The sequence below is a fragment of the Ischnura elegans genome, assembly GCF_921293095.1.
Source record: "Ischnura elegans chromosome 13 unlocalized genomic scaffold, ioIscEleg1.1 SUPER_13_unloc_4, whole genome shotgun sequence".
Lineage (NCBI taxonomy): Eukaryota > Metazoa > Arthropoda > Insecta > Odonata > Coenagrionidae > Ischnura > Ischnura elegans.
In genome coordinates this window covers 7289345-7350292 of record NW_025791660.1, presented here as the reverse complement: position 1 = coordinate 7350292, position 60948 = coordinate 7289345, and the positions used below count along the sequence as shown (strand labels likewise).

At 36.6% G+C, this 60948-nt stretch overlaps 1 protein-coding gene across 4 annotated transcripts; it reads left to right on the top strand.

The window, feature by feature from the left end:
* The first annotated feature begins 220 nt into the window (after window positions 1-220).
* On the top strand, window positions 221-28981 carry LOC124173197. Of its 4 annotated transcripts, none has more exons than XM_046552718.1 (5): window positions 221-371; window positions 5441-5531; window positions 20890-20969; window positions 24460-25925; window positions 26875-28981. In XM_046552718.1, exons 4-5 carry the CDS (start codon window positions 24603-24605, stop codon window positions 26878-26880), a joined length of 1329 nt encoding a protein of 442 aa, XP_046408674.1. In that variant the 5' UTR covers window positions 221-371; window positions 5441-5531; window positions 20890-20969; window positions 24460-24602; the 3' UTR covers window positions 26881-28981. The 4 variants fall into 4 exon arrangements, with proteins under 4 accessions (XP_046408674.1, XP_046408672.1, XP_046408671.1 ...); XM_046552716.1 differs by lacking the exon at window positions 26875-28981 and adding an exon at window positions 2869-2958 and having other exon boundaries at window positions 24460-26038; XM_046552715.1 differs by lacking the exon at window positions 26875-28981 and having other exon boundaries at window positions 24460-26038.
* Window positions 28982-60948: the final 31967 nt, after the last annotated feature.

Genomic DNA, 60948 nt, shown 5'->3' with positions numbered 1-60948 from the left:
GTTTAGCAGTTACTGGGCTCCGAACTTCAAATGATTGAACTCATCTGAATTATTGGTGACGTCCATGACCAGGGGCGGATCCAAGATTTCTTTCTGGGTGCACAAGCGAGGTCGTAGGCCTGTGGGAGGGCGAGCTAAGCTGAGGTGGGGGAAATTTGAATTCGTCCGCCATCTAGTGGAATATTCTGGAAACTCGTTCTGTCTTACGCGCTTGCGCCGTGCGCGCGAACAGTAGCTCATTTCCTGCTCATCGTTCGTGGTGTCAACAACGAAACGTCTTCTTCTGAATTTTCAGTGAATTCTCATCGCCTGGCTTCATATTCTCCATCTTCCTGCAATCAAAGCTTGTGGGAGTGCGCATCCCAACCTGAGTGAGTTCAAGTAATCATTTGTATGTTACTGTTTTGATGGAGTGAAGTTTTAATCAGAGGTCATAGAACTAAGTTTTTGGCGCCACTACTCCTGTTCCAGGAAATTTAGATTGATTTTGCTCTGCCCGGGTACTTGCTCCAAATGATTTTTCGCTCGCAATGGGAGAAGTTTCTTTGTATATGCTAATTTATCTCTTTCTTTTAATTTATGTTGGATTGTATTTTGGCTTTGTGTGCATTTTCTGCGTACTTGCTTTCAAAGTTGAATTCTATCTTGGGTAAGAATACGTACTTTGCAAGGGCCTGAGTTTACGAAATGTAGAGCGTGTGCTTCTCGTTTAAGGCAGATGGATCAGTTACGTCATGTGATACTTAACTCGTAATTTCTTCGACGAGATCACTCCTTTTTTAGTTTCCTAATCATTGAAAATATGACACAGTTATTTCATTAACTATTTGAATGGTCATGATTCATGTGATATTTAGTTGTACATAGTAACGGCGAAGGCCGTAGGTATGCGTTTATGAATTTCTAAAGTGAAAGGTCTGAACTGAATAACGCATGTTTCTTCATAACTTTTCGGAGTCTATCCATGTTGGTGTTAGCTACTCGCGGGCATTTTTGTAATACCTTCATGCATCATTTTAGTTTCTATGTAGTGCTGTACCACTGAAAGAAAACATCCGTGTCTATAAACATGTAGTTGCATTTATGAACACGGCGTCACCTTATATTGTCAAGCGAGCTTATTTATACTCTTCGGCGTGAGCTATGATTGCGATGTTTTTCCTAGAGCACAAATAAGAAATTTTTAGGAATTACGCAGAAAAGTACTAAATAACACTTGACCGGAGTCTTGGGAACCTTTCTTAATACTGTGTGCCATGTTCCAAATGTAGGAATTTGTTATAAGATTTGGTCATGTGGGTATGACGGTATTACTGAGGTGCGAATTTTAATTTTTCTCGTGGAATTATTGTGAGCATACTCAAGACCACTATTTGTTTCGTACGCTTGTTTAACCCTTAAATTTTTATTAGTGATGATATTTTATCAGCTATTCATTCGTATTTCAATGACGAAATAATGAAAATGGATTACGTTAGTCTCATAATATCTAAGAAGTTTGATATAATATTTAGGAGGGTTAACATTTCCTGACGGTTCTATATCTACCACTTTTCCGACGACGTGCAAGGATTGTAACATTTAAAATTTGAACTCGGCTGTTCGTAATGAATAATTCTTGAAATTGGTATTGCGTAATTCAATGCGTTAATCAACCATAACTCATATAGGTATGTATTCATTGTTTGTGAAATGCCTCGATGGGAATTATTACGAAATTTTAATCTGTTTTGGTGTGTAGGTGTCGGTAAGTAGTCACAACGTTACTTCGATGCATGTGAAACAAGTAATGGGACAAAGAATTCCTTGTGGATTTCTCGTTTGTATGATCCATGTAATGAATGTTTCTGTTGTTTGCTCTTGCCTGAACTTAAAGGCTTCTAGGAGTCGTGAACAAACGTATTCTTGCCATTGATTAGATGTTTTGTTTTGGCTTATTATTCTTCTTCTAGAGTGCTACTGTTATTGACCTTCATTGACGAATATGATCGTATTTGGTGAAGTAATTTGATGTGGTAAGGATCTGTCTGTTGTATTTCCAACGTATTCAGTTGACGTTTCGTTGGCAGTTGGAAGGTTGGTGATATTTCTGAGCTGAGAGCATCTATAACTTCGCACTTATGAATGCTATACTAGTTAATATTTGACAGCTCTTCAACTGTATGTTTTCCAACAAATGAATTGCGGTTATTTTATGTTTGTGTTTGGGAAGGGAGTGCCTTAATGATTGTTACAATTTTCCTCGGTACATTTTCTCTTGGTGAACCATGTTTCGTCCGTAATATATAATCTTTTGAATTTCAGGACCTAGGCGTAATAAACGCTGGAAGTCTGGATTTTTATATTTTACGATTTTCTTCCGTTTTTTATTCTTATGCCATTGGTGCTATTTAGTCGTGCCATTATTTCAGCCTGTTTTTGCCAACTATTTCAATCGATTTTCGTCAGTGTTAAGACAGTATTCTAGTTTAAATGTACCGTGTGCTAGAATGATTTAGTGATGGGGTAAATGTTTTCGTGTCGTGATGAAACTTAAGGACTTAATGAGTAGGCAGTCGTGTGTATCATCAATCAACTATTATGTTATGCAGGCAATTTTGTATCCTCTGTGATTATATGGAAATGCATTAAATCTTTTCTCAGATATTGGGCCGTAAAAGTGTTGTTTTTTAATTAGTACCTAAGCAATAGTTTGCCTAGATGAAATTGTATTCTATGGTTTATTTAAACGTTTCAATTTGTCCTACCATAGGATGGGAGCACATTACTCAGACGTATCTGCAATTAGTATGAGGAAAGGTACTGCCTTTGTGAATGTTTTTAGATGCACCATTTCATTAATATACGGTGACCTTCCTTCCTTTTAAGGATTCTGTCCTGGTGATTGAGATTTGGCTATATAGCTATTCTATCCTGCTTTAACTTAGCTTCCATGAACCGAACCTTCACAATCACCAAGTGGGTATCCTCATCAATTTCTTATGAATTTGTTTTTTGGGTCTCGGTGTATGGAACAGGTGGATTTTTTAGCCTTAATTTCTATGTAGGAGTAGAACATCTTACCTACTTGGTGCCCTTAACGTTTGATGGGGGAAATGTTGCAGTTTGTTGATATTGCCTTGTGAATGTTTTGGTGTCAATTGCTTCTTTTTTCTCTCTCTTGGTGATGTTAACTGATTTAATAATGAGAATAAATGCAGCCAAAATCTAATTTTATTATACACATGTAAAAAGCATGTTATTGCTGTCACTCATTCGAGTGGCAGGTTGGAAGTTAGTATATAGTTTCAATTGTGTTCTCTCATATTATTTGGCTTGTGGCAGGCAGTTGAGGATCTCATTGGAAATTTTTCTCATCTCTATATCAGCCATTCAAGAGAGTGATGCAACATTTGAAGCCCCCTGTAAGAAGTTTGATGTAGATGTTTTGTCACAACCAAACCTGTTACAATTAAATTCATTCGTTGGATGTGAAAGCGGTAGACGTTTATTAAAATTTTTACAGTGGTTGAGGATACATGATTTACATCAGTTGTTATTTAGTTTGTAAGTAATTGAATAGATAGGTATTCTTTACCTCACTTTTAAATGATGGTTGGAATTCAGGCTTGGAATTCTTATGCCAAACTGTTTGCTAACATTTTGGTTTATTTCTTATATTGTCAGAATGGCTATGGATGAAAATGGTTAAAATAAATGCACACATGGAGGTAAGAAAGAATTCTAAAATGTCTTTTATGGTAGGGACATTAAAAATATGAAAATAATTCCATTGTTCATAAATGCTAAAGTTGAGGCAAGAACTGTATATGTATTCACTTTGAACAGATTTAATTTATGTTTATGATCATTGTAGTGCAATATGGCAATTTAGATCAATTAGGTGTTATTGAATTAACTAAACCCTATATGATTGTCAATATTTGGTCTATAATCCGATTATTTTGATTTTAGAGCTATATCTCATTTCTTAAATTTTTTAGTTAGTAATGTAGAAAGCAGAAATTTCAGTATTATTGAAGCCAAAGAAATCAGTTATTCTATACTCTACAAGGGTTCATATTAAAATTCCATTACTAATGGATTATTAGTGCTATAAAATTCTGTTCCTGAAATACTTATTAAGTGCTGTGCTGCAATTTTCACTATTGAGATATGACATTTAATATATCAGAATACTTGTTAGATTTTCAGGAGATTGTGGTTTTATTTGTGTGTAAGGAAGCGTGTACAAAGTCTAAGTATGTCATTTAGTGTTATATGTGAGTTAAAAATCTGTTTTTAAAAGTATAAAAAAAATATTTTCTCAGTTTTCTTTTGGAAAATACTTAGGTGAGTATATAACTGTTTTGTAGTGGAATTAATGTGATCTTCTGCATGCACAGACAACTGTTTGTTTCGTACAATAGGATAGCTTATGAAGTTTGATCCATGGAAATTTATTATCAGCCATTTCTGTGTGCTTGCGGTTTTATAAAAAGCATTTTTTGGGAAGTGATTCCTTTTATGTCTACCTTGATCTTCGTCCTGTGCTGAGATTTATATTTTATATATACCATGGCCATCATGTTTTCCTGTAATGTATTATCTTGTGGTATGCAGAACTTCAGCATAGTTAACATTGGAAGGTAATAATACATAATATTTAATATTCCTACTTACCGTATTTCTCTGAATAATTTCAGCCTGTAATTTTGAGGCTTGAGTTAAAGGGAAAAATTAAAAAGATGGGTTTGAATATAGTCCCCCTTTACTTTTACCATGGGTATTTTTGGAAAAAAAGGTGGGACTACATTCATGCAAATATCGTATATTATACTTTGCCGTTGTGCTATATAGTCATGCCTTCATTTCAGTTTGTTTTTTTATTGAGGATTTTAATGATTTTGGCTGGTTTTATGTCAGTTCTTAAGTTTAATGTACCATGTGCTATGATGACTTCTTGATGGGGTAAAAGTTTTCAAATCACAATTAAATATTAGGAGTCACCAGTAGGTTGTCATGTGTAGCATTAATCAGCTGTGATTTTCTGTGGTCATATTAGATTCTTCTGTGATAATATGGAAATGTTTTAAATATATTTGCCAATATTGGTCAGTGATTTGCTATAAGTGTTCTGTATAGATTCAAAATTAGGTATTATCTGTTGCTGTGGTGTCACCCATTTTTGATTAGGGTGGAATTGCTGAGATCAAATTTGTTACTCAATAATCCAAACATTTTTGCTTTGAATTATTACTGCAATGACTATTTGTCTGCCTTGATGACATTTTTGTCTAGATATCATCTTAACTTTCCAATTTGTCTCACCATAGGATGACAACATGTTACACAGTTGTAGCTATACACTGTTTTTGTATGGTGAGGAAAGGTACTGCCAATGCGTTAGTTTTGATATACTCTGTTGTATTAATACATGGTTGCTTTCTTTCCTTTTCAGGATTCTGTCGTGTGTGATTGAGCTGCTGTTATCTAGCCATCCCATTCTGCTTTAACTTAGCTTCCCTGGACTGAACCTCTACAATCTCCAAGTGAGTATCATCATCAATTTATTATGAATATGGTTTTTGTGTAATAGTGTATGGAACTGTATATTACCACTCATTATTTGTCTTGGTTTTTATTTAAATAGTAAGTCTTTCCTGTGTGGTATTCATTATGTTCGGTGAGGTAAATGTTAGAGAATGATAATATTTGTTTTAATTGTTATTGTGTAATTGTGTATGGCTTCTATTCTCTCTCTCTTTGCCAAATTCATTGCAATAATAATGGGAAAAAAATTCATCCAAAATCTAGAATATAAAAATACCATAATCGCATCGGAGATTTAATTTATCACAGAAGCAGGTTGGAAGTCCAATGCAATGTTGCGATTCTGTTTATAAGAATCATGGTGCTTGTGGCAGGCCGTAAATTAGTGGTAATGTGGTAAATTTTTCCCATCTTTATACTGTTCATTCTGAAGTTTGATGGACTAATGGAAGCCCTTGTGACAAGTGTGATGTGGATTTTTTGTGTCCTCCAATATAGCTAGTTTTGAACTCATTTGGGGCTTGAAAGTAGCAAAAATTAGTTCTACATTTGATAGTGGTTCCGTGTAAATAGTTGACTATTGATTATTTTACCTGCACAATTACAATGTCCAAGTAGATATCATTATCAATATCTTATGAATTACTTTTTGTGTGTTTCAGTGTATGGCACTGGTTTGTTGCACTCACTGTTTTGCCATGTTTTTTTTAACCCTCCAGCAGGCGCGCCATATTCTCTGACACTAGCGGGCGCGCGTGGCACTCAGTGCAACACTTGGTTTTCCGCTGATATTAATTACAAAAAATCGAATTAAGAAGCGTATATTCAATACCTTGTTTTCTAATAGAACTTTACATAGTTTAGACATACAGTACAGATTTTTAAGCACTTTTATAATAAGAAAATTTTTATCCCATTTTTTTTTAGCAATGCCAAAAACTCAGTTTTTATGTCTTAAGGTTTTTAACGTCATTTATGCACACTTTTTTCAGGTAGTAACTGTTTAACAGTGCTTTCGGAAAGAAAAGTTATTACACCTCCCACATTTGATTGTCGTTGATATGTTCTTTGCACGGCCACACAATACGCACTCTCCGCGTTTCTTACTTGCTGTCTCGCTCACCTCAACTTGCAAGTCTTCATTTCGATAACTTGACAAGAATATTTTAATGTCAGCTGGTAGAGATAATATGTTTGACCTGTTTTTCAAGTGTGCGTTCATCAATATGTACGATAAAGTTTTCAGGAATGTCCTCCTGCAATGTTCATTTGTAGGATTGTTTGCCCTTTATAATATGTGAGCATTGATTCCTGCGATGTCCAAAAATCTATAAAATTAAACTAATGGCCACCTTTTCGTAAATCTGGACACAGAATACATGCAACCGTGGTCAACCGTGTCGACACCTGTTTTCGTTGCATCGTAATCTATTATAAGACATGGTTTATTTGAACCTACATCTGTGATCCCCTCATCATGCATTGTTGAAAGCAACAACACCGCCTTGTTCTTCTTTGTAACATATGACAGTAGGGTAATGTCTTTCTGAAACCCGTAGAGTGATGACCCTACAGCGCGCGTCTTGTTTGGCAAAAATTCAGGCAGAAAATCTCTTTTATTTTTTTTCAGCGTGCCAATGGTAGTAATGTTTTTTCTGAGGAGATGCTTGGCAAGCGGGTAACTAGCATACCAGTTATCTGTGGTAAGATTACGATTAGTTGCCTCAATTGATCTTACAAGCCTCTTGACAACGTCTACTGGTGTGTTTGACACTAAATATGGACCGTTCATCTGCTTCCCGCAATACACTTCGAGATTACTGGTGAAGAATATTTTGGCATCACACATAGAATAAAACTTTATCCCGTATTTCGCGGGTTTGCTCAATATATATTGAATGAAACTTCAACGGCATCTGTATGTTTGCAGCATTTCGTCAATTGTCACAAATTCACTCATTTTATATGTTTTTTTACAATTTACTATGAACGAGTTTATTATTGTTCGGATTGCAGCTAATTTATCTGTTTGTTTTCGGAAATCCCTACTTGCTCTGTCGTCAAATCTTACTGATCATAAAATAAACAAAAATCGCTTGTAACTCAAAGCTGCCGTTAGAATTTGCATTCCTGATCAATCTTCAATACACAAGTCTAAAGAATTAGCATGAAAACCTTTTTTCATGCCAATTAGAAAAAGTATTTTCAGCACAGCCATAAATTCTGTTCTTGTCGTTTCCTTACAATCCTTTTCCCTTGAATAGTGGACAAGAGCAATTTTATTTTGAATGTACTCGTTTATTTGCATCACAATTTCATCAATCATGTCTATCTCTATACATTTTCGAAAAGCCGCAGCCTTATCAGGAGTATTTCTTGCACAGTTTTGTCCTTGGTAGGGTTTTCATAATGTTTTGGCGCTTGATCTTTGTAGCACCGCAAAAAGAAGTTTTTTTTCACTTGCAAGATTTAAAATTTTTCCAAAAAAATGATTATTCTCACCATCAATATCACAATCTTCAGCAGTTGTAGGTTCTTTCACGTCACCATCAGAGGTAGCTTCATCAGTCTCTGCCGTTATCACGAGGGGAAATATTTTCCTCCTCATATGTGTCATCGCTTCCCTCAATGCCTACTTCCTGTTCCTCGTCCGACAGCTCTTGTAGTACACTCAGATAGTCTTCTTCAGTAATGAATCTTCGTGCCCTAAGCAGTGTGATAACTAACTTTTGAATTTTTCTACATCAACATCTCATAAAAGGACAACAAAGTATCCAATCGAAATTAATTCTAAAAATGTACTCACATCATAGGGCTCATGTTAGAGAAAATACCACAGGTCAATTTCTCCCCACAAACAGCTGCTTGTACACACCATTCACTTAGCTGTTAGCTCAACCTGATTCAGAGAAGGAATGGTGAAAACTCGTGTGTTCCCACCAACTCACCTCACGCTACATCGTACAGAAATAGACAATGTTGATCAATAATTGCCACTACGGGATAGTATTACATCACCAGGCGCGCGTTGCACAGAGTGCAACAAAGACGACCAGTTCATCTACTTATTCGTTTTATTTCGAAATTCGGGAAGCTAGGCGCTTGAATCAATAACAGAAATCTTCATAGTGATACAAAGAAGGAATAATTGGTGCGTTTGGTTCACTGACCAACTACTATTAATAACGTGAGACCGAAACGGCACAATGTTGCACTTTGTGCCACAGCGCGCCCGCTGGAGGGTTAAATATCAAGTCTTATAGCTTCGTGTTTGCTTTAATTTTTGGCAATGGAAATTCTAGAGCGCATCGATGTTGCCAGATGCATGTTTTGGTATGCTAATGGCTTCCATTGTATCTCTTTGCCAAGTTCATTGAATTATTAATGGAAAGAAATGCATCGTACTTTGTTTAAATGTCATAATTATATTATTTCACTTCTTTACCATAGAGAGAGGTTTGAAGTCTGATGCATAGTTGCGATTTGTTCATAAGGATAATGGGGCTTGTGTCAGGCTGTTAAGTAGGTGACAGGGATACTTTTCGTAAATGATGTCAAGACAGAAGATGAAACCTTTTTATTTGAAAGTAGACACTTAGATAGGAATACTGTTGAAGGATTTTGTCCATATATGCCCGGGTTTGAGAGAAAAAAAGCATTAAAAAATGAAAAATATGGTCATGTTGCATTTCAATAAAAAATTTTGCTTTCAAGTTCGATTTGCCCACTTGGTAGCATATCAGGTAGGTATGTTTTGAAAGGCCAGTGTTTGAGACTTTGAGACAGTAATGTTTTTCTAGCCTGCCATTTTCTCCATTTTTTGTAATCTGTTCCATCTTCAGATTTGTTGATTTCAGACCGTTTACATTTTTTTAATAAATTAACATTGATGTCTCTTGTTAACCCTTGCTTCGAATTGCTCACCCCGTTGCCAAGATTTATCCAAGCAGAGTGATAATGTTGTGTAGCTGGCACCAAAGTATAGGGAACTCATTTTCAAAGCAAATATTTTAAGCATACATACTGTGTTAGAAAAGTTACTCCGGTTCCTCCTGAGGGAAGATTTTTACCCATCTACCTGTGAGATCAAGTTGAGCATTCCAAGTGCTAAACGTTGCTATTGCTTTTCTTGCATTTGTTTCTGTCTAGTAGTCTATTTAACTTGGGAATTGTTCTGAAATGCTTTAACTTTATTTATGTAGCTTAATAAGTTTTACCCCATGTATTTTGTTGCAAGGAACTTATTCAAGCCGATTCCAAAGACTGGAGACTGTGAGTTTGAAGTTAAAAGGCTAAGATTTTGTGTGTAATAGGATTTTGGAAAGGAAGAAAGAAATGTTGTTCTCAATGCTTGAATAGTTTAAGAGCTAGACAAATAGATTGAGGTTCTTTTAAAACGTAACAACCTGGATGGGAGGTTGGAGTTCTTTCTTTATGCTTGGTTGGAATTTTTAGTCTCCAAAAAGCTATTTTCGGCTACCCTGACAACCATTATTCCCTCTTCCAACTAATAGGCGAGGAACGCTTTCCTCCCTCAAACTTACTCTTCTCTCTTTGTGCGATTCCTTCTTTCCACATACCTAGGTTCCAAGAGCTTTCAAACAAGCTGTATACGCTAGGGAACTAATTGGCGATGCATGTGAACTTTCAATTACTCGTACAAGCTACTTGGCCAACTTAAATTGATTCATAGGCCATATTGGTTGAGGCCTTTGCCCGTTTGATGGTTCTGTTTTTCCTGTGGTTTGTCAGCTTCTCCCTTTTCTTTTCCATGGCCTCTTCAGACTCCCACTTTCCTCCACTTCCTTAGTTTTTTCGTGCTGCAGTATTATTCGGTTTTCTCTTCCTTTCATCAGACCTTATGAAATTGTTGTCGCATTAAAGATCATTAATTGGAGGAAATGCCTCCATAATATAATGCACCAAAGTATAAAATTTAATAATACTGAAAGAGGTTCTGCCTTCTACAATTTTTCATTCTCTATTTATTATTTAGCCTCTTAACAGGAATGAGATTGTCAGAAAATGCAAAAAACACAAAATTGAAAAGCGACTTGGTCATTGTATAAAATTGTAAAGCAACGTGGTCATTACATATATAAAAATGCTACCTTAGCACTAGCATTTGTTTTTTAAAGTCTTTTGTAGAATTATTTAGCCCCTTCACAGGAATTTGAAAGATAATTTTCATAAGAAGAAAAGCAGAAAACATAGAAGGTGCAGGACAATTGGGATAAAACGTTACATCTCGCCAAAAATTTGGCACAGACTTTTCATTCTTATCATTTTCAACCAGAATTTTCTCCACCCCTTCAGTAAGGGCACAAGGCTTGATGTTTTAGAACAATTTGAAATAGTAAAAATTGATACACATATTCTAATGAATGAACAAGTATTTGTCACCCACTCTCATCTCCTTTGGAGCCCCTTCCCGAAAAAAATGGTCAAATTCTTTCTTCGCCCACTCCTTCACCAACTCCAACCTCCACTTTGTTTTTTTTTCTGTCCGCCCACCCTCTCTCCCGTGTTGTGTTGACCATTTTCACCCGCCTGCAATCCCTTCTTAGTACTCCTGCCAATTCTCACTCCTTTCTCAGCTTCCCATTGGCTACTCCCCTCCCCTGCCTCTTTCCTGCTTCGCTACTTACTCCCACCACTCCATTTCTAACGACACGCCGAACAGTGGTCCCAAATCGAAAAAAGCTGGCCAAAAGTAATTTTTTCGACTTTTCACGAGGAAGTTTTGAATTATGTATTCGGATTCTACAGGATATGGCCTATAATATTTCGTAGCCGATAGGTCTGTGTAATCATTATGTTGACCTGTGCAACCCGTCAAACATGGGCATGTTCAGCCTAAAACGCCCGAGGCGTAGAAATAGTCGATTTTAGGGTAATTCAACTTAATAAATGACTATTTTAATTTCATTGGATTCATCTGTCAATTTTACTACGGTAAGTTTGCATATTTTTTCACAATATTATAGTATTTTCTGCTCGTTTCAGAATTTATTATAACAATATTAAGTTATTTATAATGTTTGCTATTTTTGGGCCTATTTTTAGTCAAATGTGTCGATACAGTTTTGTGCTCCTCGAAGACTCCTATGCTGAATCCTTGGAAAGAGTATGTACAACAAGGTGGAGAAAAAAATCCTGCTTATACTTGCCTATCCGACATCTAGAGGGTTTTAAGTTGAGCGGTGCACCGCTCCGCAGAGGGCAGCTGGCCGGTGGGAGACATTAGCATTATCGCTCAAATATACCTATATCGGTGGTCAAACTTGCATGGTGTATACATAGCATAATTCTACATCCTGTAAGATTACATACATCAAGTGCTTCACGCCTATCGTATGCATACTTCTTGTTTGTGCACTCACCTTCAAATATTCATGAAAACAATGAGGGCCGGTTTTCATTCTCTTAATAACAAACTTATTGAGTGATCAAAAGCGACTACTTACGTTACTATGCGAGACTCTTAAAGTAACCACAAGATGCTTTTCTCTACAAAACTTTCCTCATATTTTTATAGAGAAGAGATCCCTTACATGCTGTACAGTGTTGTTGGCACGTTATTCCGAAATATGGTCTTAGCGCTAAGAGAAATAAATGCTCCTTAATGCCAAGAATTGTTCATAGGATCATTTCAACAGCCCATAGACGTAGATAGGATGAAATTCGGAGGGAGAAATTCGCCTAAACCAACCAAGGGAGCGTGCATCTTGCAAGTGCATTTTTTAATAATAATGGAATGAGGATGACGGCCTCCCTCACCAGAGCCATTGCATGGATGTGGTGAATATTTCCCACTCAGTTTTATTTAATGATTTATTTAGTGAATAAGAGCTGTGCTCCGAACTGTTTTAACATGGCGAACTCGAGAAACTTCTTCTGTGCAGATAATTAAAGCACTTGGTTTGCCAATGTTTGGCATTCAAATTTCAGGATAGCCGGAAACTCAGAAGCAAGTCTATATAAGCTTGTTTATCTTTTATTCAGTGTCAACTCATAATTTCCGGTTTGTTATTGGTTATAAATAGACAACTTTTAGAAATTACATTAATCGTTTCAGCCGTAAAAACACCTCTTAAATTTGAATTCTGGGTGCCGCCAATTTTTTCGTACCTTGCGGTGTACAATGCAAATACAGAGAGAAAAGAATATTCATAAGCGAAGAAGAAGGAATATGTCGTGGAATATTTTAAACTAATATTTCGACTGAATGAAATCAAGCATGCAAAAAATATTCTGACACGTTTTGTGCGAAGAATGTTTTCTTGAAATACCTGAGAAAGTGGAATCAAAGCTCGAGGACAGATGAGCATTTCAAAGAGACGTTCAAAAGCTGGTTATAGAAAGATATGAAATGCTAAAATGTAGAGATATCGTAAAAATAATGCCAAAATCAGATTCAGACGATCAAAATCACTTTTGTTGCAATTTTAGGTAAAATTACGCTGTTATTAATTTTGGCCAGCTTTTTTTAATTTGGGACCACTGTGCGCCGCCTCTCTTTTTACCCTAACCCTCCTTTAATTTCTCTCAAGCCCCCCGTGGATTTCTCGTAACTCTTCACTTGTATCTTTTCCCACTTTCTCCACTCAGTACGACTGTTTCCCACCCCTTCTTCAAACATGTCAAATCCTCAACAACCCCTTTTCTCAAAGTAAAAATGTTATGTTTATATGTAAGACACTGTCTTGAACCAGATGATGGCCCTGTGAGCCGAAACGCGTCGTAGGCATTAAAATGTTTTGGAAAATTGCTACCAGCTTTTATTTAAATAAATGTGAATTCTTTTGTATATTTTTTCGCATGATGTTGTTCGCAAACTTTTACGTTTTATATGTCCTTTATTCCTGAAATAAGAATCTCCAAACCAGCAACTCCTATTATCATAAATGTGTCTCCGCTTTTGCAACAAATTTTCAGCGTGGAACTAATTCACGGGTAACATTTCCTTGGCTTATTATTATTGAGTGCAGAAAGTTTCACAAAGTGGCTCGGCATCATGTCTGCCGGCAAAATACCATCGGCGATATTATCTCTCAAATTTGCCAATGTTCCATTAACGCCTTGAGGAAGGCTGTAGCACCTCGTCAAAGGAATCATTCTGTCTCGCATTTTATTACACTGCTAAATGTAAAACCCCTCCAAAGTCCATTCGATATTCGAGCATATCTCCTCTCACAATTTCATCAACATCTGTGGTGGTGGAGTGAATACTTCCGTAACCCTGTCTAATTGATAGCCTATTCGTTTAGTTTTGCGAATATATATTTATAGTGCCTGGGACTCCCCTGAAAATTCCCTCTCTCTCCTGCTTGGCTTTCGGACAGCAATCTTTGAAGTGCATGAGACAGTTAAAACACTTATTCACACTGCATGTTGTAAAAGTGTTTTCAGTAGTAATGGGGAAAGTCAAGCAGAGAGAAGAGGGAAGATTCGTGGAAGACTCAGCTCACGAGGCGAAAAAGAAGTCCCTCCTATGGGACCCGATTCCGCCCTCTCAGCCTATCCTCTCAGCCCGATGTAAACATCGTCTTCCCTTCCCTCGATGCTTGGGAGAGTTAGGAAGAGGTGAGGGCGGGAAGGAAAGGGGACAGGCGAGGGAAAGGGAAAGACCTTGAACGCGCTCTCTCTCGCACCTTGCGTGCCCCTCCAATGCCATCTATCAGATGTAGGAGAATTAAAACTGTCGATACGATTTTCTCCTATGCCGTGAGCCTTCTAGAATATACTTACTCTATGCTAGTATGTCACCATTGGTTCATTCCTCCATTGTTCATCTACCTTTTTTTTCATTGTATTTTTTCCACTAACCCATTATCCGCATACTTCACTCGATTTTCACATAGTGTGCCAGTCCCTCCAATTTGTTTTAAAGTGTACAGTAACTTTTCAGATGTGAAAAGGTTATTGAATGTCAGCCTTGAATCTTTTTCTAGCAGACTCTTTTCCATTAAGCCCACAATTACATCACCTCCTTGCCCAAGATCAGACTTGGGGATTTGAGTACACAATCCACCACAGCTCTTTGTGAATTATATGGCCATTTGATTCTGTCAGACACCATAGTATTAACCCAAACCTAATTAGTTTTCCTTTTATAAACAGCTTTGCGCCATGTTTTCCACAACACAGCAGTTCATCGTACAATGTAGTAGCTGAAATTTTCTGTTTAAAAATTGAAATATTGGCCATATTTCATATAATTTATCAGAAGTATCACGGTTTGTGTTGTCTACTAACAAGGTGAGACCATGAAACTTGCTCCCACTTTCGCTATATGTGCTAGGTAGAAAAAGGGTCACGGCTTTCTTCAACATAGGTCCGGGTTCGAGTGATATTCGTTTGTAAAGATTTTGTGAAGCACGACATCCCTTGAGTAATTATTACCTCTCAAGTACGGCCGTGGTGGTGCGGTCTAGGGCGCTGCTCCTCTAACCTAAAGTAGGTGTCCTGGGTGTGAGTCCCAGTGTCGTCCATATTTTTTTTATGTGAAAAAAGCGAATTTGACGAGATTCGAACCCGCGACCATCAGCATAGTCGGAAAATATACTCACACTTATTCATTTTTGGCATATATGATTGGTCATATTAGGTGAAATAAAATGACACATTAAGAGCATTGAGGAGAATAATGTTTGAATAAAGTACCTGTTTGTAGAGTTTCAAAATTATGGAAATGGGTCCAATATTTCTTTCTTACTGATTATTATTTTATACATTTATACGCAATTTCATCTTGTCTGAAACAAAATCCTGAATTAAAACTCCACTTTTAAAAATGTGATGATTGATATATACGAATGATTATTTTTACACTGTATATATTTGCCAACTATGCATGCACGGTCATCATTTGCACTCACTGGATGTGAGAGGGAGATATTGATATTCATCTGGAAGGAATTACAATTCCTTCTGCAACCAGCTTTTGAACATCTCTTTGAAATGCTCCTGTGTCCTCGAGCTTAGATTAGACAGCTCAGGTATTTCGGGGAAAAAATTCTTCGCACAAAACACGTCAGAATATTTTTGGTATGCTTGATTTCATTCATTCAAAATGTTGTTTGCAAATGTTCCAAAACATATTCCTTCTTCTTCCCTTATGAAAATTCTTTTTTCTCTGTATTTTTTATTGTACCCTGGAATGTACGAAAAATTTGCGGCACCCATATTTCAAATTTAACAGGCGTATTTACAGCTGAAACAATGAATGTGACTTTGAAAAGTTGCCTATTTTTAACCGATGAAAAACGGGAACTTATGAGTTGACACTGCATTAACACTAGAACTACCGATGGAGTCATTTTGACTCCTCGCGATTTTTATTTCTCTGCCCTGACTAAAATCTCCCGAATTCCGGCCTGAAATTTCGTGACTTTTATTCATTTTTGACACGAAATAAAACTTTGCGATCAAAGTAGTTCTAGAAAGTAAAATAGTACTTATTTTTTCAAATTTACCTTCGACTACCAAAGGGAGTCATTTTGACTCCCTATTGTATTTTGCTCGTCTTTTCGCCAAATAGTAATATTTGTTCAAGAGTTTATTTCTTCTTATGTTAATAATTAATTTAAATCAATCGATGGCTTAAATATATAATTATTTCGCTTTTAGGCCAATATTTTTGAGAATTTGAAGGCATTTCTAATTTCACGGGTCCGTGTTTGGAACTACAAACCATATGAATGTCCTGATATAATTTTATCCTGCGATAAAGTGGTGAATATGGCATTTATATTGAGCATTTTTAAATTCATGTGTTAGAAGCCGTCGTGTCTTACCCTCATCCCTTACCCCTCCCTTCACCCCGCCTATCAGGCTCACTACAGCTCAATACTGTATATACAGTATTGCAATGCAGCGCTTTTGTTTCACCCTTGACCTCGTGGAAGTTCATTTTCAAACCTGAAAAAATACCTTTGTATCCTTCCATTGATATAAGGATGAACCAGGAAAATAAATCAGTATAATGAAATAAAGTTATTGTCCTAGCATTTTCGGCTCTGACAGCGCCGGCTGTCGCGCGCCGCACAGGAAAGTCGTGCGCTGTCCATTAGTGAATCCAGTGAACTCTGGAGTGGACTGCAGAACTCTAGTGAAGTAAGGCTTTCATTTTTCCTGACTGGCAGTATGACCAGAAGAAGTAGGCTAAAGCGTGAAGTCCTTTCTATGTTGCATTCCATACCGGAAGGTAAATCGGAATGCGAAAAGGAACATCATTTCGTCTCTGACGAAGCCAAAGATTTTATTCCTCAAAACGTTTCTAGCTAGTTTAAAGATTCAGACATAATACGTGCAAAAGACATGCAGTAATTTACATTTACTTCCCCTTTCATAAGGAGTTACAAGACAAAGATATTATCTACAATTATTTATCGATTCGTGTATACTGACTCACATAAAGTGATGTAAAATTGTGGAAGCACGCAAACAAAATTATGAAGATTTTACTCTTTTCGGTGGGGAGCTAGATGCATTTATAGCCATATTTTATGCCCGTTGAATATCAGGTACAAATGATCTCTCTATTGCAAGTATTTGGTCAAACGATGGGGAATACCATTATCTAAAATGAACGACCCTGAACCGGTTTGTAAACATTTTGCATTATCTAAGATTTGATGAGAAATCTAATCGATTCCAGCGGCTCAAAACTGTCAATTATGCCATCTTTTCAATGGTGTAGGATAGATTCACAGATAATTACATTCCGTGTTACAAACCTGGTCCATACATCACGGTTGTTGAACAAATTCTCCCCATTAAAATCAGATGTATTTCACTCAGTACATTCCATGTAAGCCGGACAAATACGGCCATGAATATTGGCTAGCTGTTAACAATGATAGCAAATATCTTGCAAATGCCTTCCCTTATGATGTAAAAGATTATTCGCTTCATGCAGATTGCCGTTTAGTAGTACTGAAACTAATGCAAATGTTTCTGAAAAAGGGCGAAATATTACTGTAGATAATTACATTACCTTAGTCAAACTCGCCGAACAGCGAAAAAGCTAGGGTACTAGCATTATGAGAAAGGTAAATAATTCGAAGAGAAAATGAAATGAGATCACATTATTACCACATGAACATATACTCAGCGATGGCCTATCCACTCGTTGGAAAATGCTTCCGACTTAGCAGGTATTCATGGATAGTGTACAAGGAGACTACCTAAACATTTCGCGCAAGACGCTTTTGAAAAAGCTCGATACAGAGTTGGCTGATACTCATATTAGATCTCGACAAAAGCGTGGCGTGTCCAATGCTGCATATTCTTCTGACGTGATTCAGCAAAAAAAATATTTCCAGTCAATACCAAAGTGCAGAAAGAATCGCTCAGTTTGGAATTGTATGACCTGCCAAAAGTATTTCTTTGGGCAACTGTGGACAATGAACGACAATGCTTGAACTGTAAAGCACCTTAGCCAAATGCGTGGCTTATCAAATGCAGTTTTTTTGCTGTATTTAATTATCTTCCCAACTTCCATATAACCAAGGTAATATTTTTGATCATTCAAACATGATGATAAAATGTGTTAAAATGTCTATGTTTGCTGTTTTATCCAATTACTCTGTGAAAATCCTATTAAAACAACATAACATGTAGGAAAAAAGAATTTCAAAGCAATACCGTCGAAACTCGCATTTAAAAAATGTGTTTTTTTTTGTTTAAATAACGTCTGAAATAATGCAACAATAAACAATAATGATAAACTAAAGCAATGTATGAATAAAAACATAGGTAAACTGGAAAAATAAACAATTATAAGGTAGGAGTCAAAATGACTCCATTTGGTAGTTCTAGGAGGGGTGTCAAGTCCGGTATTCCTAGTGTTAAAATATTATTTTTTGCTGTAAATGTTCAGTCCAGCTAAAGCCAACGCACAACAACGGTGCCATTTGAGTCATCTGGTCATAGCAGTATAATCCTTGGTTTTATTTTCTTGTCTTCAATCATATACTCATCCATGAAATATCCTGTTTCTGCTTTAAAAAAGTAGATTTTACTTACATAAGAGAGGGTCTTGTGTCATTGTTTGCAGTAGCTCAGTTTCCATAATTAATAAAAATATTTTATTTCTGTTGCTTCATTGTTAACCGACAGAATAAATGCGTGGGTGCATTCATTATACAAGTTTCTTTATACCTTTGTGTTAGGCTGATTAACTGTAAAAACACTATGAATTTCTATTAAATTTTTTATTCTTTTTTGCTTCAAATTGTGGATTTTTCTGTTGAGATTGCTGAATTTTTTTATGTTGTTTTTTCCTTGTTTTCTAATTCCCCAAGGCAAGTAATATTCATTCATTAATGTTCTCCTGCTTAACCAAATTCTAGGAATAAGTCGCGGCATAAATATATTAATTTAAAGGTACATGGGAGCCAAAAAAAAGACAGGACAACAATTAATACCTTAAGACTAAGTCCCATATAGGGATGAAGCAAAAATTAAAAAGATTGTCCTAAGTTTCTCCATCTTATTGACAACCCGTTAATCATAAATAAAATTCATCATCAAGAGAAAATTTAAATTGAGGGCTTAATATATGCAATTGGTTTGATTGTATATCCATGATATGTAATTGCAAAACTCGTGACGATATACACGAATATCTATGCTCGACAGGTTAAAATGGAAATAGGTTACTGAATATATATGCTAAATGAACTACTAAGGTTGAAAGAAGTATTTACAGTAAGTCATCTTGGAGAGTAGCTCACAATATCACAATGTTCTCTTGTAGCTTTTCATGGCATTGCTTAACAATGTGATCTCACAATTTTTCTGGATCTCACCGCTTTGTTTGTCTTACGATGAATATTGCCTTCATGTGGAAGAGCCGATATTGGTATTTTGACCGCATTCATGTAGCCCTCGTTCATGCTGTGCTGTGTCAGGTCAGTTTCTGAAGTACTCTTCTTCCAAGCAATGAAACTAAGAAAAATAAAAATCAAAAAACTACTTATGTAGGAAGAAGTGTGCAGCATAAGTCGTCTTCGTGAGTACCATTCAATTATTCGACAGGTTATAAATTTGGCTTCGTGGGGAAAAAAACTTAGGCTATTTCACGTTAAGAGAATGTCAGTTCCAATTTGAATAATATTATCGAACACGTTGGCATGATTTAGAGACAATGTGTACTTCGACTGCAATACCCCCCAACCCGTCTGGACCCCCTAGATCCCCCCTGGCTATACCAATAAACTCAAGAAATTTCCCTCCGTGCATTCGCTTGCATTCAGTTTGAGACCCCATCAGTCTAGGATGCACTAATGAACGTTGCTTTAATCCAAAGATAGTATTTCTAAGTCAGAAAGAACATTGATTTTGCGATAGATGTCATCGGCAAATAGGGGAGTTTTAATTCTGAATATGAACCGTAGACTTGTGAAGTTGACATAAATTTGAGTTTCTAACAATAAATAAATTATGCATTTCCAAAACGTTGTAAGTGCCAAATGTAAAATTCTAAAGGGAAAGAAAAATCATTTCTCTTTCTCCTGAAACGGAGGAAGAAACTGCTACTTCTAGTTCCGTTTTCTCCTGCTAGATGCAGCACTATCCAGACGAACTGTTTTACAACAGAAAGATATGACATTTGCAACATTTTAGTGTAAAAATTTAGTATGAATTTTTCAAATGTTGGCATTTACAACATTTTGGAAATGCACGATTCAAATATTCTTGATTTAAAATCTGATGCTTTCCCGGCGAATATATTCTAAAAAGGCTATTCGGGCTAAAGGTTGTCTCCCTCCATTCTGCATGAATGGTATTCCTGGCAGAATAGAGGGAGACAATTGATTGTGAGCACAAGGCTTGTCAGCTTCCTTATCTGGATTACCCGTGGGGTAGAGGCTAGCCTGTGTTCAGCTCATAATCCTTACCATCATCTTCGTCTCGTGATCCCATATCTCTGTAATCTCGCAAAAAATCATCCCGAAAAGAAACGTTAAAGAGATATCTATCCTTCTTATCCATTATTTTCAGTGGAGAAAATGGCCATTATTTTCGCCCAAGCGATGACTATCAATGTCGTAAATTGGCTATACCTACACCTCCATTTTTTATGAGGCACTAAAGATTAGATAAGCCCGTTCTATGTGAGCATAAAGGCCATTTCCTAAGTAATGAGACTAGCAGATCTCGTGTGAGTTGCATCTTACGAATTGATCTGCCGTATTTTCTTCAACACCTGTTATCTGAGAAGTATTTGTCCATCATATTGGATTGTAATTTCTATAAGTTTAAATAGGCATTACAGAAAGGTATGCTTCATATGAGTATAATAATTTTCCCATGTCAGTAACAGAAGTAATTTATTTTACGTTTCAGGATTGCCTTCTCTGTATTGCAAATAGGGGAGCCAAGGAAGGAGCGAATATCGATTTCAACCGGATTGCCTAAACCATTGGGTAAGTACATGCAAACGCATGTAATCTAAGCTTTTTTATGGCTTATGCATTATGGCTGTGTGATTGCCTTACTTAAAATAAGCATGCCATTCAAGTGCAAGATTTTATCTAACACAATCGACCAACTGAGTTTGAACGTAATGTATGGTTAGAATGGATAGTAAATATTTCTCTTGTTATATATAACGTTTTTTGCCACAGTTTTCCTCGTACCCATTCCATAGTTGAAAAACACTGCTACGAAAATCTATTATAAATGTAATCCACTAATTTCTTGTCCACGAGACGTAGTCCTAACCAAAATAATATGTACGAAATAGCTTTTTAACTACCTCTATCAGAGGCCGGCATTATTCAGTTCTTATGAATTAATTAACTACTGCTTTTGTTTAAAATGATGTTAAAATCTATAAGATACTCTCATCTTACCATCAAGAATATCTAAAATTTCATTTTTCAAACAACAAGTGATTAAATGCATGTTTTATAAAGTCCATATGTTTACATAAAAATGGTGAAAATGTTCAAGTTGTGGTCTCACTGATTCTTGATACATAAAACTTATTTAAATATTTTGCAAATATTGCCAGAGAAAATAGGTGAGAAAAATAAAAAAGGAAAAGCACGCCCTGAAAAGGCACTAGTTCCCATAGTTTCAAGCAATGCCTGAAAAGGCATTCCCATTTTACTGTTTCATTTTTTAGAGATGCAGACACAACTAAATTTTCCCAACAACTAAAACAAAACAGACCTGCTGCAATAATAGTCGTAGTTAACAGTTTAAAATTAAGTAACATAGAAAAACTTTGCTGTTATATACATGTACGACTGAAATTATTCAAGGCCCACACGATAAAATATTGATGAATTTTAATTTATCGCCTGGTAACGCGTTGAATACAATGTGTATTTTAAAGATTCCTTACAGCATTTTTATATTATTCTACGTCGCTAATCGTGTGAAATTCTTTTTTCTTCCGTACGTCTTTACTTTTGACCATTGTTTTGCCATCAATTCATAAACATGAATGATTTTCAAATTATGGCCATTTGATGCTATTTCTACTCATATTATAGAAGGGTCAAGAATGGAAACATTTTTCTTTTGTATAAATCCCTTACTGAATACTCTAAATCTATAAAATAATTTACGGAACTGCTGAAAGTTTGGCATCCATTTTGTCATTGCTCTGGATGTTTGTCGGCATGGCTGTAAGAAACCCATAAAAATCTTACTTGATAATCGCCTTCCATATTTCTTCCTTTCACCTTATCTCAATGGCTTATAATGTGCTAGCTTGGATGCAATTATCACAATCCCAAAAACCCTGTAAACAATACTCCGTTACCATGGGATGTGGTCCAAAGAACGCTACATTCGCTACAGTGCGCTCTCGATGGAAGTGCTCCGGAGCAGAGGTCGACAGGCGATACGTTCGCCACGAGAATTTCTTTTCGAAGCGGTCAAGAGCGAAGTCAAAATGGCGGAATGAACAAGGGCAGGCTAGTTGGATTATGACATGGAGGAGATTGTTCCAATTGTGACTAGAGGCAACCAAGGTCATTGAATATTAGTGGTTATTGTCGAATATAATTATAATAAACTTTATTTGGAAGATAGTGGTTCCACAAAGTAAAACAAGGAACTTGGGGCTCATTTCTCTCGCCTAACCCCGCATACCTCTTCCTTTATAAACTCATTTCATTACTAAAGGAGAAATGTGGGTGATCTACAGTTTAATAACTTGTAATATTTCATTTATTATGACTAGCGACTATTATAAAACTTTAATACATTCTATTTAATTCATATATCTTCTTTTCCTTCACATTTTACTTCGTGGCATGAGATGATGTGTCTAAATATGTTCTTACAATCGTTTCCACTGCTGCATGTCCCTTTAAATATTTTTTGTAGCCTTCTGTGCGTTAGGGATGCTTCCAGATGCTTTGAGTTTATTTTGTAGGAGATAGGAAAATGTCTATGGAGAGATAGTGCTTGCTATGTATTCATTTAAATCACAGTTACATTAATATCCTATCTGTGAATGCCAGTGTCTTCCTATAATTAGTATTATGATCAACATACGAAAATTAATGTACCAAAATATTCTCTTTAATATTAATGATATTTTATGATTGAAAATCCAACCAAAACAAACGCAATGATAACCATATTATAAATTTTGTCTTTTTTTAAGAATCAGGGGGCAACTAAGGAAATTTGGTGTTTTAATAGGAAACAGAATTGCTTTTTCTAATTTTCAAGTAGAAATATTCAACGTTTAATGAGTGAAAGATAGTAAATTTTAGCTCCAGTATAATAAATACAATATGAGGCCGCCTCTAAAATCTGAATAGGATATATTCTTTTTTTACTGAAGAGTCAGGGGGAGATATGAAGTGGACGGGAGGAGTTCGTAAGGAAGATAAGCAGGGGTGGTGTGGGGTGATTGGGGCCCTCAGCTGGGGCTCAAGATCTTATCTTTTATCTCCTTACCCGGGGTGCCCTGCCTTGGAATATTTAGGAAATCCTTTGCTAAGAAATGGATTTTGACAGGGTTCTGCTTCTCAATAACCGGATATAAGTTTATGAAGGATAACAATTTCGTAAGATCAAGTTCTGTGAAAGGTGGAAATATCACAGCTCATAAAATTCAATAGTGTAGTAGGGCTGTTTTTCTTCAACTTCCGATGTGTTATGAACAGATGACCAAGTGATTTATTATAAATTATTCCTTTGCTAAATATTGAGCACACTTTTGGTGTTTTTTAAACATAATTGCCTCGGTGATTGAGGAATTGGTCGTGTCTGCGGACACGATTTGCTATACCTTCTTCATAGGATGTTTCCGCTCATGACTTCCATCAATTTTGGCTTTGTCCTGAATCTCATCGCCCTTTCGTAAATGCTTCCATCCTAGTAACGTCTTCACTTCAGCGTAAAGTGTGAATGATGGATGGATGGAGATAAGAGGATCACCAATTATGCATGTCAGATGGAATCTTTTAAAAGGGGCTTATGTCCATTTTCAACATATTTCAAGGTTACGCAGTCAATTCGGTAATCCCGTGGTTAAGTAATGTTACATAATATAAGTGATGGTGTGTATGGGGAAGGCAATAGGGAACTAAGATAATTTGCATTTCTTAGAGGAGATAAGGAAGTGAGGAAAACCTGGACTTCGCTTGATTTGACAAAAGAGAAATTACACTTTACTTGCCGTTCAGAAAGTAACAATGCAAATATTTATAATTTTTTTATGCATTTCCATCCATGCCGGCATCCGCTATTAAGTTGTTACTCAGGAAAATTTTTCTGTTTGAATACAAGAGGGCAGCACTTTTCCACAACAATTCAATGCGTATGACACGTTTCGGCTCACAGAGTCATCATCTGATACAAGATTGTGCTTTAGTTGTTATGTTTGCACACTGTTATTGACAAATTTCAAGGTAATAATTTGATATTCATTCTGTTTCTTTGCAGTCAACGTTTCATCCTTTCGTAGCAACACTGAGATCATGTGTTACTCCTCGCTGACCAACGCTACCACGCCTGGTTCCCATTGGCCACTCCCTGTATTCTGAATCCAACATACTCTTAAATAATTATTTCATTCTTTCGAAATAATGGCAAGGAACATTTCTGCTAGCGGCGCTGAGCAATTTGTTGAGGAGAGGCTTCTTGCTGGATTGGTGAATGGTTCATTACTCCAGCATAAAGAGCTGCTGGAGATGTTGGAAGATGTCGATGTTCGTTATCCACGGCAAAGAACACTCTTGCATGTTGGTGTGGGACTAGGTAGGGCTGATTGGGTGCAGGAGTTACTGGCGAGAGGGGCCGACACAGACATTACAGATGACAGTCAACAGAATGCATTGTCTTCGGCTGAGGAGATGGTGCGGCAGTTCCCTGAGGATGTAGAACGGTCAAAAGTACTGCAGTTGGTGACATTGGTTCACAGGAGAGACCAAGTTATTATGCGTCGTCTCGAAGCATCTTCGAGTAGGACCACTGATCATGTGACACCCGTGGCTAGCCCAGAATGTGATACTGCATCTCTCAAGTCCTCCGTTGATTCATTGAGGCGAGAGATGAAATCTCTTGTGCGACAGCTGAGCTTATCGCTGGAGGAACTCAAGGATCAAGTTAGTGGATGCGATGCACTGTTGCGTTGTCTAGAAGAATCCGTTACGTCAACAGCGAAGGATTTGACAGCAGTCAAGGTTGGGCTTGGTGGGGAGGCATCTATAAGTCAACCTACATCCGATCCGGCCAGAGCAAGGCAGGAGTGTGTGGATGCCATGATGCGAAAGACTAGGATAGTTTATGGAAGTGGAGTTGATGGAATGTGTAGATTGTATGAGAGACTGTATGATGGAGATGAAATCACTGCGTGTATTATTAAGTTTTTAAGTGGGGATGATCGGGTGAAGGTGATGGTGGACTTAGATTCTATAAACATTGGAAGGATGAAGAAGGAGTTTGTGCAATTGGATGGGACTCAGGGGAATGGGAGTGAATGGAGATCATTTTGTGATTTTGAGAGTGAGACTGTATATTTGGGTGCAGAGGATTATTCTGGTTACAGGAAGAAAGTCGTATGTGCTGAGTTAGCTTGGTCCCTCTCACAATTATCCCTGAAATTAGTTTTTGACAATGAGGGGAGGCCTTATAGCAAGGGAGATGTGGAACGAGAGCGTGAGTGGATGAGGGCTATAGAGGAGTTGGAGGAGAGGAGGAAGATGGGAGAGGGACTACATCGGTATATCAATTATGCATTGAATCAGAAGACACTGAAAGCAAGGGTATGTTGGCTTGAGGCAGCTGTCCCTGAAATAATCACTTTTGATGGATCCACAGAAGGAAGAGCTATTCTGCAGCAACAAGCCCCTCTCCTCCTCTCTCTCTATTCTAACAATGTGGTGGGAACACTTCTAGCCAGTGCAAAGGTGGGTCCTATGTCTATTTCTTACGATTTTTTCTTTACATCATGGTCTTCATTAAAACATTGAAATCATTATTTGAAGCTGTTTTAACCAATATTTCGGTAATTAATAAATGTAAATGCAAAATTTTGAATAATTGAATGATTTGTTCGTAATTTAATTTTCCATGATTTCCCACAAGTGGGCAACTCATTGGTTTGGCATGTAGAGGTGAAATGGAACATCTGGTACATTGGATGCTAAATCCTTAGATGATCCTCTCATGTGTTCTATGAATAGTTTGATTTAAAGAGAGTGAGGTAGTATATTATTAGCATATTTAAATGTAATGCAATGTAGAGGTAAAATGAAGCTTCTGGTACATTGGTTGGCATGTAGAGGTGAAATGAAACTTCTGGTACATTGGAGTTCATTCTCTCATGTGTTCTATGAGTAGTTTGATTTAATGAGTGTCGGGTTTTTTAGTATTAGAATATTTAAATGCAATTCATTGTAGGCAAACATTCTACTTCTCAATATTCCAAGATGAAGATTTCTTGTTAAAAGGTAACATGTTTTTAAGATCTTATATGTCATAAGTTTAAGAAAGTGGCTTCAAAACTAACAAACTCTAATCTAATGGATAAATATCGAAATTAAAGATGAAATAGTATAAGGAAATTGAAGAGTGCCTACATTCAAATCTATGATATGTCAATCCAGTGATTCATACGTGAATTCAAAACAATAGTGAAATTCTACCAATATTTTTTACTAATTAAATAAATGATTCTTGTAGAACATGGGTTTGTTGGAAGATATTTGATAATTGTTGCTTATAAATACAGCCATTGCATTCTTGTAAATGGAAGTAATATTTTATCTCACTATGAATATTGACCTAATTTTGACATTGTAATTTGTTTGTGATTGCACTACTTTTTAATCCATTAATTTATATTTTCTGTTTCAGAGATGAATTTTGCCTGATGTACATAGGAGAGTTTGATGGAGTCAGTCCTGAAGATGAACATCCCGTTCACAATCATTTATTTTCTTTAAGCCTCTCAGTTTTTTATTGGGTTAACTGCATTACTTGTGTATTTAGTGCAATCGTAACACCTATTTTATGATTATACTCAGACATTTATGTTGATTTCATGTTTGCAACATGGCACTTTTTCATATGGTAGGTAATCACATTTTGAGATGCTTGATGTTTTACTCTTCTGGACACATAATTTAGTCAGCCTTTTCCTAGTCATGCCTTTGGGATATTTGTATTTTTGATAATATATCATATTGCATCGCATTTGCACTGTCAGTAAATGGAAGGAATGGACCATTTTAGCTTACCAATGTAATGCTACAATTTATCTGAAAGCCATTGTGCACATAAATCTATTTGGAACATATACAGCTCTTTCCAGATTTATAATCATATTTTGCCGGATGTACTCATGTTTGTGTAGCCCTTTGATAAACATTAGTTTGTTTTGGTTCATTGCTCTCACCTTGTTTGACTCATGCACTTGAGAGATATTTGCCTGTAGTTTGCAATTATAATGATGTAGGCATAACATTGTGTAGTAGGCAAAACACTATATTCGTCAAAGATTATTAATTTCAAAGATATGCTATACAATTTAAATGTGATGTAGAATATCAATTTAAAATCTTGTCATATTTGACGTACAATATTTAAGATGGTTTTTTTTCATTTTTACTATTTGGAAGGCTTTTATGAAATGTCGTAATTAAGTAATTAGGTTCTTTAATTCATTTTCCTACATGTTTGTGACCTTATTCCATTTGAATTCTTGCTGTTCTTTTTCAAACTTTCACTGACGTTAGAGAAGATCATTGCAATCATTCATTCACGTATATATTTCCAACATTCACATATCCTTTGTATAGTATTCAGTTGACTGGAAATGTGAATTTGCTTATTTATAAGCAAACAGTAAATATCTCGTAATCCTCAGGATTGCTGCTTGGTTTTCAAGGATTTAAGTGAATATAATGGTTAAACATGTTACCAGTTCTCTTTATAAGAAATATAGCTATTCCTATTTCATGGCTTTGTGAGGCCTCCTTTCTTTGAGTTTCATCGTATATCTAGGGCATATTTTTTAAATGGCTCTTTATTTGCCCAATCTTCCATTTGATAAATGGGTTTGGTTTTTTTATTACTTTTTATGTTTCACAATTTTACTTTTTCTATTTTTTGCATTAGTATATGTTGCTCATTCGTGTATGTAATTATATAATTTGGTGTTATTTTATTGTCTCTCTGCTACCTGGTGACAACAGAAATGTGGTTGTTATGATGTGTAGTTTTTTCCAAAAGAAAATCCATTTACAACGATTGATTTTTTCTAAGGTATTTCTGAATTGATAATTTTACCTGTGCTACACCACTCTAGTTGGTAAGGCAAGATTAACCATCCAGATTTTGTAAATATGTTCCATTAGATATAAATATAATATATTTATTTCGTTAACTAATCTGCAGTAGTTTCATTGTATGTGGATTTAAAAATATATTTTATAATCATATCTGATGGTAAATAATTTACATGTAAATTGCTTTATGATTATTACTTGTAATTGATAATCTAGGATAATGAATGCATATCTATGAGAAAAACAATGCATTTCTGAATAATTCTCTTTTGAATTTTTCTCAGTTGGCTTATCTCTTAAGAGGAATTACAAGATATCCTCACTCAAGGTATTGCTTGTTCTCATTTATTTTGCATTATTTTTCATCACATTTATTTTTCTTTTTAAAAATGTCATGATACCATGAGGAAGTAATGTATTTATTTTTTCAAAAATCAAATAAATTATCATGTAGTTGTAAATGTATGCATATTGTTTCTATAATTAAATTACTTATGTGGTATCACACTATATTTTGTACGATGCCATTCAAGGCACATTTTTAGAAATAGCATTTCATTGAATGTGATATGATTAAACCAGTTTTTTTATTTTTGCTGCAAACTGTTATGGACCTTTATCCAATATTGCATTTCATGCTCCACACAAATAAAATAAATTTTGTAATGCTCAAAGTTTCATTGATTTGTTTTGGTTTGAAATGAGTATATCCCGTAAGGTGTATCAGATTCAATGATGACAAATTTTGTAAGAAAGTGCAGAAGGACCTCCTGATGTTCACCTCGTATTTGCCATGCTTTTTAGTGCTGTGCTCCACAACCCACCTTATCCTTAAAAAATTTAAGTATAATCGCTAATCAATGGTAGATATTATTATATTTTTTACATTTTGTTATGCTTAAGATATGAATCCATTTTAAGAGTAAAAGTAATAATTACCCAGCTCAACCCGCAGTTATTGTAACTACATTGCATTTACTACCAATCATGAGTTTATAAACTAGGACCTCCTTTCCCTACGAATTTTAATGTGGTATTTTGAATTTGCATTATCATTTATGTACAGACCTTTTATCTATTTACTACCCTCCCGAATAACTCGAGGCAGTGGAATAGTATTTTTGTCTGCTGAAACGTTTCCCTTTTGCCCAATGTAAGCACAGAACATGTATTGCTGTCTACAGTGACGTTCGAGTTATCATTCCATCATACAATACTGACCTACAGCTTCATCAAATGCTTGTTTTCACGTTTCCCTCGGTTTTATACCGATGTTTTCACTAAATTATATCGGGCACTCACCCTATCTATTTTCACGCATGGTGCCAGTGTCAAAAATCCTTTTTCTTTCAAAACAATAAATAGTATGCACGATATAAAGAAGTGATTGAAAACATACGATTATTAGAGGGTTCAGGGATAACCCTAAGAAATTCCAGAATAACACTTGATTCCTAGCCTAACTTTCGATCAAAGTCGTTTACCATCGCCTGGTTGAATCCTTAAGTCGTCTGAAGAACATAATCACCGAAGTTTAAAGCCTAATCTAATGGGCTTGTTTTTGAAGAACATTTTTGCACTGCGGCGAAGTGAGGTATCATTTTCTCATCAATCGACAAATGATGCGCAAGTATGACGAATAATAAAAATGTATTACTAAATCAAGTCATCAAATATAGGCCATGATTTACAAATCTGTCATTTTCGCCCAGACAGGATTTGTTTGAAAAGTTTATTTTTTCAATGATATAAATATGCCTTGGCTGAATGATTTCCTTACCAAATTCATGCCTTATAGTCTTCTTTCGACCAATATCTTGTTGGGAAAGTCAGTGATAACCTAAAACATTAAAAAAAAACGGAACTTTTCTGATATCTATTATTGACAGACGCCAATTATGCCTATTGTCGTCAATAGAATATCTATTAGAGAAATACGTCATTTATCTCCAAATCCAAACGGCTTGTTTTTAAAGAACATTTTTGCACTGAGGCGAAGTGAGGTATCATTTGCTCATCAATAAATAATGCGCAAGTATTCCGAATATTAAAAATTTATAATTCAAGTCAAATATAGACAATAATTAACAAATCTCTCATTGTCGTCCAGAGAGGAATTGTTTGAAAACTTAATTTTTTCAATAATATAAATATGCTTTGGCTCAATGATTTCCTAACACAATCCACGCCTTATCGTCTTCTTTCGACCAATATCTTGTTTTGGAAGTCAGTGATAACCTAATACATTAAAAAAATGGAACTTTTCTGATATCTATTATTGACAGACGCAAAATATGCCTATTGTCGTCAATAGAATATTTATTTGAGAAATACGTAATTTTTCTCATACAAAATCATTAAAAGACCTGGTGAAAATTTTAAATTTAAGAGTATCAGCTCAATTCTTTTTTATTTTTTCCACTAATACCACCGAAAGAATTAGGAGAAAATATTAATGCAACATTTTAGGTCTTCCTCTACTTAGGACACAACTCCGCTTTTTGAACATGAATTAAATAAAAAGTACTAATACCTTTTATTGGGTGTTTCGAAAGAGAACTGCCATGATGCACTACACCAGATGTCTCGTCCTGTATTTCAAAGGCTCCGTCTATATTTACGTCACCAACCTCATTTTCAAAATTTAAATGAGTGTACGAATTTTGTGTTCCATTGCACCAATATGCATTAATGTATTTCATAAATAGACATTAATTTTTGTTATTCGATCTGCATCGATAAAATTAATGTCAATTAAACATGCGAAATAAATGTTTTTCTGAGAAAATAACATGTTTTTCTGAGCAAATATTCGTTATGACTTAATTTCTTTCAAACCGTAAAGCGTATACTTTATATTTTGGATAGATTAAATAATACAACATCTTACTGGAAAAATAACATCTAAGAATTTTAATTATCAAATATTACGATTTCTGCCAAATGCGTGGCATAAAGAGGCGAAGATGATCCTGCGTAATCATACTTTGACAGTAAAAACTGCATATTTCTACGAGACGGCATTAGAAGGTAATGCGGGTTGCACGACTGTCTATATATACCGAATCGGGCCAAGGTTGCGAAAACGCAACATAATTTTCCAGATCCGATTTTCACTTAATGTTGACTTCCCGAAGAAATATAAGCTGTAACATCTATTGATTGAAATTTTGACGTTTAGGTATATGGACGAATAGAAAACTTGATGAAGGAAATAGCTACTCTTAGGAAAACAAATTTATCTTACGTATCAGGTGACTTGATAATAGACACATTTTGAGTGTTTTTTAATAGTATCGAAATACTTATGAAATGTCATTAATATCTCTCTAAATCAGTTCTACCTTATATTTATCGAAAATAGTGAGTTCTATGTCAATAAAATTCAATTGAAACACTTTTTTGCATTCATTAATAACGTTGCGTTTTCTCAACTTTTGACGTGAATTTATACCTAGTTAGCGGCCATAGGCACATCGCAATGAATAATTGCTTTAATTTGTACGAAAACTTGGGCGAGAAAAAAAATATCGGCAAGATCACTGCCACGTTTGCTCACAAATATAGTAAAGACAATCGCGTGGTCAACTCAAAGGTTGTTTTGGCGCTTTTACTTCGCAGTCCTGGAGATTTTCCGCGTTGAAACATAACCTTCGATGAAGTATGGATTCATCACTATACTACGTAGATAAAGTAACGGGTGAAAAAAGGGATTTTTTAAATAAAGGCTCCAAAGCAGGCGAAGAGTGTGATATGGGCCGGTCAGGTCATGTCAACGATGTTTTGGATGCATATGGAATAATCTACATCGAATACGTGGAAAAAGGAAAAACGGTAACAGGGGAGTTTTATGATCGTTATTGGCAGTGGCGCAGCGAGGGGGGTTATGGGGGGTAAACTCCCCTCCCCCAAGGCTCAGAGAAATTTGTATGTTTAATCCATTTTACTTATTTGAATCGGTATTACTTGTAGAATAGGGCTAGGATTTTTCAAACATCGCTCAGAAAGTCGTAAAACTCGCAATTTTGAACCATTATTCTTAAAATTTTTTGGAGGAGTGCCCACACAACTACTGCTTACCCTGGTAGGTATGTGGGTGGGTATACCCCACACCCCTAAGTATTAGTTGTGTATAAATACCCCTAGCCTTAATTCTTAGCTGCGCCCCTGCAACACATAACATCGTTGTAACAGCATAAATCGTAGCTTTGATTCCTAACGATCGTGATCTCAATCATATATATTCATCCATGAAAGTTACTGTGCCTGACTTAACCCTAGAAGGGCACACTGGGGTCCGGTGGACCCCAGCAGTTTTTTTCTTTGCTGTAACTTTTGTGATGCACAAAATATTGAAAGCTCATCCCAATGTAAATTTCCTTTTACATCTTAGTAAAAGTTTCTAGTGTGTGTTGATTTTTTCAACGCGCTTATTGCTTTATAATTTAATATTGAAAATGGTCTGGGGTCCATCCCAGACAGCACACTGGTAACGGTATACATATACCGTAAGAATACCAGGTGTATACTGTTTCCTTGAGAAACTGTATACATGTTTTAGATTCTAAGTATACATAAACAGTATCCTGAAGCGTATACGTATACAGTATACGAAAGGTATATGTATATCTTTCATATACTGTATACGTATGTGCTACATATGGAAACAGTATCTGAGAGGTATATGTATACCTTTCATATACTGTTTCCATATGTAATCTCAGTGGCGGATGCATATGGGAGGCGCGCCCCCAAACCCTTTCCTGGCCGCCCGCATAACCAAACATTGCAGGACTACAATTTTAACTTTTTTATGTCATAAGATGGCTTTGTATTTCATGTGCGCATAATCAGTTCAAATAACACTTTCTTAAACTTTGCATCTGACTTGATTATTTTTTTAGGATAAAAGTAAAGGTTGGTCAAGATAACTTTTGCGCCCCCCTCTAGAGTTTTTTTCTGTATCCGCTACTGTGTAGCCATTAGTAAACAATTAGTGCCCTTTAAAGGTTACTCTGTCCGTATACTATTTCCATATGTAGCCTTCAGTATACACAGCGTCCTTTCCAATGGGCTAAAACCTTTCCGTTACTTGCGTGCTCCTATGACCCCAAGAGCTACACTGACAGGAATAAATCTAAATTACCTCAGGAAGGGCCACTCACGCCAAATATGTGGTAGGGTAGGAGCCAGACGAATGGTAGTCCACGTGATGGTGTCACGTGAAAAACACTGTTGGAATTTAGTTGGAAAACCTTACCAGCTAACTCTTCCCTGAAAACATGGAGTGGGACCTGTTCGCAAAGGGCAGGTGTCATTCACGGCAGCGAGGTTGGCAAAGCAAATAATTACGTTTGTACATGTATCTTCATTCTTTGTAAAGGTATCGGCTCGAGCCGCTACTCTCTTTTTATTCTCCTTCTGGTTTCATTGGATAAAGACGTCGTCTCATTTAATATCTTTAAACTGATTCATCAGTGAATTTATTTTCCCCGGTTGGCTTCAGGCAGCCCTGGCAAAAATGAAGGAGGCTGATAACGGTGCTGGAGAGTTTTTTTATCATTTCTGTTTGGAACACCCAAGAACTCCGTCCGCCTGGGTTATTAAGAAATGCAGATTAATTTAAAAAATCAATGCACTGCCTTAAAATGTAAAAAAATCCTGCCATGAAAAGTCCCTATTTTCGTAAAGAAAAATGCTCTTCGAAATGTGATTTCAATCGTGCTTTTTTATCTACTGAGGCGATGAAACAAAAAAGATATTTTTCAGTGGAATTTATTCCTCAAGTCATAACGCGAAACTTAATTTTTTTGAATGCCAAGATTTGGACTCCCGCCCGTGATTTCGACCTATTGATAGTGGATTCCGTCGATAGTCGATTCCACCAGTAGTCGATTTCCACAGAAACATATGCAAACATAAATGCGTCCATAACCGCTTTCGCAATCAAAGACCCCGTTCACTGTGTTGTGTTCGTCGTTTGCGAAATTGATCCTGCCGAAGTTTATCAGCCTCTTTAAGTTCTTCATTTACTTGTTTCACCTGCACCTAGGCAATCAATTACCGTTATAACTTAACTTTGTAGTGTTGTGTTTGCTGTTAGCGAAACTTGTCCAACGAAAGTTTATCAACCGCTCAAGTGCTACTTTCGCTTCCTTCATCAGAATCTGGGTAAGTAGAAGTGTTGCCATTGCCACATTTTTTATTTTAAATGACGCAAATTCTTAATATTTTTAACCTTCTCACACTTTCTGAGACTGAGGGATCCATCTTCTATTGATTGAAAAACTTTGCATTTGCGTAAACTTTAATTTATTTATGTGCTTGATGCATTTAATCACCGTAGTGTGGGAGGAATGTGAACAAACATTTCTCGACTTTACTATTTATTAAGTCATTTAAAGTTATTTACATTTTTTTAATTGGCTGTTGTGCCATTAGTGTTGCTTCCTTTAAAATGTAATCATATTTGTTGGAGATTAGAAGGTATTTCACTCTTTAGGTTTAGACAAATTGGTTTTAAATTATTAAGAATTAAATTCTCAAATTAATTTAGTACTTCGATTATTCAAGGTGAATAACTTATCGTTTTTTACATATAGAACTGATGGGGAATTTTTTCGAAATATCCTCTGTTGAATGTTGGTATTTATATAGCTTAAGGGAAAATCCCATGAATAGGGATTACTTTTTAACAAAGTGACTTACTTTAACTAGACAAATTAGATGTATCACTAATAGATTCTAATAAAGTTTATGTGATATTATTTACAGGTGTAGTAAGGAAGAATTTTCCAAATTGCCAATGATGAAGAAATACGAGGAAAAGAGAGCTTGTTCTTCATGGATTCTTGTGACCTTAAGGAAGGATAATCAGGCAAAAACATTGATATTGGTCCTATTGGTCTTTATTTTCGTTTGCATTGAATAAAGGCATTTATAATGCTATTTGTTATTTATCAACACTCATCAAAATATTCAGAAAATATTTGTCTTGTTATATTTGACATCTAAATTCTTACTACTTCTTAAATTGACTTTTAACTTACTATGCTTAGTGAATTTACTCATACGATAAGATGTTTATTTTACATTGGATGAATAGACTGATTAAATAATAGTGTGAGAGGATCCACTAAAACCTCTTGATGATAATTAAGCACAAAATGTGGTTTACAGTCCGGGCTTTGCCCCTTTATTGTGTCTAATGAATTCAATCTCTTATGTATTTCTGAGATTGTGTGGTATATTAGTAAAAATATGTGTAATATTTAGTTAAATATAATTATTTTGTTTTAACAGCACACATGTGTTTTCCATTTCCTCTGTAGACCCTGTAAGACCTGAATTTCACAGATTTTTTTCTCTATTCAATTTATTGTCAGCAAGAAGTCTCAAACAAACTGGTAAGTGTTCCCACAGAACAATGCAAAACACACTAGCATGTTACATTATGTTTATGAACGCTCTCTGCTGCTTAGACAGGATGTTCTCAAATGTACGTAAACACTCTGAAATGCTGGAGATGTCACTCACACTAAATAACAAAATGGATGTACTAGTACTTCCACGCTTGCACTAAATACACACTGGCACCAGAACAGAGATTTAGTTTCTGTTTTGCTACTTTTCAGTTTTAATACAGCAGTGCATTACAACAACTGCATTCAGGATTTTGCTCGATCAAGAAAAATATACTCAGGGTGTTCAGTGATTGGGAATCTGGAAATATGCATGATTTTTGGTCACTCAAAATATCCATGAATTTTTGCTCCTGCTTGGAATTTAAAATCTTTTATTTCAAACTCGTTTCACATGAAATTTGTCATTGCAAGGCCAATTTTCAGGCCTATTTTATATACTTACATGCATGCTTCAAAATGCATTGATTGCATTTTAAATTGCACTTTATGAGTGCAAACACTGATTAGATAACTTTTTCAATTTTAACAAATTTGTTGATATTCCAAGTGCTGCATTCATAAAATAAGTGAATAATTTCTTTTAAAAATGTAAGAATTTTAACTAGGATAATACATAATTATAGAATTAATTAAAAGTATTAAGTAAATGTAGTGTTGTAAAATTCGTATACATAGCTTTTATCTCGTAAGATTGACCTGGAATTTAGTAAAATTTCCCTAGAAAACCTGGAATTCTGCAGGAATTTTTCTGCTTTCATACATATATACGTCTTGTATACTGTATATATATATGTCTTGTATACTGTATACGTATACTGTATATGCGTGGTAGGAGGACATTTGCTGCGTTATATACATTTGGTTGATGGTGGGTAGAAGGTTTTTATACGTATACAGTATACGTGTATCTTCTACTGTATACGCATGTTATACACTACGTATACGTATATTTAATGTATACAGTAGCATGTGTGCTGTCTGGGATTGGACCCCAGTGTGCACTTCATGAAATTTTTTTGAAATTGCGAAAAAAAATTAACACATTTGTTTATTGCCTTTTTTGTTGCAAATACATTTGTTATAATCGTATTTATACGTTTAAAGTAATTAAATGCCATTTATCATTTTTTATCACTTTGGGATATTTGAGGACATCAACTTTTTTTGTGAAATATCTTGGTTTCCTCTTATGCAAATAATTTAGGAATTTCGGAGTGAAACACGTACGAACAAACTTCAATGGAATGGATTGTAGAACAATAGTTTTGAACATATATTACTCATAATAGTAAACTATTCATCAAACATTGACGTTTGAAATCATTTGGAGATCGAAAGACAGAGCGAAATTTGGTTTAGGATCTGCCTGGACCAAAAGGAGCAGTGCGCGACGTCAAAACTCCCCGGCAAGCTTGGAAATTACTGTTGGATAGCGCTTTACGAAATAAAATAATGACGCACACAAATGAGGAAATACAACGGCAGCGTCAAAATGTCACAATTCCTCAGTCACACCACGGTGATGTAGATGTTGAGGAGATTGAGGCTTTTTTTGAACTTCTATGTTTTTCTGGGGTGCAGAAGACGTGCAACACAAATTTGTATGAACTGTGGTCAACTGAGTTTGGATCTATGTTGTATCAATGCACCATCTCTCTTCACCGATCCTGTTTTTGCTGTCAACCTTGCGTTTTGATGATAAAGACACGAGAATGCTGCGCAGAACGATCGATAAATTTGCGACATTTCGTGAAATTTGGGAAGGGTTTGTAGATAATTGCAAAATATATTACACTCCTCATGAGTATTGTACTGTAGATGAACAACTTCTCGGTTTTCGTGGCCGTTGCCCCTTTCGGATATATATGAAAGGAAAGCCAGATAAGTATGGCATAAAAATTGTAATGATGAATGATACAAAAACGTTTTACATGGTAAATGCCTGTCCTTACATAGGAAAAGTAGTTACCAATCCAGATGAAACTGTTCCGACAGAATATGTACGGACATTGTCAATACCAATTCATGACACGAATAGAAATATTACGTGCGACAATTGGTTCGCTTCTGTTGAGCTTGTAAAGAAGATGCTAAAAGATTATTCAATAACGATGGTGAAAATTCGTAAAAAAAGCGTCAAATTCCAGTGGATTTTACAAGAAGTACTGTTGTTCGGTCTTCACGATTTGCCTTTGACCCTGACATGACCCTGGTGTCTTTCACACCGAAAAGAAATAAAATAGTGCTTTTGTTGTCATCTTTTCATTTGGATGGAGCTATAAATGAAGACAATGGAAAGCCCGAGATTATTTGCATGTATAATACCACTAAAGGAGGAACAGACACATTTGATCAACTGTGTCATGAATGTACAACAGCCAGAAAAACCCTTCGATGGCCAATGCAGGTTTTCTATGGCATGCTAGACCAAGCTGGTATAAACGCAATGGTTCTCTACTCTCATATTGATAGTAATGAAAAAATAAACCGGATAACATTTTTGAAAAACATGCTTTGTCACTCATCAAACCTCATTTGCATCAACGGATTTTGAAAAAAAACCTCCGTTCTTCAATCAGGAATACCATTCCGGAAATGTTAAAAATTGAAATATCAGCAATTGATAAATCTGAAATCCTTCAAAGCAAAATACGATGTAGCTTATGCCCAAGGAATAGAGACAGAAAAACAAGAATTATATGCTAATCGTGCCGCGCTCCGATGTGTGACGATCACCGAAGTTATCTGTGTACTACCTGTACTGGAGTGAGAAATTAACAACAAATCATTTTTTTCTAAAAATTTATATTATACGTGTAAAATAATTAATAAAAGTAATGTACATTTTGAAGTAATAGGAAGTCCTAATGAAATTTGTGAAAAAAATTTAAAAAAAATACACAGGAAAATTTTGTTGTTTTCAATTGCTAAAATTAATACGTTTTATGGAAAGATAAAATATGAAACATTTTTTACATGAACTACACAATGTAATACTTAAGCTGCTAAAACTATTTGTCTGTACATCTAAAACGTTCATAAGAGTAAATAAAAGTAGGATTGGTGACTTTCTTAAAGAATTTTTATGTCTTTAGAATGAAAAATATTGTTTTACTTTCATTTTATTATGTTTAAATAACTTATATTTACATATTTGTGCAAGAAACACTTCTATTATTGATATTTACTATATTAATAGTAAAAAAATATCAGGGGGTTGAAATTAAAAAATTTAAAAGTTATGGGGTCCGCTGGACCCCAGTGTGCACTTTATGATTGAAAAAATAAGTGTGCACTTCTAGGGTTAAAGGAGAGATTTCACTGATATAAAAGTGGATTGCACCTTTTATTACGGATAATATAGAAAATTCTTATCTATTATAGATATATCATTCGAGTCCGTGCGTGGCAAGGTCTACTGAGGTCTTTTTTTAATATTACTTAAAAATATCCTGCTATCCAGCAACGACGTAATATTTCTTGTCAATGATATATTGGCAACGGCTGGCAATGAATTATAAGGAAAACATTTTTTTAGAGAGTAAGAAAATTTTCTAAGGGCAGGAAAAGAGTAAACGTATTTTAAATTGGTCCAAACAGATTGCTGTAAGTTCTGTGATCAATGGTAATCGCCGTTTACGTAACAAGTGCTCTTGCTACACGTTTCGCAGAAAATGATTAGATTTTTCTTCACCTATGATGCAATGAGTAAGATTGACGCAAACGAGAACCCTCGTGACGTCACCAACTCATGAAAGACTGGCAGTAACCTTCAGGTTTTCTTACTTTTCGCGTGCAAGAAAATGGCTTGATAGAGAAGATTTTTATTCGTTTGAGTTCATCTCCACTAATATAGTTATAAGATCAAGTCAGTCTTGGATTAATCCCATAGTCGCAAAACTGTGTATATCTCTGCCTAAAAACTCTCCCAAATGTTATGCAGACGACTCAATCGCTCGTGCGCGTGGATTTCGTAAGCAATGTAATTCATCGGTGAAAGTGGCCGTTAGACAATGTCCCTCGTGGCTTTCCTCATTGGTCCCATCGAAGTAAAAGAGCTCCGTGCATTTTGGACTTCTTTCCTTCTTGCAATTCTAATCCACTGCGCTTCCATTCTGCTAATCTCATCCAAGCATAATCTCTCATCCCTGGAACCTCTCTGCAAGGTTTTTGCAGTAATACGTAAAAATATATTGTCTCACTTTCGCAACGTGTCAACAAATAAACTCTCCTCCCTCTTAATCCATAATCTACATCTACGAACTACCCCATAATCCCCTAAAAAAGGCGTGTGGACGGGGGTGCTAGGACAACAGCCATCTACATATAAATAGCAAATGCTCAAACAAGATTAAGACTAGCATAGAGTAATAATTGACAATATGCGTATGTTTAATTATTAACTACACGAAATTGAGATGTGAAACTATATAAAATATTTATCAGCTGTGGATTCCAAATTATTCTGCACGATTAAAAAAATTTAAATAAGTACAATTTAAATTCCAATATATTTAAAATATGAATACAATTATTTGCGAATATTGTACAATTTTACGATGATGGTGGAGAGGAATCTCCAGTAATGATCTTGGACGCAAAGATCCAATTAGTGGCTGGTTATTCAGGGCATAAGCTGGTGACAATGGTCTCCTTTCAACTCTTTGAGTACTGTCTGCGATATTCTCTTATTCCTTATTTAGAAATTCTTCGGAAAACATGAATTCATTGATAACAAGTAAGGACCCAGTGATTAAGGCTAATTTCTTCTTGCTTGGCCTTTGGCGAGGGCATCACTTATTGGCAACCTGAGTGAGTTTAAGCTTAGTTTTTGCTTGCCAGGAGATAGGAATTCAAAAGCAGTAGATGCGTCACTCGAATCCCTAATCTCTTGAACCTTTTTTAAGTTTTATGATCATAGGGATAGTACGACATGAGTTGGTCGTCACGAAGTTTATTAAATGATGAGAAAGCCCAGACAGCACACGTTCATGGAATCCATGGTGGAAAAGAGATGGATGCATCCATGATGGATAAAAGGAATGGAATCAACCTGGAATGTTGATGTATTTCATTTCGAAATTTCCATCTTCACTACCATGGAAATGTAACCATGGATTCCATTTGAATTCCATCCACATTCCATGATGCAAGAAGTTAAACAATATATTCTATTCTGTAACATTTTAATGATGGTTGGTTCTTTGTAAATTTTACATTCTTAAAAAAATACCGACAAATTTCATTTTAAAATTAGTTTTGTCCTGAATTCCACGTCTTGATTTTCCATGGATTATTCATGGATTCCATGACAATTTTCCATGTGGATTCCATATGGAATCCATGGAATTTAGAGGACATTTGCCAATAAAATCCATGGAAATTCCATATGGAATCCATATGGATCCAGGGTATTTCCATCATGGAATTTCCATGGATTACAGTTAGAATCCATGTGTATTCCACTGTGTGTGCTGTCTGGGAGGTTTCTTGCCGTCTTGAAAAATAAGCATTCTAGGGAAAATGTCAATCCTGACGATTTTTTTCCGATTTTATATGCTCCATGTAAGTAAATCTGTAGACCATATTAAATCTTTCGATCAAAAAGTCTTCCCGAAGCATGCTGAGGATGTCCTTCTTTTGCCTGCAGCTGAAAGATTGCCGCCATGGGTGGAGAACTTCATTCTTAAAATAAAAGTAACCTGAGGTTTAATTTCACGAGGTAAGGAGTTATCTTTAGGGGTATTTTTAACTAATAATCACTAATATTGTAAACAATACAAAAATATCCCCTCCGAGAGTCCCTAGCAACACAAAAAAACATCGATAATTTCTTCAATGCCTTTTTAGTAAAGGATGATTAGCATTAATGAATAAGTGGAGAAATGTTGAGAATAGAAAATAGAAACATTATTAATAACACCACCAACAAAATTAAGAGAAAATTACCTCGTAAAAAGTGTAAGGACTTTCGGAGGACGCCGGTGACAGAAAGGGGCGCCGACTCCATGGGACCTTAAGTTGCCCGAGCCCTCTCGAAAGTTCGTTACGGGTGTGAGGAGAAAATGTGTCAGGCTTGTCAATTTTTGTTATCAGGATTCTTTGATCATACGACTCTTCCAAAATGCTTAAAAGACTTATAACTCACCACTTGTAAAATTTCCCTGGGCAAAACCCCCGGATTGGACTCCCCCTACATCTTTTGTGTGTCGGCATCCTTGGTGACAGAGGAAAGCTTGAAACCAGAACTGACGCAAAATGCAAATGCCTGAGAATCTGGTGCCGACGTTAGTGAAGGTTCGAGACCGCTAAGCAAAGGAAAAGAGAAGAACGGAGATTTCAAGGTTGAGGCTGCCGAGCGCAGTCGGCAGCCACCTATTGATGACGCTCGGTTTCAAGGTGATATACGTCATTGCTTCAACTTGCAAAGGATATTTTTTCCATCATTTCCTGAAAGCGGCCTTTGCAAAGAGAGATATTGATAGTTATTTCCAGTAAGTGAAAAAAGACTGGTGAAGGCAGAGTGAATGTGGTGGGGAGATAAGATATCGGGAATGGAGAGATATCCGTATTCACGACCTCAACGCTTCTCCATTTACCTTTGGACGCTGAGTTTAGCCAATTTAGCCAACTATTTCAACTCTCTTGCAAGAGAGTTGAAATAGTTGCAGTGCGGTGGGAATTTGGAAGATGGGCTAGAATATAACTTCCTCAATGACTTGAATGACTTTATATCGTCCAAAAATGAAATAGGAAATTCAAAAAGTATATCTTGTTTGCGTCAGAGATACGTGCATTAATTGTCTCAAATATAGTCAAGATCTGATTGCGGAAGAATGTATTCTCCACTCTTTTAATTGCAACGCAGTAAAAGAATTCTCCCATCATTCATGGTTCGAATAAAAAAACACGCTTGATCGCCTCATGGGTAAAATACTTACGGACATTCACGCTCGAAACTTTTCGGTGTATTTCAAAATCGACGAAATCATGGGGTAGTTTTTTCCATTTCTTAAACCTGCATTCATGGTAATTTTTCCGATGAACGTTGGTCTACGTTTAATCCCACGCTTAGTTTCCATTAAGATTATTTAATGGCTTTTTTGCATGCCTGTAAGCTGGAATTAAGTCACATTAGATTAGTATAGAAATAGTGAAATTCTAGGATCACAGTTAAGGATAGCTTTTTTGTAGTTTCACTATAAACTACTGAAAAAAACTACCTAATCACTCAAACCATTTCTACGAAAAAATTTCTTTTAGCTATTACTACCGCTTGATTACGATCAAATGACATTTTTCCGGTCATTCCTTCACAAAATTGGAATTCCTCTCCAACTTGATGTTAAAAAGTTATTTTCAGCATCATAAAACGTGATGACCAACTACGGTTATAAAGTAAAAACATTGTGCGAAGCAGAGAAAATATAAACAGGAAAATTACTGATGCAATTTTTCTCCTAATGCCACTGCGAATCATTTAACTATTCAAATCAAGCTCGCTGACACATTATTTCCCTGTCGATTTCTGTAACAATAAAGTCTGTTCATTGTCTGTCAGTTGGCTGTTCGCTCCCTGTTCCCTGACCAAGAGAGAACAGGCAGGCGACTGTTCGTAGAATGTAAATTGGAACGCCTTGTCTGTTCCTTGTCTGTGAGAAAAGGGTTACTTGTCTGTTCCCTCCCTGTTAAGAAAGCGGCATTCTCTGTTCCTTACCTGTTGGACCACAGACAATGAACAGGCAGGGGACTGTGCGCTGTCAGTTCATTGCCTGTTTTCTTCGGCTGTTAGTTCCCTGTACCTTGACCAAGAGAGAACAGGCAGGCGACTGTTCGTAGAATGTAAATTGGAACGCCTTGTCTGTTCTTTGTCTGTGAGAAGACTGTTATTTGTCTGTTCTCTCCCTATGCGCATACTTTGTTCCTTAACTATTCGCTGTTGCTAAAGCCCGTATGACACTTGCCAATTTATTGGCCAATCCATTGGATATTGGATTGTGTACCCACTGACACACGCCAATTTCTAGCCCAATCTCAGTTTCACAATATTGGGCACAATTTCTTGGCCAATCTACAATTTAGAACAGGTTCTATTTTCTCGCGGCCAATCTCCAATCAGAACTCAGTCTTGTCGACTCCTAGTGGCCAAAACTAGAAGCTCGTTGCAAAACATTTCACCTCGGAATTTTAATATCATATATAAAAACTTTAGAAGCATAGCAATCCATGGAATAGTACAAATAATTAATATGTACTTTGAGAGAACATAAATTCACAAACATCAACTGTCTAAAGTGGGTAGTTCGGAAATAACATTTCGGATATTTAATGAATAAAAACGTCGTGATTCTCCTCGATTGCGTCTATATTTTGTTTAAATTACAATTATTAACCTATTTTTCATGATTTGAGCGCTAAAGTTTCGGGTGAAAGTCCCAATTGATGACACAATCTCTGTTTATTCGATGAACATATTCCAGCCAAAACGAGCCGCTACGTTATCTTGGCTCACCTATGAGATCACAATATTTCCTATCTCTCATCATTCAAGGAACTCACCCAAATGAAATGTCGAGCAATTCGAGAATATCTTTGCAGCCCCTCGAAATGGTAATTAATTTTACATTTACTTTATTGTACCACCTTCCTCTCTGTAGCTCATTGGCAATTAATCTGCGTCTGGAGCTGCTCTTTTGTCATTTTGTGTTATGTGGCGTTCTCTATCGGGATATTAGAACACTATAACGGCCAATATTGGTGTAAATATTGGTACGTGTCATACGATGCGTAAAGCCCAATATTTTAACCAATATTGGGCCAATTTATTGGCCAATAAATTGGCAAGTGTCATACGGGCTTAAGTTGGGCATAATAGACAAGAGATAATTTATGTTAAAATAGAATTAAAAGTTGAAATTCATTTGAATGATTGTAAGAAAAACTTTTATTGTGCTTTTCCACATATTCCATTATAGTTATAAACATCTTGAATAGTTGTAGAAAAGCACGCTTTGTCATCATTAACAGAACAACCACTACACCAACAAAATATTTCACATGCCTTCATCAAAGAAATATGTACTTCCTTAAATTAATACAACTCAGATTCTGCACTATGTCAACATAATACGTGTGATTTTAAAAGAGAAACACGCCTTTAAAGAATATTTTTGAACACGATGATTTCACTTCTCACAAACAAACCTACAAGAAAGACAGTCCTCTGACAATGTTTGTCGGTTCTTATTGGCGACGTAACGCACATACGCATAATACAAATACAATACAAATCTCAGTACTTGCTCAAAAACTTAAGAGACACAATAAATTATTAAATAAACACACTCAAGAACAAATATCACTTCACGACTTTCACTATCACTGAATGGATGCCCGAATTACTTAATTCGTCACTGCGGGCATTTAGCACAGGTTAAATAATACTCAAATAAATAACTGTTTTCTCCGCAACCAACAACTTCACCACAACACAGTCCACCATGTGCTCGTAAACTGTCCGGATAACGGTATCGGTTATTGGCGTCATTGTTTGCGTTTGCTATCTTCTATAGGTAGGTAGCAGCACCACGCTATCTTTCCGTCCTTGTTGAGAACCTGTTCACTGGCTGTTCATTGTTTTCTGTTCGTACCCTGTACCGTGAAACGGACTATGAACCGGCCCTTGCCTGTTGACTGTCCGTTCACTGTTGTCTGTTCGTTCACTGTTGTCTTTTCGTTCACTGTTGTCTGTTCGTTCCCAGTCCGCTGAAACCACAGAGTACATACTCTTTGGCTGAAACATACGGCCCCTGCCTGTTATTGGCGAAGTAAAGTATTTAATGTTTGTAAGCCGAGCAGATAGCTAATATAATTTCCGTGCTCACTTCAATAACCGTCATCCGTGGTTGATGGTTGATGTTAATCGTGATAATGAATTCAACCGTATATAATTATTGTTTAAGTAGATGATATTTTCTTTGGATTCAAGCAAACTTCCTTGTACTCAATTAAATTTGGTTAATCCAAATTGTTGTCCAAATTCCGAAACTTAAAACAATTGTTCGTACGTTGTTCATAATCTGTTCTCAAAATCTCCAAAAGGTTCCAAACTGACAGCGAACAGGCATCATTTTTACGTAAATCGATAGGGTGTTTAGTGTTTGTTCACTGTTATCTGTTCATTCCCTGTTCGGTGAAACATACTACCAACCGGCCCCTGCCTGTTAAAAGCTTGTTCACTATTGTTCCCGAAATGCTTGTTGCCTGCCTGTTAAGGAACAAGCTGCAAACAGAGTACAAACTGTTGGTAGGCTGTTCGTAAGTTGTTCCTACTTGTGAGTGACCGAGATTGTTCGTTGGCTGTTTATACCCTGTTCACTAATCTCGAACAGGCTATCAACAGACTTCAAACGGACAGCGAACAGGGATTGTTGTTTCAGAAATCGACAGGGTTCTGCATCTTTAATAGTCTCATTACTGTTCACTTTTATTCTAACCACCCTCTGCTGGGAGTGCTTCTCTCTTAATTCATTTTCCCAAAAATTTCAACCGCAGCCAATCCTGTGACAATTAAGGCGACCACGTTACCTTTCTTGTCTGCATTCTATGGCACATCAAAATAAGGACTCACATCATTTTCAATTCAAATAATATGCACTGAAGATGAGCACTTCACTCCTAAAGATATAACTTCTTCCAACTCAAAGGTTTTCTTCTGAGTTACCCATCCTATCTGAGAATTGGCTGTCTTTTTCTCTCTGAATGAAAATTGTATTGCATAGGGTATTTTAAAAAATAAATCCGTTTTGTCGTTGTCATTTCGTGGGGAAATGTGAAGTAAAATTCTAGGAACGATTCCAAAGCAGTGAAGTTTTCTCGGGTGTCGCACCGGGTCAGGTCCTCCATATATCCTTCCAGCGTTTCGATGGACAACACGCCCATCGTCTTCAGGGATTCAGGAATACATTGGATTTTGGACTCTTGAATCCCTGATGGCGATGGGCGAGTTGACAATCGAAACGTTGGAAGGAGAAATGACCTGACCCGATGCGGAGCCCGAGAAAAGTTCACTGCAATTGTTCGCCGGGGAAAAAAAAACAAAATTAGATTCAAAAGCAAATAATTATCACCTTATCTAGTTAACCATCCGGACCACAAAATATCGGCCGTCATGAAACCAGCTCTTGCAAATGGACACCCGATAAACCGTCGCTTAATTCGGACGAAGATAAAATCGAGATTGCTTGACTTGTCTTGTTAACATTTTTCTCGTTGAAAAATTCATAACGACAAATCGTTTTACAGATGCATATATCCCCTGAGCGATAGTGGAGAAACAAATTTCAATGGCATCCCTTTTCCAGTCGAACAACGATTCGTGTTTTAAGACATTTGACTAATGATTTCTGTTTAGTTTCTTCACGAAACTAGCAGTGAGAGAGAGAGAGAAACTTATTTTTAGTGAATTGTCTGGTTTTCAGGTTCTGCTCTTTCTCGCCCTTGGCTGAATTTATTGGTGAAAAGAGCTCCGCAGGTATATGCAATTCGTTATTACAAAAGATATCAATTTAAAATAATTGACCTCATTATTAAATTTTTGAGATTATTCATATCAAGTGAGGACTTATTCAATAAAAAATGGAATTAAATCGAAATAAAATTCATTTGATCATAAATTTTGAATATTTGAAACGATGCTCAGCGTAGATAACTATGTATTGCGCTTTGCGGGTGTTCTTTGCTCCAATTTTATTGTTTATTCAAAGGAATTGTTTTAGCCATAGATTTTGTCCAATAAACCTCAACTTTCATAATTGTAAGCTGTAAACGTGTATCCTTGTCTTCAATATTATCCACTGTCCCAAATTTGGATTAAATTAGTCCTCATAACCGTTTGATTCTGAAATTAGTCGGATTTTTCACAAAATTTTAAACTTTAGAGCTCGGGTGCCAGTTTTTGACGTAATCCGATTTTAAAAGATTTGAGTGCGAGATCCTGATATCATTTTGCAGCTTTTCCGCAAAGGGAAACTTTGATCAGGGAAAAAACTTTTTTATTTATTATTATTATTTAACTATTTTAACTTATTTATTATTTTTTTAACATTTCCCAATTATCCCGTAAGGCGGCGAATAAGATCAACATATACACTTTTGAGGGATTTGGAGGAGTTCCTTAAAAGACAAACACCGACGGAGGACAAGCATTCCAAGCAATTACTACTAAGTGTCTGCTGGGAAACTCACTCTTTCACTCTTAAAGGAGCACCTAGGAAAGTTTTAAGCACATCCACTTATATGGATATTCAAGCCTGCGATTTTGTTCGGCTGTTGCTAAGGGGGCATTCAATAATCACGTCAGTCGCTTAGCGGGGGGGGGGGGGGGGGGGAGTCGAGCCAAATATCACGTGGGGCAATGTGGGTCCCTGAAGTATCATTTAATTTTTTTCTGAAAGAAACAAGATCTTCGTGATCTTAATTTCTAGTCTTAAATATTCTAAAGTATAAATGACTAAACAGGCAATAACAAATACAACGCAATGAAGCATGGACTAAATAGTATTTACACTCCAAAAATTGCCAAAATCACCTCTCGTAATTAATAAGCAATCCCTTACGTTTCTTGGATATTCTCTTTCGCCTTCCGCAAGTCGGATATTGTGTACGTTACCACTTACGCCTGTGTTCAACGTAAAATACTATGATACCGTAATGGATTAAACGCAAAACGTCGTTGCCATTTTGAATGATCTGGTCATAACCACATATGTGGTAGATTTACTGCCTTACATTCGTGTCCTGAATGACGCGCTCATCCACGAAATATCTGCCTTAAAAGTAGATATTTTATATATAAGGGTGTGTCCCGCCTTTTTTTACAGCTAATACAGAAAATCGCCTCACGTAGTTAATGGAAAACCCCTTATCTTTCTTTGAAATGATTTATCGCCTCCTCAAAATCGAATCCTGTGTTTGTGACCACCTACGGCTGTGTCACACACCACTTAAAATCATAGCGAAATGAATCCAATGCGTATAATATCCTGTTTATATAAAATATATGTATAAAATCCTGTTTCCGCCTTAAATAAATAGATTTTGCAGATGTATGGGTGGGTCTCGGATTTATTCCAGCATCATTTATTATTCCAATCTTATATATGATGAGTTAGAAGCATAGGTGGATCCAGGGGGGGGGGGACGGGGGCACGTGCCCCCGTGCCCCCACCCTCAAAAATATGCATAATTTTTAATACGGTCCCATTATCATTGCGTTCGTTTTGTATTACGAGGTATCCTTGTGCCCCACCCAGAACAAAATCCTGGATACGGCCTTGCCTGTGCCCCTCCCAGAAAAAAATCCTGGATCCGCCCCTGGTTAGAAGGGAAGGTGTATAAGTGATTTGTTTTAAACGGAGTGACGTGCAGAAATTATTTAGAATGATTATACAATAGTGCGGTGGCCAGGGGATACAAGTGAGTCTCCATTTTGTGCATGTATCGTGTGGAAAATAAAATGTTTTTTTTTTAGTCTTCAGTTTGCCTCGTTTGTTTTCTTTACCTAATATCTGCACCTAAATCCGTTTAGAACAAAAAAGCACGGGTAGGTATCCCTCGGCTTCTCATCTCCTTTAATTTACAACGAAGTCGAAAATTGTGTTAGTTGCTCCATTTATAACTCGAGAAGGACTGCACTGATTATGATGGTATTTGGATTCGTCTCAGGCATGGATAACGGAATAAACCTCAATTTCACAAAAAAATTAATCATAATCTTTGAAGTATTTTTAGAAGGTTAACACTGATCCCCTTTCAGATGAGTAAATCTTTTTGGAATGCGTCGCTGCTCTGCTTGCCTCCATCGTATTTATCTCCTATCATATTTGTTTTCTCCTGCTGTCCAGCTCTTATCTCCCACTCCAACCGCCTTCGATCTTTTTTTGGAAATTCGCCATCACCTCCTCTAGATGGAATTCTGTGTGCGTGAGCTTTTTCCGGTGAATGGAATGAATTAAAGGATCTTGGGTTTCCAACCGGGTCAGGATCTGCATGGAGTAGGCCTACGTTTCGTTTAGAGACTTTCCCTGCATCCTCAGGTCTCATGATGCCGATATTGCTCTGTTCCGATATTAACACCCTCCTCCTTCACCTACGTGGTCTCTGTTTTGGAAACATTCCCTCCTTCCTCGTCCTATTTATTGCTGGGTTCCAAGCGATGTTTACACCTCGATCTCTATTGATGTTATTTGGGTGTGTACAAATCTCTACGGCTTCTTTAGTAATGCGGTCCCAATAAGTCATCGTTCACATCACGATTGTCCGAGCGAGCGTCCTAAAGATAGTTGGTAAAACTAGCCGCGTGAATGCATGTCCTGACAATAGTTCACGTAGGTCCGAACGTTGCCACTTTACTATGGTTAGGCGATGGGAGACTGAGAACGGAAGCGACAAGATAAAAACGAAAAGTTCGTGAAGCTCTCATAGCTGTACTTCTTTATGGATTTGTCCTAGGAACGAAGAATATGGGCGGAGGAAATATTATTCGTTTAATAACCGTTGAACACTGTAATATCTTGTCCCTGTATACCTCAACAGCTTTGCTAACCGTTAATTTCTCGTTCACTTTACATGTCAGCATAAGAGGGCGGCACAGGTTTTGACCATCGTTGTGTGAATGCACGATTGTTTCGACGATTGCTGGAACAATCGTAATGTGAACGATGCATAACCTCTAAGTCCTACCGAGTTGGGCAGTTTCCTCCCAGTGTATTCTATGGTTTTCCTGGGCACAATGTTCTGCATTGGCCGAATTTTCAAGATGACCGAGTCGGCGTCGATGCCCATTCACCCTGATCTGAATGGCACTCTCCGCCCCTCCGATGCCTATCTAACGAGAGGAAAACTTTATCCCTCTTACCAGTAGGATAACAATATTTCAACCTTTATCGTCCTAAAACAGACCACCCAATGTTTTCGTTCATGGCCTTGCGATCCTTTAAGGGACCACTGAGACACATTGCGTTTAAAATCGTCTCATAATGAGTTTCGTCGCTGAGAAAGCGTAAATTTTATTTTAAGCTCCTGGAATGACACACTGAGATCATAAAATAGGTTACACTTGCCATTTAAATTAAAGCCGTCCTTTAAATGTAAATTTTCTCTTTAGGGAGCTGTATTTTACGATTTTCTTCTTTCAGCGACCGTTGCATCCTTGAATATAAACACTTTTTTTACTTAGGCTGGAAAAAATTCGATGGTAAATACAGCAAAATCTCCAAACACAAGCCATATCACAATAACGGGAGCAAGAAATTGTGTTCGCAGAGTAAGTATATATCGTAAATATATCACAAATTAGTGAAAAACTCTTTTGAATTTCTTCGCAGGCTGCCGAGTACAATTTGGCGTATTCAAAGCCTCATTTGTATAATGCAAATAAACGAGAAATATCCGTCATCCTATCGGCACATAATGCCCTCGACAGTTCTGCGCATAGAGAAGACATATGAATGGCGAAACGTGTCGGCTCATGAAAATTGTCGCTGGAGTAGGTCGTCTTATAATTTCTAGTTTATCGCACAATCAGGGTTGCCGACTTACAAAAAATATTGGGGGGGGCAAAGCGGCGATCTTGCCCCGGGAAATTTTGTAAGTAGTGAGTGTTAAGTTTTATAAGCATTTTAGAAGAGTCATATGATCAACATTAGAACCCTGATAACTCGAATCTCGATATCTGGACTCTCCGGGCAAAATAGACAAGCTTGACACATTTTTTCCTCACACGTACAACGAATTTTTGGAGGGGGATCGGGTCCCCTCAGGCCCCATGGAGTCTTCGCCACTGCACACAATACCTATGCTCTTTTATCATTTTAGTGCCATATCTCTCCTTAAAATTATCTTCTTGGCAAATGATTTTTTTTAAATTAAATATTTTATTAATAGAGTCGTTAATCCTGCATCATCAGTGATTGCACTTTCCTATGCATTATTGCGGCGATGTTTTTTTTCCTAAATCCAACTACATGAAAAATAGCAAATTACGTACAGACAGAGAAAACGAGTAACGTGAAATGCTATCGGAAAAATGTATTTATGATCATCATTGCTAAAATAGCTAGGCCCAGCCTTGGTATCCAAATAGGTTCAACGCAATCATAAGGGTACAGTTATATTATATAATTTGTTATTTAAAAGACTGTAGTCACTAGCAAGGAGATATCACACCGTAGGTATTCATCTGATAATACCGATGACGGATGTGTGTTATGGTAATCCATGGCCCTATGTGATTGTAATCTAATTTTGAGTTTAACATTCGTCTTATTTTGAGAAAATATTCGAGTTAATGACGAATCAAAATTCAAAATAATATTGAATAATGAAACTTATGGCAATCATCACTTCCAATTCAGCTACTCCTGCACGTCTGCATCCAGCATACCTAAGCTTCCCATAAACGACAACGAATGCGCAATCGCCTGCGCACTGCTGCCGAAACGCAAAGAAACGCGAATACATTTTCTGCGAATGCGCAGCGAGCTAGCGAGCCGTCATCAACTTTCAAAGACGGGTTTTAATTTTTCAGTTGCCAAGCCTTCCGTGGCTCAATTGGGAAGCTGCGGCCGCCGTTGAGTGGTCAGCTCAAAATCCATTACCTTAATCTTCATTTGTGATCCAATGTATAAAAAATTTCGCAAAACATCACAACCAATCCGAAGAGAAAACGTTAAAAATGATATTTATCCTTCTTATCCACTCAGTTCAGTCGAGAGAATCGCAATTATTTTGCCCGAGCGTTGATTGGCAGTATCGCAAATTGGCAATCCCTTCACCTCTATTAAGCACAAAAGATTAGATAAGCCCGCTCGCTCTCTTCGGGTGTAAAGGCCTCTTCCTACGTCACAGGACGAGCAGATCTCTTTTGAGTTGCATCTGAGGAACTGATCCGCCATCGCGGTGTTTAAATCCTTTTGTCTGAGATGAATTAGTCCATCATTTTGGATTGAGATTTATGTAAGTTTAAAAAGGCAGTGAAAGAAGAGGTTTGATTCGTGGGAGTGAAATAATTTTCCCATGTCAGTCAGAGAAGCAATGTGTTTCACGTATACATAGAGGGAGAATATATTTTTGAAATTAGTTGGATAGTTTAGGATTTCACTCTAGATATAATGTATTATTTTGTAGATGCATGACTTTATTTGACATTGAAAGGCTCACGAATACAATTAAAGTAGTAGTACATACAAATATAAGAATAATAATATTGGCACTAATATTAGGTAACACAAGACTCAAATAGAAATAAAAAACTATATCACGCTAAATAACATCATTTTATACCACATTTAAATGTTATTTTCTCTTTTTAGTGGACAAAATAGTTATATTTTATCGTATTACAGGATTTTTATCAAGGATTGTAAATATATCGTTATTGGAAATTTAGTAGTAATATTGATTAACACAATGGACAAAGAAAAAAAAATAAATTATGAGATATAAAATTTTCTATTTTTTGGGATTTTTTTTGTTGGGATATAGTACAGCTGTTAAATGCACTTCCCTTATCTGTTTTTTCCCAGTATATTAGTTAATCTTCAGTAATCAATAATTATGTGCAATAATATTCTTAGAGGCACTAATTAAAAGGCTCATGGAAATTTATAAATTAAAAAATATTGATTTGGGGAAACGAGACCCTTCGGGCTTCTGGTCGGTCATGCCTGGTTTACTTTGATTTTTATTCATTTTAATGACGGGCTCATAATCCAGTCATTGATGTTAAAGGACACTAGTCCCACAGAATTTTACTCGTTTTGGAGATAATTATCAGAGTATTAACGCGATTTGTCATCATTAAAAATTCAATGAACAGGGAGGAGATCGATGCCGAAGTCAATTATGTCAGCGATCATTGAGATTTTAAGGTCTTGACGAATACTTAAAATTTTGCAAAATTCAAAACTAAATGATTTGATAAAAAGCGAGTGCTCACATTGTCATCTTATAAAATCGGAGGGAGTAGAGAGAAAGAATTTTTTTTACCTAAGAGAATCATTTAATAATTTCACCGCAGAGGTAAATGATTTCATGGTCCATGAGTGACGTGCCTCGGTTTTACTTTTACCCTGGCATCTACCGAGAAAAAAAGGAATCAACTACTTTCCGTGTCTACAGTAAAAAAGGTGACACACATTGGGAACATTTACCCACCAAGATAATTTTATAAAACACTATTTTGATTGCTTAATCTTATAAAAGTTGAAATTTATTAAAACCAACGGCCATTTAAAAAACCAAAATGCTTCTCGAGTCGTCATCATTATACACGGCGAAAACGCCACTACTTTCAAGCATCAGGTCGGCCTTGCAATTTATACCATATTATTACAATATTATACATACCATATTACCTTGCTATTGCCTAATTATCTTTAAGTGCCCATTATCCAGTCATTGATATCAATTCACACTTTTATTATATGGTTATCATCGTTTTGGGGATACTTACCATTTTGAATAAACTATTAGTTATTATCAACTTCAATCACCATATCACAGCAGTTATAAATTATTGTCGGTGGCAATGGACGTTTAAAATAATTTATACATATTAAAGTTTAAAAAATTCAAAACGAAGTGAATTTATTTAATTAAAATAGGTGAGGAATTACCTATTCATAAGCATCTGATGAAACCAACTAGTAGGGCGAGGGAGCAAATATTTTTTTAATCAGTTGAAATTATCCGAGGATATAGCTAATTTTTCTGTATCTATAACTTCCGGCGAACGCAACACTGACATTCACACTCTCCCTCCCTTATGGCGTACCGCCATTGCCGCTTGGTCCCAAAAGAAGTTTATACTTCTATCACACTTGGGAAAATTTTGTAACACATTTTCTGTTTCCTTCAATTTTCGAGCTGATTTCTGCTCAAATGGGAACGCTGATCTCAAAACCAAAGTCATTATTCTTCTACCACGTCAATTACTTTCCCCACACCTCTTCTGATTGTCACCACTCTGCTAGATTGAGAATGGGGCATTATTGCTCTCCAATAGGGTAGTTTCCCTCATCAAAGAAAACGAAAGGCATTGATTGCGATTCGTTACCCACCATTACTGTACTCATAATATACAATTCATTTGGTTTTCGAAATACCGGTTTAGACGAATGGCAATGGTCCATTTTTATCCTCATTCGAAAAGGGCCAGATTGGCGCCCACGCGATGCCACTCCACGTGACGTCACAGGGACGTAGTTTCTATACGAGAAGATAGGAGTTATACATCGTCTGAGGTTACCAATGCATGCATGAGGCGCAGAGCTCAGGGAATCATGTCTTAATAATCACTTATTGAAACTGGCTAAGGTCGGAAAGTTTTCTTTATTTGATAAGGTATTAATAATCCTTATTTAAGCCAAGCGCTATCAGCCAGCAGGGTACTCGTATCAGCGCTAAGCTCGCCTCAAGGTCACCTCACAGAGCGGCAGCGGGAACCAGAAATATGTCACACGGAGAGATTCATACTTTATCTCATTTTTCGTCGCGTTTTCGCGCGCTTGAAAATTTTCACTTTTCATTTAATCGCGAAAAATAGATATCGTCATTTAAAAAACTAAAAGCGTGAAATACGTACTCCAGCAGTAATAATCTTTCGATTTAGACAATGAAAAAATAATAGGAAACCACCCTATTGGCCCACGTAAGCCTTATCAGAATGGCTGACGACGTCACGGGGCGCAGGGAATGGGTTGGCGTGGTCAGGGGCGCAGGCTAGGGGGGGTTTTAGGCGCAACTTACATTGGGGGGCATGAGGGTGTGGAATTCCCGCGAGGCTAAGCGGGAAGGCCGGGGGCCTTCCCCTAGAAAATTTTGCGGACAAATAGCTCAAATGGTGATTTTTACTGCTTTCTGAGGGATATTCAATTAAATCTTACACTACTCTATAAGTAATATTAATCCAACTAAGTGAAATGGATTAAGCTTATAAATTTCTCTGAGCTCTGGAAGGGTTTTATCCCCCAAAACCCCTCCTCGCTGCACCACTGCACGTGGTGGCTTACTACCCCTCGTGGGGTCGGGTTCAAATCCCGGCGGTTGCATAGAATTTTCAGACACTACCCGATCCCTGCTTGAATGTTGTGTGGAGGACATTTCAGGCACAGCAATCCGTCCAACGGATCGTACGTCAGCCGTGGTCCCCTTGGCGCCTTTCGTTGAGGGCAGGCTAATGCCGATGCCAGTTTCTCCTCCTACCTTCCTCCCATACCCTGCCCTAATGGCGCAAATGACCTCAGCTGTCGATCGCCTCACCCAAATACCACAATATACCAACACGGTGCGCCATAGGATCCCAGTGACATGTTCATATCAGTGAAGTTATGCAGAAGATACTATTATAAGACTTGTTTCCATGAAAAGGGTGAAGCTTTGGAATTTTGCGTGTTGCATCAAAGGATATATTACTATTTTAAATCCACGCGCATTAGTAAACTATATCTGCTAATAAATTACCTACAAATTTCCTGAATGGACATTATGAAAGGTAAGTTTTCCCTTTAGATTCTTTTATTTGCATATTCTTAATGAGCTATAGGACAAAAGAGATTATCTTGTACCTTAAAAAGTTCACGTGATAGACAAAAAAAAGAGGTATTTTTCTCATTCAGTGGCCAATAGTTAGTCATAAACAAGTCATTGATCCAAGACGACAAAATGGCTGTTCCCCAGTGTTATTAAAGCTCATGTTTCGGTGTCACTTAGTGTTATGGACGATGTTACGTCAACATTAGCTATTATTAGTTTTTTATGACTGTGTTATTTGGTTAGTTGTGTGGTGCTGGAATTGAGGTTCGTGAAGTTGTGTCCGAACATTAATACCTAGTATACTTTCTGAAAACCTTTCCTTTTTATTAACGCGATGTTAAATCACTGGTGGCTAGTTTATAGTTTCTAAGACATCTACTTTGATCGGAAAACCGTATCTTTTAATAGATTACCTAGAGATTTCCTTTATGAACACAACGTAAGGTTCCCTAACATAATTCAACATTTCCCTATGCATTCCTTTATTGGCTAATTTTTTATGACGCATGAGTAGTATGCAGAATACTGGGAAAATCTGAATGATACTAGGATATATTTCGCGGAAGCTGTATCGGAAAATGAAGTGTACTTTATGGATAAACCTGGACACACCTGATGCAATAAATCACCTCCAACGGTCATTTCATCGTTTTCATTTTCAAATGAGGGTTAAAGTTCAACGTTTTTGTACATCGTTTTACAGTTTCGGTACAGGATTTTCATCGTTTTGGGCTGGAAATTTTGATCATACGCCAGTAAATCAACAGACCCGTCAGGCCTCAAGTGGGCCCAGCCATCATTCCGTATTTTACCTTGAAATCATTATTTTCTCTCGATGTACAAATAAATTCATAAGTCCATGATGGTAATGAACTGTCGTCGTAAAGGATTTCCATCGCTTTGGAGATATTAATCGTTTTAAAAATTATTGGCCATTATCAACTTTAATCAACGTAGTAGACTGATCGTAGCAGCCAATAACTGTCCGCGGCAATAAAGATGTAGAAAGCCTTATGAATATTGAAGTAAAAAAAGTGAGCAACAATGCGATAAAATTCAAGAGCGAGTTTTAAAATTCATCATGAGCATCTAATGAAACCTGAGATAGAAAAAATATTCACTATAGAAATTAGTATAACACATTAAATGACTCATTGTAATAATGTGAGTCTTAATAAAAGCCTTCAGGTGCTTTTATGAATAGAAATGATATTTTTAATTAAAATACCCAATTTCAGTGCGATTTAGGTCCTTTGGATTAAACTGAAATAAAACTCAAGCGTTGTTCAAACAATTTATTTTATCATGCAAAAGAAAACATTAGGAGTTTTACATTCTTGTAACAAATATTACAAATTTCAATGATATGGAGCTAATTATTTTCGGCATGCGTTGACTCATATTGTGAATACCAGAATCATATGGAAATAGAAGCGAAAAAGCAGCCATTCAATGGAGACATTTTGCTTTTGCAGTAGGGCAATGCTTAATCTCATAAATGCTTAATCGAGGCCAATTAACTGTGTGACGGAATTACCTTAAGTTAGGCAATAAGTGTTTTAACAAGAATTCATTTTATACATATATCTGCGTTGAATAAATCGCATAGTCGCCTACATCTGAGCTGATATTTTAAGTTATATAATTAACTTTGTAACAAGGTTATGCTAGGTAAATAGATAAATTATATGTGGGTAAGCTGTAAAAACCATTTTAAGAACAGTTGATTAATATCTCCTTATCCCTACCATAAAAATGCATTGCTTTAAAATTGGCTGTGCAGATGGAACATGTGCATGAGCACAAATAAAATATCTACAAACTCAGGTTCAATTAATATTGTCTCAATTTCATTTCTGAAAATTTAGCATCTCCATATAGAAGTAGGCAAAGTCCTGGAAAAACTTGCTAGCGTGTCTTGGGACCAGAAGAGCTAGTTAGCCTGACAGAGACGGGAAACTTCAGAAAGCTCAGAGTACACTGGATGTGGGAATTTGATTATGTAAAAGCTACATTTTTTTATTTTAACTAGTAATAATTTGAAACAAGAAGAAATTGGTAGTTCCCTCACGTGTTTGTTTAGGACTATGATGTACAATTTAAGCTGTCGAAACTACAAATTATTCATTCTGCATAATTTGTAGTTTCGAAAAATTGTGTTATCATAAGCAACGACTCAAACATTGTTCACAGCCTTATTAAAAGTTTTCAAATTCCGTTTAGATTCACTGAGTTTTGAAGATGTTTGAAATCATCACACATAGGAGGTTCACCTGATAGTAATTTCGTCACATATTAATTAGGAAATATTAAGAAGGTATTTCTATAATTAATTTTGTGTCTGTGTACGAAAGGGGGGAAATGCGATTGGCGATGAGGAAAATTGCATCAGCCAGGTCTTGTGAACCTCCTATATGTGATGAGGAACTTAAAATTTTTCTCATACGCCAATTCCCTCCCTGGGTAAGGAACCTCTTAAAAAGTGCGGAGCCTTTGGATTTAGAGAAGTTGGTCATTCTATTGGAATATTATGACGAGAGTGTAGAGGAGGGGCAAAACGCTAGGCCGCCGCAAAGGGAAAGGCCACCGTGTGTAAATACCACACAATGGTCAGCAGGGGCAAACGCAAATCGTAGAGAGTGGCAGATAAACAGTCAGTGGAGAGGAGTGGCTAGACCCGAACGTGATAGCATGACGGAGATAAGAAGGGAGCAGGTGGATAATTCACTATCCCCTGGCGTGAATCAGGAAACGGGTATTGTGCCTCAACAGCGGAGCCAAACACTTACTCCAGGGACGGAAAACTAAAAAGGTCCGGGTCGAATTGCCTCGCCGACGCGGATCCCGAGGAGAGAGAGGCAGTAAAAATAATTGCCACTGTACTGTTGGAGGGAAATCCCTTTGATGACCTCATGGCGGAGGAAGACGTGACTCTTCCACGGAGAGAATGTCCTCAAATAAAAGTGAAATGTTTGGGAGAATCTATATTGGCCTTAATAGATACCGGAAGCGAAGTTTCCGCGATTGAAGAGGGGTTATTTGAAAGATTGCTTGAAATAAATCCGAGAATACCCGTTTTGCCACTAAACAAAAGTTTTTTAATTTGTGCGAATCGCGGAAAATCGAATCCCATTACGAAACAAATCCTGGTGCCCGTAGTAATTGGGGGGCGGGAGTGTGACACTGTGTGCTTGGTGGTTAAAGGTTTAATCACAAAACTCATTTTGGGGACAGATTGGCTTGCTGAAAATAGGGTAATCATTGATTTTAAAAAGAACGAATTGAAATTAGATGAGCCACGGATAGAGGTACGGACGTTTGAGGAAATAGGAGACGGAGGACAGTGCAAGCCAAACATGGGTAATAACGATGAATTTGATGACGTTAGGAAATCTGTTTCACAGAACAGTAAATTAACAGCCAACGAAGAAAACGAACTTCAGATGTTATTAAATGAAAACCGTGCAGCTTTCTCACTTTCACCAGGTTTGGCAAAGAATTTCGTTCACCGAATTAAATTAAGTGACGAAACACCATTTGCGCAAAAGTCATATCCTATTCCTCACGCATTAGCGAGTAAAGTAAAGGAGCAGATAGACTCGACGTTAGATGGGGGCATAATAGTCCGAGCTTCAAGTCCTTTTGTAAACCCTCTGGTGGTTGTGAAGAAAAAAGATGGTCGCGTGCGTCTGTGTGTTGACGCGAGGAAACTAAATAGCGTCACCCTACCTGAACGAGATGAGCCCCCAAGGATAGAAAGTCTTTTTGCAAAGTTTAGCGGGATGAAATATTTCTCGACTACTGATTTTACCTCTGCATATTGGCAAATGTTGTTACACCCGGAGGACAGGAAATATACCGCGTTTCAATATGATTCAAGGACATACGTGTTCCAAAGAGTACCCTATGGATTAAAAAATAGCGGCGCGGCCATGATAAGGTGTTTAAACGAAGCATTGGGGGAAGAAGTAAAGCCGTTCACCACGGTGTATGTTGACGATCTATTGATTGCTTCTCCTACATTTTCAGAGCATTTGAGTCATTTGAGAATTGTTTTACGAAAAGTTATTGAGGCGGGATTGACTTTAAATGAGGAAAAATCTCAATTTTGCCGAATTCAAGTTCCTTTTCTGGGGCACATATTGACACCCGACGGCATAAAGGCCGATCCGGAGAAAATAAAAACCATCGTGGAGACACAGCCTCCCCGGGGAATCAGACAGTTACGTGGTTTCCTAGGCGTTTGTAATTATTATTCACGATTTTGTGAGGGATATTCACATTTAACAATCCCCCTTTTAAACCTATTAAAAAAGGGAACGAAATGGGTTTGGACAAAGGAACACCAGAGTAGTTTTGAGGAAATAAAAGGAGCCTTTTTGAAAGCAGTAATGCTCAGACATCCCAATTTTGATAAACAGATGTACCTTCAAACGGACAGCTTAGATTATGGGTTGGGAGCTGTTCTCTTTCAACATGATCATTTGGGTCGTGAGGCAGTGATTTCTTTCATTGGACGCACCCTTAAAGGACCCGAGATTTTTTATACCACCACGGAAAAGGAGGCTTTGGCGATAATATGGGCATTACAAAAGTTAAGGGCATTAGTCCTTGGCCAAGAT

Coding starts and splice junctions, on each gene's coding strand:
- LOC124173197 (XM_046552715.1), top strand. CDS start 24,603: ATGGCAAGGAACATTTCTGCTAGCGGCGCTGAGCAATTTGTTGAGGAG.